Source organism: Triticum aestivum, chromosome 6B, assembly GCF_018294505.1.
Source record: "Triticum aestivum cultivar Chinese Spring chromosome 6B, IWGSC CS RefSeq v2.1, whole genome shotgun sequence".
Lineage (NCBI taxonomy): Eukaryota > Viridiplantae > Streptophyta > Magnoliopsida > Poales > Poaceae > Triticum > Triticum aestivum.
This window is the reverse complement of record NC_057810.1, coordinates 29716200-29788288: the sequence shown is the minus strand read 5'-3', so window position 1 is coordinate 29788288 and position 72089 is coordinate 29716200. Positions and strand designations below refer to the sequence as shown.

At 43.6% G+C, this 72089-nt stretch overlaps 1 protein-coding gene and 1 pseudogene across 1 annotated transcript; one reads left to right on the top strand and one right to left on the bottom strand.

The window, feature by feature from the left end:
• The first annotated feature begins 28610 nt into the window (after nt 1-28610).
• On the top strand, nt 28611-54353 carry LOC123138701 (disease resistance protein PIK6-NP-like; annotated as a pseudogene).
• On the bottom strand, nt 38819-42154 carry LOC123135536 (uncharacterized). Its single transcript, XM_044554640.1, has 2 exons — nt 39500-42154; nt 38819-38969 (listed from the first exon to the last, which is right to left on the bottom strand). Exon 1 carries the CDS (start codon nt 42068-42070, stop codon nt 40898-40900), a length of 1173 nt encoding a protein of 390 aa, XP_044410575.1. The 5' UTR covers nt 42071-42154; the 3' UTR covers nt 38819-38969; nt 39500-40897.
• Nucleotides 54354-72089: the final 17736 nt, after the last annotated feature.

The following is a 72089-nucleotide window of genomic DNA, read 5'->3' as shown; positions in this document are numbered from 1 at the left end:
CCTGTCTCGTGGGCCCCCTGAGGCTCTGCCGACCTCAACTCCAATTCCATATATTCCGTCTCGCGGAGAAAAAAATCCGAGAAAAAGTTTCATCACGTTTTACGATGCGGAGCCACCGCCAAGCCCTAATCTCTCTCAGGAGGGCTGATCTGGAGTTCGTTCGGGGCTCTAGAGAGGGGGATTCGTCGCCGTCGTCATCATCAACCATCCTCCATCACCAATTTCATGATGCTCACCGCCGTGCGTGAGTAATTCCATCGTAGGCTTGCTGGACGGTGATGGGTTGGATGAGATTTACCATGTAATCAAGTTAGTTTTGTTAGGGTTTGATCCCTACTATCCACTATGTTCTGAGATTGATGTTGCTATGACTTTGCTATGCTTAATGCTTGTCACTAGGGCCCGAGTGCCATGATTTCAGATCTGAACCTATTGTGTTTTCATGAATATATGTGTGTTCTTTATCCTATCTTGCAAGTCTATAGTCACCTATTATGTGTTATGATCCGACAACCCCGAAGTGACAATAATCGGGATACTTCTCGTTGATGACCGTAGTTTGAGGAGTTCATGTATTCACTATGTGCTAATGCTTTGTTCCGGTTCTCTATTAAAAGGAGGCCTTAATATCCCTTAGTTTCCGCTAGGACCTCGCTGCCATGGGAGGGTAGGACAAAAGATGTCATGCAAGTTCTTTTCCATAAGCACGTATGACTATTTACGAAATACATGCCTACATTACATTGATGAATTGGAGCTAGTTGTATGTCACCCTATGTTATAGCTATTACATGAGGAATCGCATCCGACATAATTATCCATCACTGATCCATTGCCTACGAGCTTTTCACATCTTGTGTTTTGCTTATTTACTTTTCCGTTGCTACTGTTACAATCACTACAAAACCCAAAAACATTACTTTTGCTACCGTTACCTTTATTATCATACTACTTTGCTACTAAATACTTTGCTGCAGATACTAAGTTATCTAGGTGTGGTTGAATTGACAACTCAACTGCTAATACTCAAGAATATTCTTTGGCTCCCCTTGTGTTGAATCAATAAATTTGGGTTGAATACTTTACCCTCGAAAGCTGTTGCGATCCCCTACACTTGTGGGTTATCAAGACTAATTTCTGGCGCCATTGCCGGGGAGCATAGCTCTATTTTGAGTCACTTGGGATTTATATCTGTTGATCACTATGAAGAACTTGAAAGACGCAAAAACCTAGATTCTGCCCTCAACTACGATGGGAGGTAAGGAACTGCCATCTAGCTCTGCACTAGATTCTCCTTCTGTTATGAGTAAGTTTGCGACACCTAAACCTGCTACTGCTATGAATTCTGATACGTCGCATGTTATTGATGGTGCCACTTCTGCTATGCATGATACTTATGATATAACTACTTCTGTGCGTGATACTACTTTGCCATTAGGTGAATTTCTTGATGAACAACTTGCTAGGGTTAGAGAGAATGAAATTATTTAAGATGCTATTATTGATGATAGTGATGATGAAAATTCTCCCAATGATTATGAATTGCCTATTTTTCCTGAGGGTTATGTTATGAATGAAGAAGCTGCTAGAGCTATCTTTGCTTGCAATGATAGATATGATCTTAAGAAATTATTAGCTAAATGGAAGCAGCAGTCTCTTAATGCTAGAATGAAACCTGACATTGCTTTTGCTACTTCACCTATCTGTGTTACTAATAAGGATTATGAATTGTTTGTTGATCCTGAGATTATTACTTTAGTTGAATCTGATCCTTTTTATGGCCTTGAATCTGAAACTGTTGTGGCACATCTTACCAAGCTGAATGATATAACTACCCTGTTTACTCATGATGATAAATCTCGCTATTATTATACCCTTAAGATATTTCCGTTCTCATTAAAGGGTGATGCTAAGACTTGGTATAATGCTCTTGCTCCTGGTTGTGTGCGTAGTCCCCAGGATATGATTTATTACTTCTCTACTAAATATTTCCCTGCTCATAAGAAACAAGCTGCCTTGCGGGAAATATATAATTTTGTGCAAATCAAAGAAGAGAGTCTCCCACAAGCTTGGGGGAGGCTTCTCCGGTTACTTAATGCTTTGCCTAATCATCCTCTCAAGAAAAATGAAATACTTGATATCTTTTATAATGGATTAACCGACGCTTCCAAGGACTACTTGGATAGTTGTGCTCATTGTGTTTTCCGGGAAAAAACAATTGACGAAGCTGAATTACTCTTGAATAATATGTTGACTAACAAAAATAATTGGACTCTTCCTGAGCCAATTCCTGAGGCAATTCCTAAACCAATTGAGCCAACTCCTGAGCCTATTCCTAAACCCACTCCGAAGAAGAGAGGTGTTTTATTTCTCAGTCCTGAAGATATGCAAGAGGCAAAGAAATCAATGAAAGAAAAAGGTAATAAAGCAGAAGATGTTAAGAATTTACCACCTATTGAAGAAATACATGGTCTTAATATACCGCCTGTTGAAGAACCACATTGTCTTGATAACCCGACATAGGTAGTAAAGGTAAATTCTCTCTATAGATATGATAAAGTTGAAATCCCCTCTACTAAATTTCATAGCCCATGCTTAGATGAATTTGATGACTTTATGGCTAGACAAGAAAGTTTTAATGCTTATGTTGGTAGAGAGTTAAAGAATAATGCTTTCGAGATAGGACGCGTGAGCGATAATATGGCTAGAGTTAAAAGTGAACTTAAACTCATTAGCAAATATGCTTCTATGGTTGCTACTCAAGTTGAGCAAGTACTTAAAGCTCAAAATGATTTGCTTGATGAATTAAATAATAAAAATGACTTTGCTGTTAGAGTGGCTACTAGAACTGGTAGAATGACTCAGGAACCTTTGTATCCTGAAGGCCACCCTAAGAGAATCGAGCAAGATTCTCAGAGAAATAATTTAGAGGCACTTAGTTCTTCTAAAAAGAAGAAGAAGAAAGACGATAGAACTTTGCATGCTTCTAGTGAACCTACTGTAGACACACTTGAGAACCCCAATGATATTTCTATTTCTGATGCTGAAAGACAATCAGGTGATGAACATGAACCTAGTGATAATGTTAATGATAATGTCCATGTTGATGCTCAACCTAGCAAAAACAATGATGTAGAGATTGAACCTGCTGCTGATCTTGATAACTCACAACCAAACAATCAACGTTATGATAAGAGAGATTTTGTTGCTAGGAGGCACGGTAGAGAAAGAGAACCATGGGTTCCGAAACCATCCAAGACAAAGGATGATGAGGATTTTGAGCGCTTTGCTGAAATGATTAGACCTATTTTCTTATGTATGCGCTTAACTGATATGCTCAAAGTAAATCCTTATGCTAAATATATGAAGGATATCATCACAAATAATAGAAAGATACCGGAAGCTGAAATTTCTACCATGCTTGCTAATTACACTTTTAAGGGTGGAATACCAAAGAAACTTGGAGATCTGGGGGTACCAACTATACCATGCTCCATTAAAAGAAATTATGTTAGAACTGCTTTATGTGATCTTGGAGCCGGAGTTAGTGTTATGCCTCTCTCCTTATATCGTAGACTTCAATTGAATAAGTTGACACCTACTGAAATATCTTTGGAAATGGATGATAAATCAACTGCTATACCTGTCGGTATTTGTGAGGATGTGCCTGTTGTGGTTGCAAATTTCACTATCTTAACGGACTTTGTTATTGTTGATATTCCCGAGGATGATAGTATGTCGATTATCCTTTGTAGACCCTTTTTGAATACTGCAGGGGATGTTATTGATTGCAACAAAGGCAATGCCACTTTTCATGTTAATGATAATGAGCATACAGTACACTTTCCGAGGAAACAATCTCAAGTTCATAGCATCAATTCTATTGGAAAAGTTCCAACTATTATTATTGGAGGTTTTGAATTTCCTCTCCCTACTGTCAAGAAAAATTATGATATTCTTATTGTTGGGGATTTTCATATCCCCGTTGAGGTAACTTAGTGTTATTCGAAATTTCTCTGGTTCCGTGTTATTCGGAATGAGTTTGTTAACAAGACTTGATCAACCTTGTTAGTGGATTCATTTTGATGATCATGAGATGGATGAAACTAGAAGGCATAACCTTCTGTACCCTCTTTTTACTTTCTGGTATTTATATTAAATAAAGAAAAAATAGTATTATCTGTCTGTTTTCTGAATTATCCGTGCATTAAAAATATCCTAAAAATAAAAGTGCTCCAAATGCCCTGCAAATTCAGTATGATTTTTGATGGCATATTTGAGGATTTTAGGCACTGAAATCACTGCAGGAGGGGCAAGCACCAAGCCACGAGAATGGAGGGCGCGCCCACCCCCCTGGGCGCGCCCCCTGTCTCATGGGCCCCTGGTGGCCCCCCTCCACTTATGCCAGCACCCACACACTTCATCTTCTACCCAAAAATCCCCATCCAGCTCAAGCACGAGTTCTAGCTCATTTTGCTGTGATTTTCGATCTCCTTGCTCAAAGCTCTATTTACAAAACTTCTTTGGGAGATTGTTGCTTGGTATGTGACTCCTCCATTGGTCCAAATAGTTTTTGTTCTAGTGCTTTATTCATTGCAAATTTTTTCTTCATAGGTGACCATGTTCTTAAGCTTGCATGTTGAATTTATGAGGTCCCAAGTAATTATAATGCATGATATAGGCTCTAGGCACTTGTAGGAGTAGTTGCTATCAATCTTGTTTAGTTTTATTCACTCTTATTTTGAAGTTACTAAAATTTCAGAAATTTTTCAGAAAAAGAATTATGTCTAGGAGAATGTACCAAGGTGGTTCCTCGGTAAATAAAGGACCCAGGATTGCTATGCGTGAGCAAGATGTTGAATTACCGAGGGACGCAAATGTACGAGCTTGTGAGTGGCCATCCGATGATTTTATGGTCGAAGCAGGCTTTAAGGGGGAATTTGACGTGTATGTGCGTAATGCTGAGCTGGAGGACTTCTTACAAGATAAGTGTCCTCAGTACTATCAATTGACTGATTCCTTTGTGCGGAGGTTTAAATATAACTATACGCGTAATTCTCCCAGTGTCTTATTTGATATTTATGATATATCCTATACCATGGACTTAGAGGATTTTACAACTGCTTGCAAACTTCCGTAGTGGGGTAATATTAATGATCCTCAGAAATCTGAATTTAGAGACTTCCTTGCTAGTATTACTGTGGGAGAATCTAGGGACATAGCACAAGCTACCATAGGGAGCATTCATTTTCCCGCTATACATTATTTTGCTCTCTTCATTGGTAGATGCATTAACGGTAAAGATGAAGCATGTCATATGTGTGTCCCTGATCTTTGTGTCCTCAAGAGTGCTGTGTTAGGTTATAAAGGTTATAACTTGGGGGCAATAGTTGCACATAGGTTGCAGAATAATGGTAGAGCTGGAGATTTATTTGGAGGAATTTATGCAACCCGTGTGGCTAATTATCTTGGTATAGCCCCACGAGAGGGGGATGTGATGATACCCCCTGCTTATTTAGATTATGACGCTATGGTCAATCATCATTTTCTCAGGAGGAATGAACAATTCCTCCATTATCGACTAATCTATAACAGACGCAACGTCGTCCATGTTACTCTTCCTACTCCCCTTCTTTTTGATTATCAGGCAAAAGGAAGATATGTTGTTACTAGGGAGGAAGCAGATGAACACGAGGGGAGAGCGGAGGCAGCTCGCCAACATGCAGCAGCGCAGGAGGCGATTGCTGCTGCATCTTAGTACGACCCGAGCTACAACTATGGATATCAGCCAGGCGGTCCTTGGTACTAGACCAACTTAGGACAAAAGCCTAAGCTTGGGGGAGTACGTATTTCTCACCAACTTTACATTCATGTTCACACACAAGTTGTTGGTGCTCATACTCTTTCATTGTATTATCCATGTTAGTTTAATTTTCTTTTTCCCTTTCTTCTTGTGTGTTTGATAAACCTTAAGAAAAACCAAAAAAAATAGTTAGTTTAATTTTCATGCTTGTAGTAGAATTAAAATGAAAACCCAAAAAGATTTCTTGTTCTTCTTTTATTTGTTGGGAGCTTTCCCGTGTAAATAGTTCTTTTTTCTTTCCTTTGGGGGTCGAGAAGACCAAATTGAAAATGCTTAGTGGCTCTCATATGCATGATTTTTTATTTAACTTAGAGCCCATATCATCTTGTCTTCTCTTTTGAGTTGAATGCCTGCAGATTCCAGCTTAGTCCAATGCACGTGCACTATTATTATTATACACATCGTTCGATTGTGCAAGTGAAAGGCAATAATGATGATATATGATTGACTGATTGGGATGAGAGAAGCTGGTATGAACTCGAACTCTCTTGTTTTTGTAAATATGATGGGTTCATCGTTCCTGATTCAGCTTATTATGAAGTAAACATATTTGCAATGACATTTAGAGATTATAGTTGCTTGTGCCATGTTTGATTAGCTATGAGTTATAATGGTTTACCTTGCGTGCCAACATGCTATTAGAATGATTATCATGTGGTATGATGGGATGGTATCCTCCTTTGAATGAATTGAGTGACTCGACTTGGCACATGTTCATGCATGTAGGTGAAACAAATCAAGATAGCCTTCACGATATTTATGTTCATGGTGGATTATATCCTACTCATGTTTGTAATCGGTGTGAATTAATTTTAATGCATGTTTATGGCTGTTGTCGCTCTCTCAGTTGGTCGCTTCCCAGTCTTTTGCTAGCCTTCACCTGAAACCCCAAAGTTGTTCCATATGAGTCCACTATACCTTCCTATATGCGGTATCTACCTGCCGTTCCAAGTAAATTTGTATGTGGCAAACTCCAAACCTTCAAATGAAATTATGTTTTGTATGCTCGAGCAGCTCATGTTTCAACTAGGGCTGCCTATATCTTCCATGCTAGGTGGGTTATTCTCAAGAGGAGTGGACTCCGCTCCTCATTCACGAGAAAGGGCCGGTAACCGGGATGCCCAGTCCCATGATCCAAAAAGATCAAAGTGAATCAATATAATTAAACAAAACTCCCCCGGGGCTATTGTTAGTTGGAGGCACTCGTTGTTTCGAGCAAGCCATGGATTGATACTTGTTGGTGGTTGGGGGAGTATAAACCTTTACCATTCTGTTTGGGAACTGCATATAATGCATGTAGTATGGAAGATACAGCCATCTCATAGTTGTTGTGTTGACAGCAAAAGTGTGCCGCTCAAAATGTTATTCAATCTCTATTTTAAAATCGAGCTCTGGCACCTCTACAAATCCCTGCTTCCCTCTGCGAAGGGCCTATCTATTTACTTTTATGTTGAGTCATCATCCCTCTTATTAAAAAGCACCCGCTGGAGAGCACACTGTCATTTGCATTCATTATTATTGGTTTATATTGGGTATGACTTGACTAGATCTCTTTTACCATGAATTACAATGTTTAGTCAGTCCTTGATCTTTAAAGGTGCTCTGCATTTATGTTTTGCAGTCTCGGAAAGGGCTAGCGAGATACCATTTTGTTATATCATATTGTGATTGCTTTGAGAAAGTGTTGTCATCCGAATTTTACTATTATGGCTCGCTAGCTGATTAAGCTATTGATATGAGTAATTGTGAGACCTAAGTGTTATTGTGAGTATGGTTAGTTCATAATATTTGTTGAAACCTGAATGCTGGCTTTGCATGTTTACAACAACAAGAGCAAACAGAGTTTGTAAAAGTTTTTCTTTATCACATTCAGTTTATCAACTGAATTGCTTGAGGACAAGCAAAGGTTTAAGCTTGGGGGAGTTGATACGTGTCCAACGTATCTACTTTTCCAAACACTTTTGCCCTTGTTTTGGACTCTAACTTGCATGATTTGAAGGAAACTAGCCAGGACTGACGCTGTTTTCAGCAGAACTGCCATGATGTTGTTTTATATGTAGAAAACAAAAGTTCCCGGAATGTCCTGAAAATCCTCAGAGGCACTTTTTGGAAAATATAAAAAATACTGGAGAAAGAATCAAGATCAGGGGGCCCACACCCTGTCCATGAGGTTGGGGGCGCGCCCTCCCCCCTGGGCGCGCTCCCCTATCTCATGGGCCCCCTGAGGCTCCGCCGACCTCAACTCCAACTCCATATATTCCGTCTCGCGGAGAAAAAAATCCGAGAAAAAGTTTCATCGCATTTTACGATACGGAGCCGCCGCCAAGCCCTAATCTCTCTCAGGAGGGCTGATCTGGAGTTCGTTCAGGGCTCCGGAGAGGGGGATTCATCGCTGTCATCATCATCAACCATCCTCCATCACCAATTTCATGATGCTCACTGCCGTGCGTGAGTAATTCCATCGTAGGCTTGCTGGACATTGATGGGTTGGATGAGATTTACCATGTAATCAAGTTAGTTTTGTTAGGGTTTGATCCCTAGTATCCACTATGTTCTGAGATTGATGTTGCTATGACTTTGCTATGCTTAATGCTTGTCACTAGGTCCCGAGTGCCATGATTTCAGATCTGAACCTATTGTGTTTTCATGAATATATGTGTGTTCTTGATCCTATCTTGCAAGTGTATAGTCACCTATTATGTGTTATGATCTGACAACCCCGAAGTGACAATAATCGGGATACTTCTCCGTGATGACCGTAGTTTGAGGAGTTCATGTATTCACTATGTGCTAATGCTTTGTTCCGGTTCTCTATTAAAAGGAGGCCTTAATATCACTTAGTTTCCGCTAGGACCCCGCTGCCACGGGAGGGTAGGACAAAAGATGTCATGCAAGTTCTTTTCCATAAGCACGTATGACTATTTACGGAATACATGCCTACATTACATTGATGAATTGGAGCTAGTTCTATGTCGCCCTATGTTATAGCTATTACATGAGCAATCGCATCCGACATAATTATCCATCACTGATCCATTGCCTACGAGATTTTCACATGTTGTGTTTCGCTTATTTACTTTTCCGTTGCTATTGTTACAATCACGACAAAACCCAAAAACACTACTTTTGCTACTGTTACCTTTATTATCATACTACTTTGCTACTAAATACTTTGCTGCAGATACTAAGTTATCCAGGTGTGGTAATTGACAACTCAACTGCTAATACTCAAGAATATTCTTTGGCTCCCCTTGTGTCGAATCAATAAATTTGGGTTGAATACTTTACCCTCGAAAGTTGTTGCGATCCCCTACACTTGTGGGTTATCAGGCCCCCTGGATGTCCACTGACCTCAACTCCAACTCTATATATTTGCTTTCACGGAGAAAAAAACAGAGAGAAAGATTCATCGCGTTTTATGATACGGAGCCGCCGCCAAGCCCTAATCTCTCTCGGGAGGGCTGATCTGGAGCCCGTTCGGGGCTCCGGAGAGGGGGATTCGTCGCCGTCGTTATCATCAACCATCCTCCATCACCAATTTCATGATGTTCACCGCCGTGCGTGAGTAATTCCATCGTAGGCTTGCTGGACGGTGATACGTTGGATGAGATTTACCATGTAATCAAGTTACTTTTGTTAGGGTTTGGTCCCTAGTATCCACTATGTTCTGAGATTGATGTTGCTATGACTTTGCTATGCTTAATGCTTGTCACTAGGGCCCGAGTGCCATGATTTCAGATCTGAACCTATTATGTTTTCATGAATATATGTGAGTTCTTGATCCTATCTTGCAAGTCTATAGTCACCTATTATGTGGTATGATCTGACAACCGTGAAGTGACAATAATCGGGATACTTCTCGGTGATGACCGTAGTTTGAGAAGTTCATGTATTCACTAAGTACTAATGCTTTGGTTCACTACTCTATTAAAAGGAGGCCTTAATATCCCTTAGTTTCCATTAGGATCCCGCTGCCACGGGAGGGTAGGACAAAAGATGTCATGCAAGTTCTTTTCCATAAGCACGTATGACTATATTCGGAATACATGCCTACATTACATTGACCAATTGGAGCTAGTTCTGTGTCACCCTATGTTATAGCTATTACATGAGGAATCGCATCCGACATAATTATCCATCATTGATCCCATGCCTAGGAGCTTTTCACATATTGTGCTTTGCTTATTTACTTTACCATTGCTACTGTTACAATTGCTACAAATCTACTACTGCTACTTTTATCACTGTTACCATTACTTCCATACTACTTTGCTACTAAATACTTTGCTGCAGATACTAAGTTATCCAGGTGTGGTTGAATTGACAACTCAACTGCTAATACTTGAGAATATTCTTTGGCTCCCCTTGTGTCGAATCAATAAATTTGGGTTGAATACTCTACCCTCGAAAACTGATTTGATTCCCTATATATACTTGTGGGTTATCAAGACTATTTTCTGGCACCATTGCCGGGGAGCATAGCTCTATTCTTTGAGTCACTTGGGATTTATATATGCTGATCACTATGAGGAACTTGAAAGACGAAAGAACTAAGATTTTTCCCTCAACTACGAGGGGAGGTAAGGAACTGCCATCTAGCTCTGCACTTGATTCTCCTTCTGTTATGAGTAAGCTTGCGACACCTAAACCTGCTACTGCTATGAATTCTGATATGTCGCATGTTATTGATGATGCCACTTCTTCTATGCATGATACTTATGATGAAACTACTTCTATGCTTGATACTACTGTGCCACTAGGTGAATTTCTTGATGAACAACTTCTAGGGCTAGAGAGAATGAAATTATTGAAATTGATATTATTGAAGATAGTGATGATGAAGGTTATCCCCCTAAATATGAATTACCTGTTGTTCCTGAGGGTTATGTTATGGATGAAGAAACTGCTAGAGATTTTCTTGCTTGCAATGATAGACCTGATCTTAAGAAGTTACTAGCTAAACTTAAACAGAAAACTCTGAATGCTAGAATGAAATATGACCCTACTTTTGCTACTTCACCTATCTTTGTTACTGATAAGGATTATGAATTCTCTGTCGATCCTGAGATAATTACTTTGGTTGAATCTGATCCTTTTTATGGCTATGAATCTGAAACTGTTGTGGCACATCTTACTAAATTGAATGATATAGCCACCTTGTTCACCAATGATGAGAAATCTCGCTACTATTATATCCTTAAGATATTTCCGTTCTCATTAAAGGGTGATGCTAAAACTTGGTTTAATTCTCTTTATCCTGGTTGTGTGCGTAGTCCCCAGGATATGATTTATTACTTCTCTGCTAAATATTTCCCTGCTCATAAGAAACAAGCTGCTTTAAGGGAAATATATAATTTTGTGCAAATTGAAGAAGAGAGTCTCCCACAAGCTTGGGGGAGGCTTCTCCGGTTACTTAATGCTTTGCCTGACCATCCTCTTAAGAAAAATGAAATACTGGATATCTTTTATAATGGACTAGCCGATGCTTCCGAGGACCACTTGGATAGTTGTGCTCGATGTGTTTTCAGGGAAAGAACAGTCGATCAAGCTGAATTGCTATTGAATAATATGTTGACTAATGAAAATAATTGGACACTTCCTGAGCCAACTCCTGAGCCAACTCTTGAGCCGATCCCTAAACCAACTCCAAAAAAAGGGTGTTCTATTTCTCAGTCCTGAAGATATGCAAGAGGCAAAGAAATCTATGAAAGAAAAAGGTATTAAAGCTGAAGATGTTAAGAATTTACCTCCCGTTGAAGAAATACATGGTCTTAATATACCACCTATTGAAGAAACATATGGTCTTGATAACCCAACACAGGTAGTAAAGGTAAATTCTCTCTATAGATATGATAAGGTTGAAATCCCGTCTACTAAGTTTCCTAGCCAATGTTTAGATGAATTTCATGACTTTATGGCTAGACAAGAAAATTACAACGCTTATGTTGGTAGAGAATTAAAGAGTAATGCTTACATGATTGGGCGCTTGAGTGATTATATGGTTAGACATAAAGGTGAACTTAAACTCATTAGTAAATATGCTTCTATGGTTACCACTCAAGCAGAACAAGTACTTAAAGCTCAAAGTGATTTGCTCGATGAATTAAATAATAAACATGATTTTGTTGTTAGTGTGGCTACTAGAACTGGTAAAATGACTCAGGAACCTTTGTATCCTAAAGGCCACCCTAAGAGAATTGAGCAAGATTCTCAGAGAAATAATGTGGATGCACCTAGTCCTTCTAAGAAGAAGAAAAAGAAAAATGATAGGACTTTGCATGCTTCTAGTGAACCTGTTGTAGACACACCTGAGAATCCCAATGATATTTCTATTTCTGATGCTGAAACACAATCTGGTGATGAACAGGAATTTAGTGATAATGATAATGATAATGTTCATGTTGATGCTCAACCTAGAAATAATAATTATGTAGAGATTGAACCTACTGTTGATCTTGATAACCCACAATCAAAGAATCAACGTTACGATAAGAGAGACTTTGTTGCTAGGAAGCACAGTAAAGAAAGAGAACCATGGGTTCAGAAACCCATGCTTTTTCCTCCTAAACCATCCAAGAAAAAGGATGATGAGGATTTTGAGTGCTTTGCTGAAATGATTAGACCTATCTTCGTACGTATGCGCTTAACTGATATGCTTAAAGTAAATCCTTATGCTAAATATATGAAAGATATCATTACAAATAAAAGAAAGATACCAGAAGCTGAAATTTCCACTATGCTTGCTAATTATACTTTTAAAGGTGGAATACCAAAGAAACTAGGAGATCGAGGAGTACCAACTATACCATGCTCCATTAAAAGAAACTATGTTAAAACTGCTTTATGTGATGTTGGACCAGTGTTAGTGTTATGCCTCTCTCTTTATATTGTAGACTTGAATTGAATAAGTTGACACCTACTGAAATATCTTTGCAAATGGCTGATAAATCAACTGCTATACATGTCGGTATTTGTGAGGATGTGCCTGTTGTGGTTGCAAATATCACTATCTTAACGGACTTTGTTATTCTTGATATTCCCGAGGACGATAGTATGTTGATTATCCTTGATAGACCCTTTTTGAATACTGCAGGGGATGTTATTGATTGCAACAAAGGCAATGTCACTTTTCATGTTAATGGTAATGAGCATACGGTACACCTTCCGAGGAAACAACCTCAAGTTCATAGCCTCAATTCTATTGGAAAAAGTCCTACTATTATTATTGGAGGTTTTGAATTTCCTCTTCCTACTGTTAAGAATAAATATGATATTCTTATTATTGGGGATGTTCATATCCCCGTTGACGTAACCTAGTGTTATTCGAAATTTCTCTGGTTCCATGGTATTCGGAATGAGTTTGCTAACAAGACTTGATCAACCTTGTTAATGGATTCCTTTTGATGACCATGAGATGGATGAAATTAGAAGGCACAACCTTTTGTACCCTCTTTTTACTTTTTCTTATTTAGAATAAATAAAGCAAAACTAGTAATTTTTGTCTGTTTTCTGAATTATCCGTGCAATAAAAAATACCCGAAAATAAAAGTTCTCCAAATGCCCTACCAATTTAGTATGATTTTTTCTGGAATATTTGAGAATATTTGGCACTGAGAACACAGCAGGGGGAGCTGGCACCTGGCCACGAGGGTCCAGGGCGCGCCCCTTGCCTCATGGGCCCATGGTGGCCCCCTTCCACATATTCCTGCACCCACACACTTCATCTTCCTCCCAAAAAAATCACCATCCAGCTCAAGCACGAGTTCTAGCTCACTTTGCTGCAATTTTCGATGTCCTTGCTCAAAGCTCCATTCACAAAACTGATTTGGGGGATTGTTCTTTGGTATATGACTCCTCCAATGGTCCAATTAGTTTTTGTTCTAGTGCTTTATTCATTGCAAATTTTTGCTGCCTAGGTGACCCTGTTCTTGAGCTTGCATGTCAAATTTATAAGGTCCCAAGTAATTCTAATGCATGATATAGGCTATAGGCACTTGTGGGAGTAGTTGCTATCAGTTTTGTTGAGTTTGATTCACTTTTATTTTGAGTTACTAAAAATTTCAGAAAATTTCAAAAAATGATTAAGAGATTTTTTAGGGACTCTTCTAGCCAAGGCTTCAAGGATAAGAAAGCTAAGGAGAATGAAAAGCCCAAGTATAATCTCCCTCGTGTGGCGGAAGTACGGCCGTGTGAATGGCCTTGTGATAATTTCTTAAGAGCAGCCGGGATTTATGATGATTTTTAATCGTTGGCTGATAATGCGGGCCTCACTGACTTCCTCCACGACCGGATCGAACAGTATCTCTTACTCACCAATACTTTCGTGCAAAACTTATACTATTATCCTAAGAAATCACCTTCTTTAGTAGTTTTTCATTTATATGATGTGGCTAGGGAGATGTCATTACGTGATTTTTGCGCGGTTTGCAAAATACCCTTCGAGGGCAGCTTAGAGGAACCACATCATAAAGATCTGGATGGTTTTATTGATACTATTATTGTAGGGGAATCGAGGAAGTTTTCCGATGCAAGAATTACTAGCATACATTTTCCCGTTTTACGCTACTTTGCAATATTTGCTAGTCGATGCTTAATTGGTCGCGGAAAGTGTGAAACCTCAGTGTTCCTGATATTATTATTTTGTTCCATGCCTTATTCTATGATAACTCTGTTAGTATGGGTGCTATTATTGCTAAATGATTAAGTCTGAACCATACAAAGGGCCCTATCTTTGGAGGTGTCTATGCTGAATGCCTTGCTAAACATTTTGACATACCTATTAGGCATTATGAGAAAGAAGAAAAGTTGTTACCTTCCGTTTTTCTAGATTATAAGAGCATGGTAGCACATGAGTTTATTGTTAGCAATGATGATAAGATGCTTCTGTATAATTTGAGATTTAATAAGAAACACGATGAGATTATTATCTTGCCTGCGCCCTCTTTGTTTGATTTAACTGCAGCCCTTATCTCGTCTTACCGGAGGCCGTCTACGCACTCCATGGTCAGACATCAGCTCCAGAGCCTGAGCCGAAACCACCACTTGATCCTTATCGTCCATCATCTTATCAATGTGATCTGGAGGAGATCGCCAGCTAGTGGCAATATGATGACACTTCTCAGTACACCGGAGAGAGTAGCTATGATCCATGGCCATAGACCAACTTAGGCCAAAAGCCTAAGCTTGGGGGAGTACGTATTTCTCACCGACATTACATTCATGTTCACACACTCATTCTAGTTGTCAGTGTTCATATTTTTTCATTGTACTATCCATGTTAGTTTAATTTCCCTTTTCTAGTTTTCTTCTTGTGCGTTTGATAAACCTTAAGAAAAACGAAAAGAAATTAGTTAGTTTAATTTCCATGCTTGTAGTAGTAATATTAAAAGAAAACCCAAAAAGATTTCTCGTTCTTCCTTTACTTGTTGGGAGTTTTCCAGTGTAAATAGTTTTATTTCCTTTCTTTCCTTTGGGGGTCGAGAGGAGAAGACCATAATGAAAATGTTAAGTGGTTCTAATATGTATGATTGTTGATTTAACCAAGAGCATGTATTACCTTGTATTCTCCCTTGAATTGAATGCTTATAGATTCCAGCTTAGTCCAATGCACATGCACTATTATTATTATCCACACCGTTCGGTCATGCAAGTGAAAGGCAATAATGACGATATATGATGGACTGATTGAGATGAGAGAAGCTGGTATGAACTCGACCTCTCTTGTTTTTGTAAATATGATTAGTTCATTGTTCCTGATTCATCCTATTATGAATAAACATGTTTGCAATAACAATTAGAGATTATAGTTTCTTATGCCATGCTTAATGAGCTATGAGTTTATAATGGTTTACCTTGTATGCAAAAATGCTATTAAAATGGTTGTGATGTGGTATGATAGGGTGGTATCCTCCTTTGAATAATTGAGTGACTTGACTTGGCACATGTTCACGCATGTAGTTGAAACAAAATCAACATAGCCTTCACGATATTTATGTTCATGGTGGATTATATCCTACTCATGCTTGCACTCAGTGTTGATTAATTTTAATGCATGTTCATGACTGTTGTCGCTCTCTCAGTTGGTCGCTTCCTAGTCTTTTTCTAGCCTTCACCTGTACTAAGCGGGAATACTGCTTGTGCATCCAAACTCCATAAACCCCAAAGTTATTCCATATGATTCCACCATACCTTCCTATATGCGGTATTTACCTGCCGTTCCAAGCTCCAAACCTTCAAATGAAATTCTGTTTTGTATGCTCGAACAACTCATGTATCAACTAGGGTTGTCTGTATCTTCCATGCTAGGTGGGTTATTCTCAAGAGGAGTGGACTCCGCTCCTCATTCACGAGAAAATGGCTGGTCACTGGGATGCCCAGTCCCATGCTCAAATCAAATCAAAATAATTAAACAAACTCCCCCAGGATTGTTGTTAGTTGGAGGCACCTGTTGTTTCGGGCAAGCCATGGATTGATGCTTGTTGGTGGCGGGGGAGTATAAACTTTACCATTCTGTTTGGGAACCGCCTATAATGTGTGTAGCATGGAAGATATCAAGATCTCTTAGTTGTTATGTTGACAGTGAAAGTATACCGCTCAAAATATTATTTATCTCTATTTCAAAATCGAGCTCTGGCACCTCTACAAATCCCTACTTCCCTCTGTGAAGGGCCTATCTATTTACTTTTATGTTTTCATCACCCTCTTATTAAAAAGCACCCGTTGGAGAGCACCGCTGTCATTTGCATACATTACTATTAGTTTATATTGGGTATGACTATGACTGGATCTCTTTTACCATGAATTACAATGTTTAGTCAGTCCTTGATCTTTAAAGGTGCTCTGCATTTATGTTTTGCGGTCTCACAAAGGGCTAGCGAGATACCATCTTGCTATATCATATTGATTGTTTTGAGAAAGTGTTGTCATCCGAGTTTTATTATTATTGCTCACTAGTTAATTATGCCATTGATGTGAGTAAACATGAGACCTAAGTGTTATTGTGAATATGGTTAGTTCATAATCTTTGCTGAAAACTTGAATGTTGGCTTTACATATTTACAAGAACAAGAGCAAACAGAGTTTGTAAAAGTTTTTCTTTATCACTTTCAGTTTATCAACTGAATTGCTTGAGGACAAGCAAAGGTTTAAGCCTTGGGGAGTTCATACGTCTTCGTCGTATCTACTTTTCCAAACACTTTTGCCCTTGTCTTGGACTCTAACTTGCATGATTTGAATGGAACTAACCCGGACTGGCGCTGTTTTCAGCAGAACTGCCATGGTGTTATTTTTGTGCAGAAATATAAGTTCTTAGAATGACCTGGAAATCCACGGAGCAACTTTTCAGAATTAATAAAAAATACTGGCAAAAGAATCAAGGCCAGGGGGCCCACACCCTGTCCACGAGGGTGGGAGGCGCGTCTGCCCCCCTGGGTGCGCCCCCTGCCTCGTGGGCCCCCTGGATGTCCACCGATCTCAACCCCAACTCTATATATTTGCTTTTGCGGAGGAAAAAATCAGTGATAAAGATTCATCGCGTTTTACGATATGGAGCCGCCGCCAAGCCCTAATCTCTCTCGGGAGGGCTGATCTGGAGTCCGTTCGGGGCTCCGGAGAGGGGGATTCGTCGCTGTCGTCATCATAAACCATCCTCCATCACCAATTTCATGATGCTCACCGCCGTGCGTGAGTAATTCCATTGTAGGCTTGCTGGACGTTGATGGGTTCGATGAGATTTACCATGTAATCAAGTTACTTTTGTTAGGGTTTGATCCCTAGTATCCACTATGTTCTGAGATTGATGTTGCTATGACTTTGCTATGCTTAATGCTTGTCACTAGGGCCCGAGTGCCATGATTTCAGATCTGAACCTATTATGTTTTCATGAATATATGTGAGTTCTTGATCCTATCTTGCAAGTCTATAGTCTCCTATTATGTGTTATGATCCGACAACCCCGAAGTGACAATAATCGGGATACTTCTCGGTGATGACCGTAGTTTGAGGAGTTCATGTATTCACTAAGTGCTAATGCTTTGGTATGGTACTCTATTAAAAGGAGGCCTTAATATCCCTTAGTTTCCATTAGGACCCCGCTGCCACGGGAGGGTAGGACAAAAGATGTCATGCAAGTTCTTTTTCATAAGCATGTATGACTATAGTCGGAATACATGCCTACATTACATTGATGAATTGGAGCTAGTTCTGTGTCACCCTATGTTATAACTATTACATGAGGAATCGCATCTGACATAATTATCAATGACTGATCCAATGCCTACGAGCTTTTCACATATTGTGCTTTGCTTATTTACTTTACCGTTGCTACTGTTACAATTGCTACAAATCTACTACTCCTACTTTTATCACTGTTACCGTTACTTCCATACTACTTTGCTACTTAATACTTTGCTACAGATACTAAGTTATCTAGGTGTGGTTGAATTGACAACTCAACTGCTAATACTTGAGAATATTCTTTGGCTCCCCTTGTGCCGAATCAATAAATTTGGGTTGAATACTATACCCTCGAAAACTGTTGCGATCCCCTATACTTGTGGGTTATCACATTCCTCCCATCCAAAGCAGCAGTTCATGATCCATGGCGACGGCAATATTGATTGAGGCTCCTCCGGCTCTGACAAAGCAGTACGGGCAGCAGGATTTCCAAGAACAAAGCTGTCAGCCAGTGCTTCGACAGCCTCAATCTCCTCTTCAGAACACCAAACATCGGACAAATTGTCAAGAATGTTATGTTCAGGATCAACCCCATCCATTAGGGATGGCCCATCATACTGAAAGAAGGATCTGAAGCTGAAACAAGAGTATGGCGGGGGGATCACTGGCCACATTGTCCACCCATTTTCATGAATCTGCTCCTGAGCGGGCGCAGGCGCATTCCAGGCAGCTTCATTCAGGGGCTCTTGCGTAGCCATTTCATCAAGTCTAGCCTTCTGCATGATTGTATAGTAAGTGAGCTCATACGGATGCGGCGAGGCATTAAGAAGTGGGGGAGCTTCCTCAGTGCCCATCAGTCCGGGGGATTGTGTTTTTGCCATTAAGCACATACACCGGAACAGACCAAGAACAACCAAGACCAGGAAGTATTCCAACTCTAGTAACCAAGAGACTATGTGGGACTTCAGCAACATCCTTGATGTGACACTTAACCAAAACACGGGCTTTGTTCTGACCCGTAGGCGGCCAAACGAGCAATTTACCAAAATTCGACACTGCCTTATGAACATAGTGTTCAGTCTGATAATCCATCAGGAACGCAAGAAACATAACCTAGACCTCATACTCAAAAGAAGGCATGCGCATATTGATACTCTCATCATGTGGAACTAGGGAGAAAGTAGAGTCATGAGTCAATGCATGAGGCCCTTCCCTAATCGCAGCATCTCTGCTTTCCATATCCAAAAACACAACGCATCCAATGCCAAGTGGATAGATGAAATCATCAAGAAGATCATACTACAGATCGGCCATGATAATGCGGCAAACTTCAGCAAGCCAGAACTCCTTCTGATGATCAGGAACAGGAGGATCAAAAGAGACGATGGCGTACCTATCATGGTTGAGCGGAGGATAATCCACCACCATGACATGGCGTTGGACTCGATGTGTAGGGCCCCGATCGAACGTCGAGCCATCCAGAGCAAAGGGAAAAGGGTGAACCGGGAAGTTCGCCATGGCACCAGCTACCGGAGCACGATGAGGCAAAGTGGGAGGAGCTGCCGGCGATGAGCAGAGAGTTTGCTTGGGTGAAGGCAATGGTGGCATGACAGGCTCGAGGAAGACATAGGTGCACCCGATTGGTGTTTTTGGCAGGCGGAATTAACTGCCTCCAGACGAGGGAGTCGTATCGTCAAGCAATGGGAAGGAGCCATGTCCGATGTGCGTGGGATTTTCGGTTTTCGGACCCATACCATGTGTGACCGCGTATCCCAAATAGCACGAGCCATACCAACAACCATAGGGTTACCAACCGTATTAGATTTATAGTTACTCTTGGGTAGGATCTCCTCGGATTGTGTTGTATTGGGTCTTTTCTGTGCCGAAGCTAGATGACGAATCGTTGGCACATATTAGGCTTACGGGCCACATCGCCCAGGTGGTGGCAGATTCGTCAACGACGGAGCCAAGAGCATTTAGCGTCCCTATGACCAGTCGTAGAGCAAGCCAAACAAGTGAAAAGATTAAGTTTTCGGCCCAACATGCATGGCTCATGATGAGGAGACGGTAAAATTTGATCAATCATCAAATTAGGCAAAGATGCCAAGCAAATACAATTCCCAACCATCCCCACAACTTTGACAGAAAGACCCAGTGCAACTGGAAACCAAATGACCAAGCCCATCACAAATGGAGCAATGTTTAAGCCGATTATATATATATATTCCTTCGTTGGTACCAAACAGATTTCCACCATAAGCTTAACACTCTCATTATCATATCCAGCCTACCAACCGTCCAAAATAGATAGAAGTTTATCCTCCAGAATAGAATCCCATAAACCCTGCGTAAACAAACATCCTTGAAAAGACGGCAGTGTATCAGGAAAACCAAATGAGATCGGTAGAGATATGGCCCCAATTCAAAAAAGATTGTGATTATCTTGAGAATCCGGAACTGAAAACTGCCAAAAGAAATCTCTGGTAATGGAAGATTGCCGGAATGTCTCTCCGTCAGCGCCGAGATCAGACCCAATTTTTCAAATACGAAGATCGAGGCAGGTTTGATAGCATCACTATACTTGGATGAAAGCCATTTAGACTTAATAGCCAGACTAGGTGAACAAGCCAATCCATTGAGCTCAATATCCGCATGCCAAGCACCAACCAGAGGGCGAGAAGTCACACCTCGATGAAGATGAAAATGGCAGATGAAGTCCGGCCAGATGCGGTCGCGTAGGCCAAAAAATAAAGTGTCCCACATGATTAGAGGCCACCAAGAACCGAAAATAATGATCACCCAAACATATCACCTTAAAACCTTCACTGATCCCTCCATACAAGATTGAAGAGCCAATCCCACATAATCCTCCAAGAGGGGAAAAGACGCCGAAGAGAAAGAAACTGATACGTCTCCAACATATCTATAATTTTTTATTGTTCCATGCTATTATATTATCTGTTTTGGATGTTTAATGGGCATTAATATGCTATTTTATATTATTTTTGGGACTAACCAATTAACCGAGGGCCCAGTGTCAGTTTCTGTTTTTTTGCCTATTTTAGAGTTTTGCAGAAAAGGAATACCAAACGGAGTCCAAACAGAATGAATCCTTCGCGATGATCTTTCTTGGATCGAAAGCAAACCAGAAGACTTGGAGATGAAGTTGGAGAGGCAACTAGGCGGCCACGAGGTAGGAGGGCGCGCCCAGCGGGGTAGGGCGCGCCCCACCCTTGTGGGCCCCTCATAGCTCCCCTGACCTAGTTCATTCATCTACATATACTCTCATACCCTTAAAACATCCAGGAGAGCCACGAAACCACTTTTCCACCGCCGCAACCTTTTGTACCCATGAGATCCCATCTAGGGACCTTTTCCGCGTCCTGCCAGAGGGGGATTCGATCACGGAGGGCTTCTACATCAACACCACACTACTAGAGAAAAGCTTACTAGTGGCGCTGGTTTTTTACATACCAGTAGCGCAGGCACCCGCGCTACTGCTAGGGCGCTACAGCTATTATTTAACAGTAGCGCGTTTCTAAACAAGCGTTGCAGCTAAGATAGTTATTAGTAGTGCCGCTTTCTCGACCAACACTACTACTATCATCACGTAGTAGTAGCGCCCTATTTTATCCCCACGCTACAACTAGGCAAATAGAAATAAAAAATAAAAAAAGCAGTTAGGTGCAATATTCATGGAAATCAAGACAAGTCCAGTGCAAATAAACAAAGTCCAGTGCAATATTCATGGAAAGCAAGACAAGTCCATCTCACAAACATTAACGACAGTACCACATTTAATATAACCACACAATCTCACAAACTCATATAGTAGTCAACAATGCATGGATATATCATAGTTGATAAGTCTACTAGGTAGTCATACTAGCATATATATGGTTCAATAGCCACACGCATGCATATGTAGTTCTAGATGATGTCGATGATGACCATCATCCTCAAGCCTGGGCGGTGGGTGTTCCTGATAGTAATTAGGATTGCCTGTCCAACATGAAGATTCTTGCCGACGAGGAAGCTCTTCCACCCAACCGAGTTGAAGTGTGTGCGACCGTCCGTGTCCATGCCGTACGCACAAGTGGTGACGGAGCCCCTTGCGGTAAGGCGTATTCCAACAGAGCCTTCTTCATCAGGCTTGATACCACAACTCTCAGATAGGCTCTTTGGCAATTTCTGAATAAGAAAAACATATCAATTAATAAGTAGCCTCACACATTCTACATGAAGCATATATATCATCGGACTCTACACTAAGTATATATATCATCGGACTCTACACTAAGTATAACAATAAAGCATATAAGATTCACTAAGCATATATATCATCGGACTCTACACTAAGTATAACAACAAAGCATATAAGATTCACTAAGCATATATATCATCGGACTCTATACTAAGTATAACAATAAAGCATATAAGATTCACTAAGCATATATATCATCGGACTCTACACTAAGTATAACAGTAAAGCATATAAGATTCACTAAGCATATATATCATCAGACCCTACACTAAGTATAACAATAAAGCATATCATCAAATTACTCTAAAAACTACAGTAAATGCAACATACCATGATATGCCGATCAACCATGGTACTTGTCAGGCAGGTCACGAATGGCACCCCGACGAAGTCAGCACGTGGCGGAATGATGTCCCATAGGTTGCACACCTCCTCCTCGCTCAACTTCATTCTTTGAGCTACGATGGCATCACCGAGTGGGTCGTCATCATCCTCATCATCCTCATAATCTTCTACTTTGTTGACGTAAATCACGGCCAGCTTGGGTCTTTCAGCTCTGAAGGAGAAGCTGATCAACTCACCACCCGTGATACGCATGTTGTCGATGAAACGGACCCATCCATCTCCTCCCACCCGCGTCATCTTTTGTCCTTTCTCGATCTCCATAGTGTAGGGGCCCCCAGGAGCCTCAAAGGTCACAAAGTCTCCAGTAAGATTGTTGAATTCTGACCTCAAATTGCATGGGACGATCTGTGTACAAAAAGAAAAATGATATATACACGATGCATTAATGCCAATAACACTAAAAACAAAATATAGTTACTAGTTTCATATAATTTATTACCGCCGCATGAAGAAAACTAGACTCGAAGTAGATGCCAAACAGCATGCCAGTTGCAAGGCTGCTGGCGCACCTTGACTTGCACCGTCGACATGGCGGCGGTGGTGGTGGCGCCATTTCCCTAAAGCAATATGACTAAAGGATTAACGATCCAAAAAGTAAACATAAAGTTTTCATAGCTAGAGTTCACATGGCAAGCAAAATAACAACTAAAAAGTAAACATAAAGTTTAGTCCAAGGGAACACTTTATCTATGAAACCACATAACAATGAGGGAACTAAAAAGTAAACATAAAGTTCAGTCCAAGGGAACACATAAAGTTCAGTCCAAGTAAACATAAAGTTTTCATAGCTAGAGTTCATATGGTAAGCAAAATAACAACTAAAAAGTAAACATAAAGTTCATCATAACAACTTGGCAATTTGAGCATCACCACATACAGATACTCTCTTCAACCTGAAAGATTATTGAATCAAGCATTGATTTTTCCATGAAACCACATAACAGTGAGGGCTTCTTGGTCATATCTTTATATGCATCAACAAAGAAGCTAGTAGCAGTATAGCCAAGAATTGAAACCCTCAACCGTTGCTGTCATATCAGAGCTAAAAAATGCTCACGATTCTACGGTAGAGCACTATGGTTGTTCTAGCGAAGGAATGACAAGTAGTTACAAGTATTACATCAATGATCCTAAATGTCGGAAACAATAGTCACGTATCGTGACAACGTGATACGGTGAGCAACTAAAAGCCTCTACTTCTCTCAACTAACCCCTCTCTCTACTCTCTCCCCAATCACGCGAGCAAACATGAAAGGCCATCACACTGCATATACGAACAACACTTCAAGTGTGCATGCCAAATCCTAAGATCTAGTAACATATAAGATGATATGTGATACTAATTAACAGTAGGATCTAGAGATGCATATGTGATACTAATCCTATTAATCCATATGTGATACTAATCCTATTAATCCATATGTGATACTAATTAACAAAGGGGGTGGAGCGCCGCGTAGTGGCAGCAAGGGGAGTGGCGAGCTGCCACGGCAAATCGATTGGAGCCATCGAAGCACGGAGCCACCGTGCAATATCTAAATCCCAAAACATGGCGAGCCGTCGCGGCAAATCGATTGGAGCCTAGCTAGTGTGGCGCACGCAGGGAGGAGGAGATCGAGGGGGACTTACGGGGCTGGATCGTCGGAGGAGGCGAGAGGCGACTGCGCGTGGTGGCGGCGCACGGCACCGTCGACGGGGGTGAGGCGGCCGGGGACGAACCCTAACCGCGGCAGCATCGTCGGGCGGAGAGGATCGATTGTGAGAGAGTGACGGGGTGCGGGGGCGCTCGGGCCGGTTTTATTTTGCTATAGTAGTAGCGCTAGTTAGAGGGCGGCACTACTGCTAAGCCCACTAGCTGTAGCGCCCGTTCAAAACAAACGCTACAGCTAAGTGGGCTACTGTTTTAGCCCTGCGGCCCATGTAACAGTAGCGCGGCCCAAGCAAACAAACGTTGATGTTATATATTAGTAGTAGCGTGTTTTCCGCCCAGCGCTACTAGTAAATACTAGTAGCGTGGGGTCATAAAAACGCGCTACTGGTAAACTTCTATCTATATTCTATGAGCATTTTCCTAGTAGTGCCATTATCTCTCCGATGAAGCGTGAGTAGTTTACCACAGACCTTCGAGTCCTTAGTTATTAGCTAGATGGCTTCTTATCTCTCTTGGATTCTCAATACCATGTTCTCCTCGATGTTCTTGGAGATCTATTCGATGTAATATTCTTTTGCGGTGTTTTTGCCGAGATCCGATGAATGGTGGATTTATGATAGAGATTATCTATGAATATTATTTGGTTCTTCTCTGAATTCTTATATGCATGATTTGATATCTTCGCAAGTCTCTTCGAATTATCGGTTTAATTTGGCCTACTAGATTGATCTTTCTTGCAATGGGAGAAGTGCTTAGCTTTGGGTTCAATCTTGCGGTGTCCTTTCCCAGTGACACTAGGGGCAACAAGGCACGTATTGTATTATTGCCATCGAGGATAACAAGATGGGGTTTTCATCATATTGCTTGAGTTAATTCCTCTACATCATGTCATCTTGCTTAATGCGTTACTCCGTTCTTTATGAACTTAATACTCTAGATACATGCTAGATAGCGGTCGATGTGTGGAGTAATAGTAGTAGATGCAGGCAGGAGTCGGTCTACTTTACACAGACGTGATGCCTATGTTCATGATCATTGCCTTAGATGTCATCATAACTTTGCACTTTTCTATTAATTGCTCGGCAGTAATTTGTTCACCCACCGTAAGATATGCTATCTTGAGAGAAGCCACTAGTGAAACCTATGGCCCCCGGGTCTCTTTTCCATATTATGGAATCTTGTTTACATCTTGCTAGTCTCCGATCTACTATTTTGCAATCTTTACTTTCCAATCTATAAACCAAAAATATTTACTTTACCATCTCTATCAGATCTCACTTTTGCGAGTGACCGTGAAGAGATTGACAACCCCTTTATCGTGTTGGTTGCAAGTTGTTGATTGTTTGTGCAGGTATTCGGTGACTTGTGCGTCGTCTCCTACTGGATTGATACCTTGGTTCTCAAAACTGAGGGAAATACTTACGCTACTTTGCTGCATCACCCTTTCCTCTTCAAGGGAAAACCAACACAAGCTCAAGAGGTAGCAGAAACCTCAAGGAAGAACTCCTTGGAGTTAGGGTTGGGGACGAAATGAACCGTAGATTCAAAGCGTGCACGCACCTGGGCCTCGACCCTAAGGCCGGGAGAGAAGTCCCAATGGAGGAGGTCGTCCATTGGGGTCGTTGGAGGGGGAACCTAGGGCAAAAACCTAGAATCACCATGGGAGTCGCCGTGGGAGGGTGGGAGGGTGGGAGCCGCCATCATCTCTTGATCTTTGCCCCTCATAGCATAGATAGTCATCATAGCATAGATAAATAAAAAAAGACACTAGTCCCATACAATAAATAGATAAAAACTATGGTGCAACTAGAAACTACTCCGAGTTGTCCTCATCCTCGCTGGTGTCGTCCGAGGTATCAAGAAATGCGTCTCCCCAACGAGGATTGTTGTCGTCAAAGAACGATGATTGTCCCAGATCGCACAGCAATATCGCCAGTGCCTTCCGCTGACGCATGTCTGCCCGGTCCGCGTGGCGCTTTCCCCTCCTCTCCGCCTAGAAGGCGTTCTCGTCGGCGGTGTCCTGCAGGTAGAGATGGCACTACTCCGCCATGGATAGCTCATCCACCTTGGCGATGAGGAGGCGGCCCTGGCATCTGCGGTGTTCCTGACGGTCCTCGTTCGTTACCAGACGCGGCGGCGGCGCGAGCTCCTGCGCCTGCTGGCACGTTTGAGCGTCGTGGAAGTTTATCTGGGAGCGTGCCCTAGAGAGGTGCCACGCCGCAGCGTCGTACGCGCGGGTGGCCTCGTGCGTGGCCTCGAACGTCCTGAGATCGAGACGCACGTTGCCGGAGCGGATCTCCACGTAGAACGCGCCAAAAGGGCGGATGCGGACGCCGCGGTAGCCCGAGTTGCTTCGGCGATGCGGCGGCATGTCGGCGGCGGGAGAAGGGCGCGGCGGCGGCGGGGGTGCCAGATGCGAAGAAGAAAGGGGCGGCGAGGGGAAGAAGAGGGCGGCGGGAGCGCTCGAGTGTGCGGTTGGGCGGCATCGGGCCCGCACATTTTATAGAGCGTGTCAGATGCCGCACGCCAAAACTAGTAGGTGCCGGCCGCTTTTTCGCGCGCGCGTGATCTCTTGCCGCACGCCGGAATTTCTCGCCCGCTGGAGCGCGTGAAACTGCTCCGCGCGCGCTAAAACTCAATTTTCCCGCGCGAGCGATATTTGCCGCCGCTGTTGGAGATGTTCTAAGGGTGTTTTTGTAAGCCCCCCTCCAGAAAAAACCATTCCAACCATATTGAAAGCCTTCAACGTTTGGCCGAGAAGATTTCAGCATCTTCCATCATGATGAAAATCATCCGAAAATATTGTATGGAGTCATGGTTCAGCCGAACACATGCTCGAAGCCGTACATCATCTGAAACCATTTATGGAGATATGTGCATGGCGCTCATCAATAAGTTTGGCGGGAGAGATCAATTACTGTTTATCATGCTACAGTGGCTAACAAAGCCTAGTACTTGCTGATGGCACAGACTATAAAATATGAGCCTAGTACTTGCTGATGGCTAACAAAGCCTAGTACAGTGGCCAACCCTGGTCTGCCCCACGTCTTGCCTTTGCACCAACAGTACTAATATTTGTTTGAAATGAAACATATCCCTGTGTCAAATGAATTATGTTTTTTCTTCTAATGTTGCCTATTTGTTATTTGAAAGGAGCCGTATTGCTGTTTTCTATTCTTCTAAATTTGCCTAATTGACATCCCTGTAGAACAAAAGTTTCATCACGAGCTGTTCTGTTGAATAACGTGAAAAACAGGTCCAACCAATTGCTATAAGTCTGGTATTGTTGTTTGCTATGTCTTCAATTTAATTGAAACAATTCTTGAAAGAATTATGTGATTATAAGAACAGTAAACTGCTCGTGGAAGAATATTCTCATGTAAAACAGTTGGTACTTTCTTTTGCGAATTAAAAAAAACAATTGATACTTCTGACATTATAAGAACCATAGCCCCGACATGATAAGAACTACATTAATAATCCAGAGGATTTTAATTTTATTCTTTTAACAATAAGCTTGTGAGTGCTGCTAGATGCAATGAAGAGTGTGAACAGAATATTTATTTTTTAATTCCCAGGCTTGGACTCGTGATCTACAGTAAACGTAGGGGCATGTGCCAACCCATCCTTCTCCTAAAAAGATGAGCCTAGGCAGGCCTACGGGCAAGTTGACAAAGAGGAGAATTAAGCTAAACCGAGAAATTTGAATGCTAACTATGCACAAATCCACATGAAGACCAGCACTCGATCGAACGGCACCCACCATGGGTTCGAGCGGACCATGGTCCTGAATCGCTTGTCTCGAAAATCATCAGGCCTAGAGTACCTTCATGAGAAAGGCACTCGCGCCAGGCACCGTCATCAGCGCATCCGTATTCTTGTTGTTGTTCTTGATTTTGTTTTGTAAAATAGCTAAGATTCCTATGCAAAAGGTCTCGCTTTGTGTCACATGCTGATATGGCATCATGCTATACAATTTGGGCACGAGAACGTACTAGGTACACTCAAAATCAAAAGAAAAAGTTATACACTTGAACCCAATAGCTTAGATATGCTTCCCAATGCATGGTTAGTATTCAAATCTTGCATGGATCTATAGAAGTACTGGTATCAATTAAACAAATTTTCAAAGTCTATAGTAGGGGTAGCTCCCAGTATAGATAGTACCACCGCACACTAAGCTTTTCTTTACCAGCCTACCTTACTTGCCTTGCAACACAGAAATAACTAGCTCACCAACCTCCTCAATCGGGATGGCAGCAAGTGTGACTACCGAAGTGATGAACCCTCTCCTCAACAAGCTCACAACGCTGCTTGGGGAGGAGTACAATAAGCTCACGGGAGTGAGGAAGCAAGTATCCTTCCTCAAGAATGAGCTCAGCGCCATGGAAGCTCTCCTTGACAGGATGGAGCTAATGGATGAGCTCGATCCCTCGGCCAAGAACTGGAGGGACCATGTCAGGGAGATGTCCTATGATATGGAGAATTGCATCAATGACTTCACTCATCACATTGAGGGTGCCCATGTAAAGAAAGGTTTTTTCACGAAGATGTCTCAACGTCTCAAGAGGTTGGGGAGGCATCATCAGATTGTCAACCGAATCGAGGAGCTCAAGGTTCTTGTGGTGGAGGCAAATGCTCGGTGCGAGCGGTACAAGATTGATAATTGCATCAATTCGAGTCATGGCAATGTGGTCGCGGATCCCCAGGTGTCAGCGATCTTCAAGTAGGTAGGTCTCGTCGGTATTGATGGCCCGAGAGAAGAGCTTGTCAGTTGGTTGACAGATAAACAAAAGAAACTAAGTGGTTTCCATCTTGGGTTCTGGAGGCTTGGGTAAGACTATGCTTGCCAAACAAGTGTATGATAAGATTAGAGAACAGTTTGACTGCGAGGCATTTATTTCAGTCTCCCAAAGACCAGATTTGCAAAACCTTCTCCGTGGCCTGAAATTAAATCTTCAGATGGCGGATTCTTCTCATGCTCACGAGCTACAAGAAATTATTGACCTCAGTGGCGGAGCTAGATAGCAATCTTAGGGGGCCAAAGCCAAAATATGAACAATTAGCAGGGTAAATAATTGACTCTCTCCTTATCTAAGCCCTGCATAGTAAAAAAAATTCAATTTTTTGCCTAAGGCTGGGGGGGCACGGCCCCCTCAGACGTCTACTAAGATCCGCCACCGATTGACCACCTTAGGGACCTTAAACATAAGAGGTACAGAAAGGCCTACTCCCATGTCACCTAGCACAGTGCTTTGCAAAAATCAGTGTCCTCGGATTCTCGATGAGCGAGTACAAATGAATGAAGTTCCATATGATTCGGTAGTTGGTTCCATTATGTATGACATGCTATGTACAAGACCAGATGTTTCCTATGCGCTAAGTGTTAGCAGCAGGTACCAAAGTGATTCGGGATTGGAACACCGGGCCGCAGTCAAAAATATTCTTAAGTACCTCAGAAGGACCAATGATTTACTCCTTATGTACGGAGGTGATGAAGAGCTCATTGTAAGTGGTTACACTGATGCAGGCTTCATGACTGACCTAGATGACTTCAAATCTCAATTAGGCTATGTTTTCATATTGAGTGGCGCAGTTGATTGGAAAAGTTCCAAACAAAAGACTTTGACGGATTCTACGATGGAGGCGGAATATGTTGTAGCTTCAGAAGCCTCCAACGAGGCGGTTTGGATCAAGCAGTTTCTTGAAGACCTTGGTGTGGTTCCAAGTGCGCTGGACCCGGTGGAGACCTATTGTGATAATAGTGGCACGTGGCTTGGGCTAGGGATCCATCTTTGCACCATAAGACAAGACATATTGAACGCAAATATAAACTCATTCGACATCATGTCGAAAACGGGTTTAGTGAAAGTACGCAAAGTTCACACGGATCTAAACATATCAGACCCGATGACAAAGCCTCTACCACGAGCAAAGCATGAGCAGCACCGGATAGTCATTGGTATTAGTGGAGCCATGTAACTGGAATATGACTCTAGTGCAAGTGGGAGTCTGTAGGAGATATGCCCTTGAGGCAGTAACAACATTTATTTTGTATCTCCAAGTTTGTAATGGATGTTTATGTTCCATGCTATAACTGCAATGATTCTCGAGTTCGCAATATCAACGAGGCTCGGAGGGAAACTCATATGCACGTGTGGTATAATAAACGGTAAAATGTATTCCTAGTCATGCCTCTAAGACTAGCTCAAGTATTGCATGATGATCATGTTTTCCTGATCATGGGCATCACTATGCCGGCAATTTTGAGGGCACAATGTTAGGAGAACATGTGTATCGAATCGACCCGAATTGATGTTATGCTATGAGATACATTGGTCACAAGTAAATGGTTAATAACACAGAGAAAATTAATGTTTGCATAATTCCTTAGACAATGAGTGTCAAATTCCTTCGTTCTTGCTTCGTGAACATTGGGGTTTGTTAAACGTCATCCATAATTGGGTGGCTATTACGACGGCTTACGGGTTCACGAAAAGGTATGACAAGGAACAAGATAGCTCAAGATTGGGATTTGCTTCTCCGATGATGGAGAGATATTCTTAGGGACCTCTCGGTGTTACGGTATCCATCATCGTCTGGTTGTACATAATGTGATTTGATCACAGGGATGCTAGAACACAGAAACAAGAAAAGAGAACAAAACCAGTAACGAGGTAATTGGCATAGTGGACAAGTTGTTGATCAATGGGGATGCCGATACATCTCACCTCGGTTGTTTGTAATATATCGTGAAGCAACAGGAATAGCACACGACAACTGGAATCTCTCTTGAATAATTATTCGTGTGTGTATAGGGGTCAATATGGGTTTTCTTGGAGAGCTTCCCATCATGGCTGATGCCAGGATCCACATGTTGGATGTCTCCCAAGAAAAAGTGATGGTCGACACGAGGTTGTTCCCAGTTTTGGAGTACTTTGAGTTCCAATTTGATGAAGATGTCACATCATGCCTGAGCTTCGAGGCAGGAGCTATGCCCAAGGTACAGACGCTCAGCATCGAATTCGGTTGCGCAGAGTGGAGAGGCGCTACACCAGTCGGCATGGAATGTGGTGCAACATCAAAGACACTTGCTACTAGCATTTCACAAGTTCGATCATGTGCATGGTTCAGGGAGTCCATGTACATACCTCACCTTTCACAGTACAAGTACCTCCTCAAAGAAACCTCTCTATGAGGGTGCCAAGCTGTCTGTGTTGGATGCCATCTCGCAACTGATGGCAGTCAAGGCTGAGTACGGCTGTAGCCGAGGTTGCTTCGAAGCATTTCTGGGAGTATGGGCTAACAGCCTGCCTGAGGGCCATGAACTGCCGAAAACCATGTACGCTACGAAGAAAATCATGAAGGCGCTCTCCATGGACTATGAGAAAATACATGTTTGTCGAAAGAATTGCCTTTTGTTTAGCCATGAGTATGCGGATGACAAGTACTGTAGGAAGTGCGGTTCCTCTCGGTATATTGAGGTGGTCGATAAGCATGGTCAGAAGCAGCAACTAAAAATCCCTGTGACGGTTCTTCAGTATCTTCATTTTATAAAAAGACTGCAGCGCCTTTTCATCACCGAGGAGTCTGCCAAAATGATGAAGTGGCACAAGGAAGGGAAAAGGTACAATCCAAAAAAAAAAGTACATCCATCAGGATGTGAAGCATGGAAGTCATTCGATATAGAGTACCCGGAGGAAGCAGCCGAGGCTGGGAATGTCCGAATTGCTATAACAGGTGATGGGTTCAATCCATATGGTATGTCGTCTAATCCATACAGCTGTTGGCCCATATTTGTTATTCTGCTCAATCTCCCTCCCGGCGCCATAATGCAACGCAAGACCATGTTCCTGTCGCTTATAATTCCGGGGCCTGAATATCTGGGGAAGAATTTGAGTGTGTTTATGTAGCCGTTGGTGGATGATTTGCACCATTCTTGGTACTTCCCGAGGTTGACATACGACCGACATCTGCAGAAAAATTTCTTGATGAAAGTTTGGCTACAATATTGCATGCATGACTTTCCCGGTTATGCCCTGTTCTCCGGATGGTGTACAAGTGGAAAGATGCCTTGCCCAGTGTGCATGCAAGCCTTGATTTTCATTTGGCTGAAGAAGGGTGGCAAGTATGTTGCATTTGACCTGCATCGACAGTTCCTCCCTCCAGACCATCCTGATAGGGAAGACAAGAAGAACTTCACAAAAGGCAAAGTTGTCCATGAAGTAAACGAGATTCCAACATTTTCTGGTGCGAATGTGCTTGCTCAGCTGAAAGCTCTTAAGCCTGCCGGTGAAGGGAAAGGCAAAGGCAAAGGCAAAGGCAAAGGCAAAGCCACAGGCGAAGACGAGGGCGAGGGCAAAGGAAATGGTAAAGGGGAAAAAATTGAAGGATATGGTGAGACGCACAACTGGACTCACATTACCCCCTTCACGCAGCTTCCCTATTTTAAGGACCTCAAACTTCCATACAACATAGACGTGATGCACACCGAAAAGAACGTCGCAGAGTCCCTTTTTTTGCATGATCCTCAACATTCCTGATAAGACAAAGGATAATGTTAATGCTAGAGTTGATCAACAGAATATTTGTGATAGACCACGTCTACACATGCAGCCTCCCACAGGCAGTCGAAAATCTTGGTTCAAGCCAGATGCTGACTTCGTACTTAAAAAGGATCATAAGATGGAGGCATTCAAGTGGCTGAAACACGTCGTGAAGTTCACTGATGGTTATGCGTCGAATATAAGTAAGGGGGTCAATCTTTCAACGGGCAGAGTGACCGGGCTTAAGAGTCATGACTATCATGTATGGATTGAGCGGATTATGCCGGTGATGGTTCGGGGCTATGTTCCCGAGCGTGTCTGGCGTGTGCTTGCGGAGTTAAGCCATTTCTTCCGCACGCTTTGTGCTAAAGAAGTATGTCCTGAGAAGATAAAAGAAATGCATAAGAAGGCGCCGGGGTTGATATGCAAGCTAGAGAAGATCTTCCCGCCAGGCTTCTTTACTCCGATGACACATCTCATTTTGCACCTCCCGAACGAGGTATTGTTGGGGGGCCCTGTGCAGAATCGTTGGCAGTACGGCCCTGAGAGACAGAACAAGCATCTGAGACAGAAATATGGAAACAAAGCTAAGATTGAAGTTTCCATAGCTGAGGCAGTTATCCTAGAGGAGGTGGCAGACCTCAGGACAACCTACTATCCGGACCATGTTCCCACGTTACGCAATAAGGTGTCTCGATACAATACAGAAGAACCCAAGTATAAACCCAAGTTGCCTCTATTCATCGGGCAAGGTGGTAGGGATGGATGCTCGAAACCTTATGTCATGCCACGAGATGAGTGGGAGGATGTCATGTTCTATATCTTGCACAACATCAAGGAAGTTGAGGATGAGTGGATGAGGTAATACCTTTGCACCATTCTTTTAGTCAATTCATTATGTTCACTTTGCCTAGTTCTTATACCGCTTTTCTTATTGTAGTCGATTCATTGAAGAAGAATGGACGGGAATGCTGCCTCCTACTGAAGCGGAGGCACTTGCTCTTCTCTGAAAGGGTGCTGATGGAAGGAAAAATTTCGTTGCATGGTTCATGGAGAAAGTAATTTTTCACACTTTCAATTAAACTCATGCACCCTATAATTTCAATTAAACTCATGCACCCTATAATTTCAATTAAACTTGTAGGGAAATGATCCGACCGAATCAATGGATGAAGAATTGAGATGGGTTTCCATGGGTTTTGACCCTGTCGTCATGACATGCGAAAAGTATGATGTGAATGGGTATCGCTTCCATAAAGAGGAGCACCAGAACAGTCGGCCTGATCCCAAAACCATAAATACCGGAGTCTTCACTGAAGGAGATAATAAAGTAGATTACTACGGAAGGGTAGGAAAAATATACGAGCTTACATTCAAACGTGGCCGCGAACACCTAAGTCTCACTGTGTTCAAATGCCGATGGTTCGACCCCAAAAAGGGTCTGAGACATACGCCTTCTGTTGGTTTAGTTGAAGTTAAACCATCAATCGTCTATGCCGGAGCTGATCTCTTTATCGCCGCTACCCAGGCCACACAAGTATATTATCTGCCTTACCCATGCCAGAAAGAGTACCTAAAGGGTTAAGAAGTTGTGTTCAAGGTGTCGCCGCATGGTAAGCTACCGGACCCGAACGATGATGATTACTACAACATAAACCCCATGACATACGAGGGAGTGTTCTATCAAGAGGAACATGATGACGTGGTCCGAAACAATGAGGATGATGACTTGGGTTATGTTGACCTGGACCCAAACAACGACGATGCACGGATTGATGGTGAGGCAGTTGTGAATCAAAGAGACATAATTATGCTTGAAAAGTTAAATGAAGACGCTGATGATGAGGAAGAGCCTCCACCTCCGTCAGACAATGAAGAAGATATGCGTGATAGTGATGACGAGACCGCTCCACAAATAGATTACAATAGTGATGATTCATATGGGTTCTAGAAAATGTAAGTTCTTTTAATGATCATTACAATAGTATGCTTAATGTGCTCTTCTGGTATTAATGTTTTTCCTGTATGCTTGTTTAATTGATATCCTTATTAATTGTTTATTCTCTTCTCAATGCAGGTTTTCTAATCATGGGCAAGTCCAGCGGCACCAGTTTCCTCAGTAAATTTAAAGGACTTACTCGGAGTGGACGAGCCCACAAGGTTCCCTCCCGACTACGCGAGGATGACACCTCACAGGGAGGTGGAGGGGTCGGGGGAGGAGACCCTAGAGGAGGAGGCGGTGGGGGGAGAGCCCCTAGAGGAGGAGGAGGTGGGGGGAGAGGCAGCCGGGGCAAAAAACTCTGGGCCGTGTCCGAAATAGGAGGGTCTTCTTCGATGCCCTCCCATACAAAGGCACCTTCTAAGTCTGAGGAGGAGGAGTATGTTCCTGATGGCGAGGAGGAGGAGGCCGAGGAGGAGGGTGAGGAGGAGGAGGCCAAGGAGGAGGGTGAGGAGGAGGAGGCCGAGGAGGAGGGTGAGGAGGAGGGCGAGGAGGGTGGAGGGGAGGTTGATCCCGAGTTGTGGGGTGACTTGCCACCGGGTGCTCCGCAGGGGTAGCTGCGTGGTAATGCCGGACTACCTATACCACCTTCTATCGAGGAGCACAAGTGGCTCATTGAACCTGTGGGGACAGAGTAAGTGCCTCTCAATCATATTTTCAACACATGACAACATTTTCTTATTGTACACATGGCAATCATTTGATTCTTTTGCAGAAACTGGATCCTTCGCGGAAAGGGCCGTAAACCGAACGGCCTTATCACTGTCCTGTTGAAGGAGTTTTGGCCTGGCCTATTCTGCCCGCGGCCAGACAGGGACCCGCAGCTGCGGGTTTTGGCCACGAGCTGGGCCCACTACGAGGCTTGCAGCAACGCGGAGTACGGGACGGCCGCTAAGGCCGTGATCACCAAATTTTGGGTAAGTTCTCTTCTGAATCACTTGTCTTCAGTTTCGTTCATAGTTTATCATTGAATCACTCAACTCATGCCTTGTTTGCTTCTGGTTTATGCAGCAACTCTATAGAGTTCTTGACGAGCACAAGGCCAGAGCCGACGTGGTCTTGCTTGCGGCTGCGAAGAAGAAAGCTCGTCAGTTGCAGTACGAGGTGCGCTGGGTTGCCGTCTCGCGGTACTACCACTACTACCTGCACCAAAAGATGACCAAAACTCAAGCACAGAAGTCACGACTTACCTTGAATAGGGAGCAGTTCATGATGGTAACTATTACTAACTTTTCATTGTTTCAAGCAGTCAACTCTATGTTTCGTGCTCACATGTCATGCTTCCAAAATTTGCATAGGTTGTTCCTCATTGGTGCTATGGAAGGCATGACGGATGGGCGAGTTTGGTGGATAGGTGGCTCGGGCCGATGCAGAGTTTGCTGCCAAGAGCATCAAGGCTCGGGCTAACCATGGAGCCGACGGGACACACGGCCAAGGAAACGGGAACCACTGGGGCTTCAAGGCCATGAAGGTATATCTATGTGCATGATGCATTTTTGTTCTTCTTTACCGTCATGTTCTTATGTATGGCTAACTTCTATTTGACGTTGTAGGAGGACAAGTTGAAGAGGCCGCTCTCAGACATGGAGTCGTGGAAGCTGGCCTGCGAGCGGAGTCATCGCAAGGAGGGCGAGAGCCAGTACTACGGCAAGACCGAGGAGCACCTGGGGTCTTACATTCATCACTATCAGGAGTTGCATCCGGATGTTCCTGTTGCTGAGGTCGCCCAGTCTCAGATCGATGACACGGCGGTGGTGGCCATCCAGGGGAAGAAGAATGGCCGGTATCCGTGTTTCGACGGCTTGATCACTCCTTCGATCTCGTACACACAGCTTCGGGCTACCAACCCGAGCCAGTTAGAGAGTACGGGGCGTTCACAGACTCCCTTAGCCCGCCAGCATGCTGTAAGTACTTCCTCTTTATCTTTTTCTATCTAGCATTCTCAGTTTATTTTCAGCATTGCTCACTTAGAAACAATCTAAATTATGTAGGCATATAAGGAGTTTGTCGAGCATAGGAATCTCGAGGTGCGGGAGTACTTGAAACGAGTGAAGGCAAACAATGATTACAACCGTCAGATGATGACGGTTAGTTTTGCCCTCTTAAAACCAAGCTAATTTTTTGCACTTTCATTCCTTCTGATCTTCTAGTTTGCTTGTTTAACTAACATTCAGGCTATGTTGGCGTCTTGGAGTAACCGCACGGATCCACCACAAATGGGACCCCCACCACCACCTGCGGGAGAACCCCCACACGTGCCCACGTTCGATGAATGGGTGGCACTAGGCAGTGATGGTCCGGTTAGTACATTTGCCTAACTACTAACAAATTAGTTCTCGTTCATTCAACACCATCATATCATATTTACCGTTAGAATCTTTTCTGAAACATGTAGGGGACCGGTGGCTCGACTCCTGCTCCGTCGACCCTAGTCACTCCGATCTGGCAGAGTGGTGGTGGTCGCGATGGCGGTTTTGGCGGAGGTGGTGGTGGTTTTGGCGGAGGTGGTGGTTTTGGCGGAGGTGGTGGTTTTGGTGGAGGTGGTCTTGCTTGATGATTCTGTGCATGTGGCCGTCGTGCCATGCCTTTCATATTCCTACTTTTATGATGTTTCATGTCTTGCACTACTTTTATGTTCATGAACTTGAGTCAGTGATGATCTTTAGATGATGTGATGAACTTGAATATGTTTAGATGATGGTGGTGAACTTGAGTATGTTTAGATGATGAACTGTCATACTTCTGCATAATTTCATATTGTTCTATTTTGAAATGCTATCAAATGAATTGGAAAAGAGAAAACAGGGGGAAAAAACTATGCCTACGGCAAAGCCGTCGGCATATATAAGCCCAGGAGTTACCAGGGCTTGCCACGTGGCATATCTATGCCTACGGCTTTGCCGTAGGCATAGATGGAAATCTATGCCGACGACTTTGCCGTAGGCATATCTCTGCTGCCAGGAGTAACAAGGAGACGACACGTGGCAGAGCTATGCCTACGGCAAAGCCGTCGGCATAGATTCATCAATGCCTACGGCTTTGCCGTAGGCATAGCCCTGCCACCAGGAGTACCACGGGTTGCCACGTGGCAGAGATATGCCGACGGCTTTGTCGTCGGCATACACCTGCCACGTGGCATTGCATGATTCGTCCGCGCTTTTGACGGCGCCGTCCGTTGCCGTCAGACGAAAAACACTGCCGACAGCTATACTATGCCGACGGCTGACGCCAGGCCGTCGGCATAGGCCCCTATGCCGACGGTCTGACAAGACTACGCTGACGACATCTACGCCGACGGGTCTATGCCGATGGCAGCCGTAGGCATAGATCTATGCCGACGGCTTAGGGGCCTATGCCGACGGCCCGTGGCCGTAGGCATAGACCGCGAGTCCGGTAGTGAGATAGCTCAAGATTGGGATTTGCTTCTCCGATGATGGCGAGATATTTTTAGGGCCCTCTCGGTGTTATGGTATCCATCATCGTCTGGCCGAACATAATGTGATTTGATCACAGGGATGCCAGAACACATAAACGAGAAAAGAGAACAAAACTGGTAACGAGGTAACTGGCATAGTGGACAAGTTGTTGATCCACGGGGATGCCGATACATCTCACCTCGGTTGTTTGTAATATATCGTGAAGCAACAGGAATAGCACACAACAACTGCAGGCTCTCTTGAATAATTATTCGTGTGTGTATAGGGGTCAATATGGGTTTTCTTGGAGAGTTTCCCATCATGGCTGATGCCAAGATCCACATGTTGGATGTCTCCCAAGAAAAGGTGATGGTCGATACGGGGTTGTTCCCAGTTTTGGAGTACTTTGAGTTCCAATTTGATGAAGATGTCACATCATGCCTGAGCTTCAAGGCAGGAGTTATGCCCAAGGTACGGATGCTTGCCATGGAATTCGGCTGCGCAGAGTGGAGAGGCGCTGCAACAGCCGGCATGGAATGTTTGCCCTGCCTCCCGGACATCCGTGTGTGTCTCATCAACAGCAGCACCGAGTCCAGCAAAAAAATTCAACTTGTCCTTGCTGATGTCGAGTCTTCCTTCAGGAGCGCAGCCCTGGTGCACCCAAGACAACGTTCCGTTAAAAATGCAGTCTGTAACTTGATTGATTTCTGTCTTAATTTATTTTTTTCATCAGTATCATTTGCCTTGTGTATTTATTATCACTACATTATTTCCCCTGTTTATTTAGTTTCTGGAGTTTTTGTTTATTATCACTACGTATCTCAGTCTTCATAAGAGTTTTTAAATGTATGTGCCACACTAATTAAGCAGAATTTGTTGAAGCACTGAATTTTTCGATGCTGGGTGTTGTTGCATTTAAGTTTGGTGCTCCCCTGAATATACTACACCTCCTAGCAAACTAACACAGACTAGATGCTTTGGCCATGTTCAGAAATAGCATTGCATTTACAAAAAAGAATATTGAACAGACATCATAATAAAGTTCAGAATAGCAATGCAGGAAGCAGACAGTGTCAAAGTAGCAACAATTTAAGAAACTTTCGGGACCAAAACCATAATAAACAGACACGTTTCATATCAGACCAAAACCATTCACAATACCCAAAACACATGGAAATTACCTGCCGGCGAGGTCTGATGGTCACTGCTGCAGTGGAAATATAAAGCAAGGTCCATAGCTCCCAACTCAACAGATCCAGTATGAAGATGGCAATTAGTACCTGCAGCTTATGAGCAGGTAACTATCTGGATCTGGATTTGAATTTGAAATTAGCCACTCAGGGATATAAACAGCAGTTGAAATCCTAAAAATTCATAACAGTGTATCGACCATTCTGCATTTATGCAATGTACGTAAAGGATCACCGAACCTCACTACCATTTGAGTAAGCCCGAGCCTAGCTTCAAATATCAACACCGCTGATTAAAATTCAGATGAAAATTAAGACCGTGGAATTCACTAGCTTGTGTGTATTAAGGCACTCTCCAGTTTCGTGCCCAAGGCTATCTATCTCCAGGTCTACTATATACAAGTAAGATCATGCAAATAGAAAACCTATGCTCTTCAAATCTGCTGTGACCATTACCTACACAGCAACTTTACTGTGGCAGCAATTAAAACAGTTTTTTTAACGGATTAAAACAGTATTTTCATTTGTACAAGTACGTACTCCCTATTTAACCTGTATGGAAACAACAGAAAACACCAGGGGCAAATTAAGCAACACCACGGAAATCTGTTGGAAGATCACAAACAGCGGCAATCTGACAACCGAAGCACAAGATTGCAATGCAAAAGAGCACTAATATAACCAGGACACTAATGTTCTCATGATATTGTTCCAGTGGTTTACAAACTACTGGATGGAATGAAGCAATGACACAAAGAGAAGTAAGTGCAGATTTCAGTAACGAAATCAACGAATGACTGGAAGAAGCATATCTAAATCACATTAAAAATAGATCGATTTCTTACTAACAAAAGGATGTCTACCAGATAAATTGAGGAGTAATTCTAAAAAAACAAAAACAAAAAAAGCAGAGTTTGAGGCCAAATGCCCTTCTTGGTGGAAGAAGTTTGATCTCACAGAGCACCATCTTGGCAGGCTGCGTTGGCTCATGTCCACGTATCTGAAGGTGGAGTGCCGGCAAATCCTACTTCCCAGATCACTCTTAAAATCTGAACACAGGATAGAATGGAACTAGCAACACATATTTCGCTCGGCCATGATTTAGGAAAATATAGTTAGACTTTAGGGTTCAGGAATAAAATTATCAGGAGAACACAAAGATCTTCTCTGAAGGAATGACAACATCAACATATCAGGGTTCAGGAACAAAATTAACAGTTTCATAGGAGTTAGCATTTAGCAATGACCAAACAAGCATGTAACAGGCATACTACAGAAAATAAGCAACATCTAGTTTGGCAAAGAACACCAAAACAGGAACTACCAGCTTACTACGCAGAGTGAAAACTTTGTTGCGCCATACACAGTGATCCTTAGCCCACTATTGGTTCAAGTAAATCTGAAACTAGCTGGCACCTCCCCTTTGCAAGCTGCTGCATAGTCATCGGCGAGGTGTGGCGCAGCTTCGTTGTGAGGGCGTATGTACTTCTCCATGAAGTACTTCTCCTGAATTGAGAGTGCACTAGAGAAGCTCAGGTCACGATCTACCAATCCATTTTCCTTGAGGAACTTTAGAACATAGCACCGGGGCTTGAGCCGATTATCAAGGCTATAATAGAGCATTACCGGCCGACGAGCAATGTATGCCGGTTCCAAACCCACCTCAGAGACAAGGAACTCGAACCTGCGCCACAGGATGTCCTTTGACCTCTTCAGCAGCATTGGAGCTTTAGACAAAGCCATGACAACCTCAGCATCCGACCAGCTGAACGTCTTCTTCAGGTAGTCCACTTTAGCAGTGATCTTCTCCTCGGTGAGGAATGAGACGGCATGTAGCGCAATTCTGTACATCCCAGAACCCCGGGGCATGCCTAATCTTTCAGCATATGCCCCCATTGCCCGGACGCGCCCCGGGTTGGTGGTCAGCATCCTCGGCACTCGGACACACAGCTTGCCAATATCGCAATCATCTAGCCCGCACTCCCGCAGGAACACGACATTGGGCTTGATAACCTTGTCCAGGTCCGACGAGAGAAGGTAGGATGAGCGCTGGAGCGCGCGGAAGAAGTTGTCGAAGGAGCCAAAGAGGGGCAGGTAGTACTGCATCTTGGAGACGATGGATCTGCAGCGGAAGTTGATGTAGGCGAGCGACACGAGGCGGGCGATCCCAGGACGCAACAGACCGAGGCCCTCGAGTCCGTTGACGACGGGGACCAGGGTTGTCTCCACGCCGGCGCAGAGGAAGAGCGGATCTTTGGCGACGACGGCGGCGGCATCGACGCCAGTGAGGCCGAGGCCGGAGAGGAAGGCGAGGACGGCGTTGGGTTTGTCCGGGGATTTGAGGTGGGAGAGCTTCGTGGAGGCCTTGAGTGCCTGGGCTCGGGTGAGGCCGCAGGTGTCGACGAGGTAATCCTCAACGGCGAATCCTCGGCTCGGGGGAATGGGGGCCGCGACGGCGGAGAGGAGGCGGCGGAGTGGGAGGGTGGCCGGGGCGGAGGTGGAGGTGGAGGTGGAGGAGAAAGAGAGGAGATGGAAAACGATGCGCTCTCGGAGGCGGAGCATCGCGGCGGCGGCCGGTGGCGGCGGCGGCAGCGGAGGTATTTTTGTGTGGTCTGTCGGGAAGGAAAGAAATGGGGGCCGGTGAGAATGGGCTGCCATTTTCGGTTCTTGTCATTCGGTTCAGCGCTGGGCTCTAATTCGGCCCAATTTTTAATCGTCGACTCCCCCTCTGTTAATGGTCCAAGACCCATTTAAAAGTGGAAACATCTTTCGAAATTCCCGAGCAAAATTTGAAAGTGGGAGCATTTTTTGTAAAATAAAGCGAACAAAAATTTGAAATTCTAAACTTTTTGTAAACATCAACATCTATTGACTTTGTGAACAAATTTTAAAACCTGGCCCATTTTTCAAAAATTGCGATTTTCTTTAAAATTATGATCATTTCTTTCAAAACATGAACATTCTACGAAAATCTTTGAACATTTTTTGAATTTGTGAAAAAAATTGAAAACATGAACAACTTTTGAATTAATGAACAAATACGCAAACAGGAACATTATTTATTAATCGCAAACATTTCTCGAAATTATGACATTTTTTCAAAACCGTGAATTTTTTTTATCAAACTCCCCGAACATTTTACGAATTTGCGAACAATGTTCAGACATAAACATCTTTTGAATTTATGCACAAGTATTGAACATCTTCCAAATCGCGGTCGCTAGCATCTTTTTGGTTTGCTCTAGCCGCTGCTTCTAGAAGCTCTTGGGTTTCAACAAGTTGCTTCAGGCCCAGAGACGGCGTAGGTGGATGTAAGATGAATTTCTCGATTTCTATAAGGTTTTTTTAAGGATTATAAACATGACCTTTATATGAGTATTACTTTTTTCTAGTATTGACGTGTGTCATCATCCTTTGTTACCTTCATTTTACTTATGATCATTTTCTATGCACCTTGTAACCACTTACTGATATAATGTACGACTAACTCGTGCCAAATTTGCAGTAGGTACTTTATTGTAGTTGATGACTTATGGGATCATCTAGCATGTAATATTATTAGTTGTGCCTTTCCAAAAAAATTCTAATGGAAGTAGAGTAATGGTAACCACACGTTTGGATAACGTAGCTGTTCGGGCGTGTCAAAGTGATTGTGCCTGCATTTGTAGAATGAAGCACCTTGAAGAGCAAGAGTCAAGAAGATTATCTTCCAATAGAGTATTTGGTTTGAAAATGACTGCCCACCCCAATTTGAGGATGTTTCAGCTAAAATTCTCAAGAAGTGTGGTGGATTGCCGCTTGCAATTATCTCCATATCTAGCATATTAGTTAGCCAAGAAGGAAGATCGTTGAATGGGGATCATAGAAAAATCTATTGGTGCCAAGTCTGCCCCAACATCCGCCTTGGAAGAGGTGAGGGCCATACTAAACCTTAGCTACATGCATCCTCTTGTTCATCTTCGGCCATTTTTTTGTACCTTGGCATATATCCAGAAGATCGCGAGATTGAGAGGGATGGCCTGGTTCGGCAATGGGTAGCCGAAGGCTTTGTTTTTAGTTTGCATGGTGTAGATTTGGATGATGTTGCAAGAAGTTATTTCAGTGATCTTATTAGTAGTAGTCTGATTCAACAAGAAAGAACATTTGGTGGGGAGGTACTTTCTTGGAGAGTACATGATATGATGTTTGATTTGATTCTAAGCAAGAGCACAGAATATAATTTTATCATTGTGGCATATAATGATGAAGACATGGCAAGATTGCACAGTTGCAAATACAAGGTCGTTGGTTATCCCTCCAACCAAGTGTTGGTGGTGCAACATCAAAGACCGTTCTACTAGACAAGTTCGATCATGTGCATTGTTCGGGGAGTCCATTGATGTCTACTACACAACCTTCTTCTTGTAGACGTTGTTGGGCCTCCAAGTGCAGAGGTTTGTAGGACAGTAGCAAATTTCCCTCAAGTGGATGACCTAAGGTTTATCAATCCGTGGGAGGCGTAGGATAAAGATGGTCTCTCTCAAACAACCCTGCAACCAAATAACAAAGAGTCTCTTGTGTCCCCAACACACCCAATACAATGGTAAATTACATAGGTGCACTAGTTCGGCGAAGAGATGGTGATACAAGTGCAATATGGATGGTAGATATAGGTTTTTGTAATCTGAAAATATAAAAACAGGAAGGTAACAAGTGGTAAAAGTGAGCGTAAACGGTATTGCAATGCTAGGAAACAAGGCCTAGGGTTCATACTTTCACTAGTGCAAGTTCTCTCAACAATAATAACATAACTGGATCATATAACTATCCCTCAACATGCAACAAAGAGTCACTCCAAAGTCACTAATAGCGGAGAACAAACGAAGAGATTATGGTAGGGTACGAAACCACCTCAAAGTTATTCTTTCCAATCAATCCGTTGGGCTATTCGTATAAGTGTCACAAACAGCCCTAGAGTTCGTACTAGAATAACACCTTAAGACACAAATCAACCAAAACCCTAATGTCACCTAGATATTCCAATGTCACCTCAAGTATCAGTGGGCATGATTATATGATATGTATCACACAATCTCAATTCATCTATTCAAACCAACACATAGAACCTCAAAGAGTGCCCCAAAGTTTCTACCGGAGAATCATGACGAAAACGTGTGCCAACCCCTATGCATAGGTTCATGGGCGGAACCCGCAAGTTGATCACCAAAACATACATCAAGTGAATCACGTGATATCCCATTGTCACCACAAATACGCACGGCAAGACAGACATCAAGTGTCAAATCTTTAAAGACTCAATCCGATAAGATAACTTCAAAGGGGAAACTCAATCCATTACAAGAGAGTAGAGGGGGAGAAGAAACATAAGATCCAACTATAATAGCAAAGCTCGCGATACATCAAGATCGTGCCAAATCAAGAACACGAGAGAGAGAGAGAGAGATCAAACACATAGCTATTGGTACATACCCTCAGCCCCAAGGGTGAACTACTCCCTCCTCGTCATGGAGAGCGCCGGGATGATGAAGATGGCCACCCGTGAGGGTTCCCCCCTCCGACAGGGTGCCGGAACAGGGTCCCGATTGGTTTTTGGTGGCTCTGGAGGTATTGCAGCGGTGGAACTCCCAATCTATCTTCTGTTCTGGAAGTTTTACGATACGTAGGTATATATGGTGCAAGGGGTACGTCGGTGGAGCTACGGGGGCCCCACGAGGCAGGGGGCGCGCCCTAGGGGGGTGGGCACGCGCCCCACCCTCGTGAGCACCTCCCGTATCTTCTGACGTGGAGTCCAAGTCCATCAGGTGGGTTTCCTTCCAAAAATAACTTCTCCAGTTGATTTCGTTCCGTTTTGACTCCGTCTGATATTCCTTTTCCTCGAAACACTGAAATAGGCATGAAACAACAAATCTGGGTTGGGCCTCCGGTTAATAGGTTAGTCCCAAAAATAATATAAAAGTGGATAATAAAACCCAATATTGGCTAAAACAGTAGATAATATAGCATGGAGCAATCAAAAATTATAGATATGTTGGAGACGTATCAAGCATCCCCAAGCTTAATTCCTGCTCGTTCTCGAGTAGGTAAATGATAAAAAAGAATTTTTGATGCGGAGTGCTACTTAGCATAATTTCAATGTAAATCTTTTTAATTATGGCATGAATATTCAGATCCGAAAGATTCAAGACAAAAGTTCATATTGACATAAAAATAATAATACTTCAAGTATACTAATCAAAGCAATCATGTCTTCTCAAAATAGCATGGCTAAAGAAAGTTATCCCTACAAAATCATATAGTTTTGCTGTTGCTCTATCTTCATCACACAAAGTATTTAATCATGCACAACCCCGGTGACAAGCCAAGCAATTGTTTCATACTTTAATAATCTCAAACTCTTTCAACTTTCACGCAATACATGAGCGTGAGCCATGGACATAGCACTATAGGTGGAATAGAATGGTGGTTGTGGAGAAGACAAAAAGGAGAAGATAGTCTCACATCAACTAGGCGTATCAACGGGCTATGGAGATGCCCATCAATAGATATCAATGTGAGTGAGTATGGATTGCCATGCAACAGATGCACTAGAGCTATAAGTATATGAAAGCTCAACAAAAGAAACTAAGTGGGTGTGCATCCAACTTGCTTGCTCACAAAGACCTAGGGCATTTTGAGGAAGCCCATCATTGGAGTATACAAGCCAAGTTCTATAATGAAAAATTCCCACTAGTATATGAAAGTGACAACATATGAGACTCTCTATCATGAAGATCACGGTGCTACTTTGAAGTACAAGTGTGGTAAAAGGATAGTAGCATTGCCCCTTCTCTCTTTTTCTCTCATTTTTTTATTTTGGGCCTTTTCTCTTTTTTTATGGCCTCTTTTTTTTATTTTTTTCGTCCGGAGTCTCATCCCGACTTATGGGGGAATCATAGTCTCCATCATCCTTTCCTCACTGGGACAATGCTCTAATAATGATGATCATCACACTTTTATTTTTCTTACAACTCAACAATTACAACTCGATACTTAGAACAAAATATGACTCTATATGAATGCCTCCGGCGGTGTACCGGGATGTGCAATGACTCATGAGCGACATGTATGAAAGAATTATGAACGGTGGCTTTGCCACAAATACAATGTCAACTACATGTTCATGCAAAAGGCAATATGACAAAAGTAATGTGTGTCATATGAACGGAATGGTGGAAAGTTGCATGGCAATATATCTCAGAATGGCTATGGAAATGCCATGATAGGTAGGTATGGTGGCTGTTTTGAGGAAGGTATATGGTGGGTGTATGATACCGGCGAAAGGTGCGTGGTATTAGAAAGGCTAGCAATGATGGAAGGATGAGAGTGCGTATAATCCATGGACTCAACATTAGTCATAAAGAACTCATATACTTATTGCAAAAATTTAGAAGTCATCAAAAACCAAAGCACTACACGCATGCTCCTAGGGGGATATATTGGTAGGAAAAGACCATCGCTCGTCCCCGATCGCCACTCATAAGGAAGACAATCAATAAATAAAATTGTGCTCCAACTTCATCACAAAGCGGTTCACCATACGTGCATGCTACGGGAATCACAAACTTCAACACAAGCATTATTTAAATTCATAATCACCCAACTAGCATCACTTTGATATTATCACCTCCATATCTCAAAACAATTATCGAGCATCAAACTTATCTTAGTATTCAACACACTCAAAAGAAAGTTTCACATATCTTGAATACCAAGTATATTATCATTAAGCAAATTACCATGCTATTAACGACTCCCAAAATAATCTAAGTGAAGCATGAGAGATCAATAGTTTCTTTAAAACAAATCCACCACCGTGCTCTAAAAGATCTAAGTGAAGTACTAGAGCCATAACAAAAACTACTCCGAAAGATATAAGTGAAGATCAATGAGTAGTCGAATAATTATGCAAATATGTGAAGACTCTCACAATTAATAATTTCAGATCTTGATACTTTATTCAAACAGCAAGCTAAGGTAAAGAAAACTACATTGCAAGGATAGCACAACTCATGTGAAGAAGCAAAAACTTAGGCTCAACCGATACTAACCGATAGTTGTTGAAGAAGAAAGGTGGGATGCCTACCGGGGCATCCCCAAGCTTAGATGCTTGAGACTTCCTGAAATATTATCTTGAGGTGCCTTGGGCATCCCCAAGCTTGAACTTTTGTGTCTCCTTAATTCCTCTCATATCATGGTTTCTCTTTTTATCAAAAGCTTCATTCACAACAAACTTAACAAGAACTCGTGAGATAGGTTAGTATAAACCAAAACAAAACCTTATCATTTTCTACTGTAAAAAATCACTAAAATTATTATTCAACATTACATACTAAATGCCTCTGCATATTTAATACTCCTATCCTTAAATAGAATCATTAAACAAGCAAACATATGCAAACAATGCAAACATAACAGCAATCTGCCAAAACAGTACAGTCTGTAAAGAATGCAAGAGTATCAATACTTCCCTGAACCCAAAAATTATGAACTAAAATTCCCACTGTAATAAATTTATCATATCTTAATATGCAAAAAGATTCAACATTATACCATTCTATGACTTTTCTAGGGAATTTTTGCAACAGCGGTAAATTTTCTGTTTTCAAACAGCAACAAGTAAACTAGCAAAATAAGCATGGCAAAGGCTATCCTTGACTTTTTTTATTGAACTAAAGATGCAAAACATTATTCTAACTAACAGCAAGAAAATACTAACAAAATAAAATGACGCTCCAAGCAAAACACATATCATGTGGCGAATAAAAATATAGCTCCAAGTAAAGTTACCGATGAACGAAGACGAAAGAGAGGATGCCTTCCGGGGCATACCCAAGCTTAGGCTCTTGGTTGTACTTGAATATTACCTTGGGGTGCCTTGGGCATCCCCAAGCTTAGGCTCTTTCCACTCCTTATTCCATAGTCCATCGAATCTTTACCCAAAACTTGAAAACTTCAACCACACAAAACTCAAAACAAAACTCGTAAGCTCCGTTGGTATAAGAAAAAAAACACCACTTAGGTACTGTAATGAACTCATTCTAAATTCATATTTGTGTAATATCTACTGTATTTCAACTTATCTATGGTTCATACCCTCCGATACTACTCATAGATTCATCAAAATAAGCAAACAACACATAGAAAACAGAATCTGTCAAAAACAGAACAGTCTGTAGTAATCTGTATCAAATGTATACTTATGGAACTCCACAAATTATGAAATAAATTGCTGGACATGAGGAATTTGTCTATTTATCATCTGCAAAAAGAATCAACCTAAAAGGACTCTCCAGTAAAAAATGGCAGCTAATCTCGTGAGCGCAAAAGTTTCTGTTTTTTACAGCAAGATCACATAAACTTCACCCAAGTCTTCCCAAAGGTTCTACTTGGCACTTTTTTTTGAAACAAAAGCTATAAAACATGATTACTACAGTATCATAATCATGTGGACACACAAAAACAGTAAGGATAAATATTGGGGTGTCTCCCAACAAATGCTTTTCTTTAATGCCTTTCTAGCTAGGCATGATGATGACAATGATGCCCACATAAAAGATAAGAATTGAAACATAACGGGAGCATCATGAAGAATATGACTAGCACATTTAAGTCTAACCCACTTCCTATGCATAGGGATTTTGTGAGCAAACAACTTATGGGAACAATAATCAACTAGCGTAGGAAGGTAAAACAAGCATAACTTCAAGATTTTCAACACATAGAGAGGAAACTTGATATTATTGCAATTCCTACAAGCATATGTTCCTCCCTCATAATAATTTTCAGTAGCATCATGAATGAATTCAACAATATAACCAGCACCTAAAGCATTCTTTTCATGATCTATAAGCATAGAAAATTTACTACTCTCCACATAAGCAAAATTCTTCTCATGAATAATAGTGGGAGCAAACTCAACAAAATAACTATCATATGATTGAAAATTAAGATCAAGATGACAAAATTCATGGTTATCATTATTGTTTAAAGCATACGTGTCATCACAATAATCATCATAGATAGGAGGCATGCTTTCATCATAGTAAATTTGCTCATCAAAGCTTGGGGGACAAAAAATATCCTCTCCATCAAACATAGCTTCCCCAAGCTTGTGGCTTTGCATATCATTAGCATCATGGATATTCAAGGAATTCATACTAACAACATTGCAATCATGCTCATCATTCACATATTTTATGCCAAGAATTCTATGTAATTCTTCTTCTAGTACTTGAGCACAATTTTCCTTTCCATCATACTCACGAAAGATATTAAAAAGATGAAGCGTATGAGACAAACTCAATTCCATTTTTTTTGTCATTTTCTTTTATAAACTAGACTAGTGCTAAAACAAGAAACAAAAAGATTCGATTGCAAGATATAAAGATATACCTTCGCTTACCTAGCCTCCCCGGCAATGGCGCCAGAAAAGAGCTTAGTTGACGGGGTGTGAGTGAGTGCCCTTTACCTAGCCTCCCCGGCAACGGCACCAGAAAAGAGCTTGACGTCTACTACACAACCTTCTTCTTGTAGACGTTGTTGGTGTTGGGGAACGTAGCAGAAATTCAAAATTTTCCTACGTGTCACCAAGATCTATCTATGGAGAAACCAACAATGAGGGGAAGGAGAGTGCATCTACATACCCTTGTAGATCGCCAAGAGGAAGCGTTCAAGAGAACGGGGTTGAAGGAGTCGTACTCGTCGTGATCCAAATCACCGGAGATCCTAGTGCCGAACGGACGGCACCTCCGCGTTCAACACACGTACAGCCCGGTGACGTCTCCCATGCCTTGATCCAGCAAGGAGAGAGGGAGAGGTTGAGGAAGACTCCATCCAGCAGCAGCACAACGGCGTGGTGGTGGTGGAGGAGCGTGGCAATCCTGCAGGGCTTCGCCAAGCACCGCGGGAGAGGAGGAGTAAGAGAGGTAGGGCTGCGCCAATAGAGGAAGAAACTCATGTGTTGGGCAGCCCCCACAACTCAACTATTTATAGGGGGAGGGGAGGGGGCTGCGCCCCCTCTAGGGTTCCCTCCCAGGGGTGGCGGCAGCCCCCAGAAGCCATCTGGTGGCGGCCAGAAGGGGGGAGAGGGGAGGCGCACCTGGGGTGGGCCTTAGGGCCCATCTGCCCTAGGGTTTGCCCCCCTCCCACCCTTCCCTGCGCCTTGGGCCCTGTGGGGGGGCGCACCAGCCCATCTGGGGCTGGTCCCCTCCCACACTTGGCCCATGCAGCCCTCCAGGGATGGTGGCCCCACTTGGTGGACCCCCGGGACCCTCCCGGTGGTCCCAGTACGTTATCGGAAAAACCTGAAACTTTTCCGGTGACCAAAACAGGACTTCCCATATATAAATCTTTACCTCCCGACCATTCCGGAACTCCTCGTGACGTCCAGGATCTCATCCGGGACTCCGAACAACATTCGGTAACCACATACAAACTTCCTTTATAACCCTAGCGTCATCGAACCTTAAGTGTGTAGACCCTACGGGTTCGGGAGACATGTAGACATGACCGAGACGTTCTTCGGTCAATAACCAAAAGAAGGATCTGGATACCCATGTTGGCTCCCACATGTTCCACGATGACCTCATCGGATGAACCACGATGTCAAGGACTTAATCAATCCCGTATACAATTCCCTTTGTCTGGCGGTATTGTACTTGCCCGAGATTCGATCGTCGGTATGCCGATACCTTGTTCAATCTCGTTACCGGCAAGTCTCTTTACTCGTCCCGTAACACATCATCCCGTGATCAACCCCTTGGTCACATTGTGCATATTATGATGATGTCCTACCGAGTGGGCCCAGAGATACCTCTCCGTTTACACGGAGTGACAAATCCCAGTCTCGATTCGTGCCAACCCAACAGACACTTTCGGAGATACCTGTAGTGCACCTTTATATTCACCCAGTTACGTTGTGACGTTTGGTACACCCAAAGCATTCCTATGGTATCCGGGAGTTGCACAATCTCATGGTCTAAGGAAATGATACTTGACATTAGAAAAGCTTTAGCATACGAACTACATGATCTTTGTGCTAGGCTTAGGATTGGGTCTTGTCCATCACATCATTCTCCTAATGATGTGATCCCGTTATCAATGACATCCAATGTCCATGGTCAGGAAACCGTAACCATCTGTTCATCAACGAGCTAGTCAACTAGAGGCTTACTAGGGACATGGTGTTGTCTATGTACCCACACATGTATCTGAGTTTCCTATCAATACAATTATATCATGGATAATAAACGATTATCATGAACAAGGAAATATAATAATAACTAATTTATTGTTGCCTCTAGGGCATATTTCCAACAGTCTCCCACTTGCACTAGAGTCAATAATCTAGTTCACATCGCCATGTGATTAACACTGATAGGTCACATCGCCATGTGACCAACATCCAAAGAGTTTACTAGTGTCACTAAACTAGTTCACATCACCATGTGATTAAGACTCAATGAGTTCTCGGGTTTGATCATGTTTTGCTTGTGAGAGAGGTTTTAGTCAACAGGTCTGCTACATTCAGATCCGTATGTACTTTGCAAATCTCTTGGTCATATTGTAAATGTTGCTTCCACGCTCCACTTGCAGCTATTCCAAATGGTTGCTCCACTATACGTATCCGGTTTGCTACTCAGAGTCATTCGGATAGGTGTTAAAGCTTGCATCGACGTAACCCTTTACGCCGAACTCTTTATCACCTCCATAATCGAGAAACATTTCCTTATTCCTCTAAGGATAATTTTGACTGCTGTCCAATGATCCGTTCCTGGATCATTCTTGTACCCCTTGACTGACTCATGGCAAGGCACACTTCCAGTGCGGTACACAGCTTAGCATACTATAGAGCCTACGTCTAAAGCATAGGGGACGACCTTTGTCCTTTCTCTCTGTTCTGCCGTGGTCGAGCTTTAAGTCTTAACTTCATACCTTACATCTCACGCAAGAACTCCTTCTTTGACTGATCCATCTTGAACACCTTCAAGATCATGTCAAGGTATATGCTCATTTGAAAGTATCATTAAGCGGTTTTGATCTATCCTCATAGATCTTGATGCTCAATGTTCAAGTAGCTTAATTCAGGTTTTTCATTGAAAAAACACTTTTCAAACAACCCTATATGCTTTACAGAAAATTCTACATCATTTCTGATCATCAATATGTCAACAACATATACTCATCAGAAATTCTATAGTGCTCCCACTCACTTATTTGGAAATACAAGTTTCTCACAAACTTTGTATAAACCCAAAATCTTTGATCATCTCATCAAAGTGTACATTCCAACTCCGAGATGCTTACTCCAGTCCTAAGAAGGATTGCTGGAGCTTTGCATACTTATTAGCGTCTTTCAGGATTGACAAAACCTTCTGGTTGTATCACATACAACCTTTCCTCAAGTATAACATCGAGGAAACAATGTTTTGACATCCTATCTGCAAGATTTCATAAATCATGCAGTAATTGCTAATATAATCCCAACAGATTCTTAGCATCGCTACGAGTGAGAAAGTCTCATCGTAGTCAACTCCTTGAACTTGTCGGAAAACATCTTAACGACAAGTCGAGCTTTCTTAATGGTGATACATACCATCATTGTCTGTCTTCTTCTAAAATCTATCTGTACCCAATAGCCTTACGACCATCAAGTAGTTCTTCCAAAGTCATGGATCCTTTCTCGGATTTTATGGCCTCGAGCCATTCGTCGGAATCCGGGCCCACCATCGCTTCTCCATAGCTCGTAGGTTCATTGTTGTCTAGCAACATGACCTCTAAGACAGGATTGCGTACCACTCTGAAGTAGTACGCATCCTTGTCACCCTACGAGGTATGGTAGTGACTTGATCCGAAACTTCATGATCACTATCATAAGCTTCTACTTCAATTGGTGTAGGCGTCACGGGAACAACTTCCTGTGCCCGGCTACACACTAGTTGAAGTGATGGTTCAATAACCTCATCAAGTCTCCACCATCCTCCCACTCAATTCTCGAGACAAACCTTTCCTCGAGAAAGGACCCGATTCAAGAAACAATCCCTATTGCTTTTGGATCTCAATTAGGAGGTATACCCAACTGTTTTGGGTGTCCTATGAAGATGCATTTTATCCGCTTTGGGTTCGAGCTTATCAACCTGAAACTTTTTCACATAAGCGTCGCAGCCCCAAACTTTTAAGAAACAACAACTTAGGTTTCTCCAAACCATAGTTCGGTGTCGTCTCAACGGAATTATGTGGTGCCCTATTAAAGTGAGTGCGCTTGTCTCTAATGCCTAACCCATGAACGATAGTGGTAATTCGATAAGAGATATCATGGTACGCACCATATCCAATAGGGTGTAACTATGATGTTCGGACACACCATCACACTATGGTGTTCCAGGCGGTATTAATTGTGAAACAATTTCCACAATGTCTTAATTGCGTGCCAAAGCTTGTAACTCAGATACTCATCTCTATGATCATATCATAGACATTTTATCCTCTTGTCACAGTGACCTTCAACTTCACTCTAAAATTACTTGAACCCTTCAATAATTCAGACTTGTGTTTCATCAAGTAAATATACTAAACATCTACTCGAATCATCTGTGAAGTAAGAACATGTAACACCCCAAAAATTTAACCAGGTTTTTGATATTAAAGTCTTGCCAGGCATTTTAAAATTTTGCATTCTGGACCTTTCTGTGTATTTCAGAAAGAAAACTCTTCTGTTATTGTTAAAGAGTTTTATCTTTCCCTAGTGGAGCTTTCCAAAATATTAGACTTCTATGCCATCTTATTAAAACAATTTCTAAATCAGTAGATATATTTATTAAATTATTTCACCCTGAGCTTTAATCATTAAAATGGCTTGTTTAACTTTTGGAGCTCTGTTTGTACTGCAGCCAGATGATAACTTTAACTAATATTCCAACCAAAATTTGGAGATGTCATGTGATGCCCCTAGATCACTTTTGTGTAATAATAAAATTATTTCATTGCTTATTTCGAGTGTTACACATGTTTTTCTTCTCTGGTCCAGTGGGCAATTTTGCACTACAACCCAATTAAATACTTCGCTAGAGCCTCCACCAAAATTATGGGATGTCAGTATTAGCATGCCATCCAACCTTATGCAAAAACCTAGTGTTGTTCTTTGGAAAAATTGAGTGAACCAACCTCTTTTTCATTCTGGACCAGACTTGTGTTTTCTACTGCAACCCTACTATTTCTTGCTCTAGTGAATTTGTGCTTTCTCATGCTTGTAGTCAACCCTGCAAAACCCCTAAGTCCAGGAGCATGCTCTCTTTGGAACACTTTTGGCCCTTGTAATGAAGCCATTTACTTCCTATCCAGAAGTGTAGTTTTGCAAAACTTGCACTAGCAAGTTTCTCCTTTCTGCAAACTAACTTCACCACCCTCTCTTACATCCATGGAGACACTGATCTGGAGAATTTGGCCACTCCAAGAACTACCTAGGTGCATTTGGCATTTTGTCAAACACCCTGGGTGCACAGCCAGATTTGGCATGACTTCAAGTTTACTTGGTGAACTTGAGCCCCTGACCAATCCACCATGTCCCGTGATCCCCTTGCTAACCCTAGACTAGACTTGTTTATTGCCAGCCTTAACCGCGACCTCTAGGCTGCCCTGGCATTTCGTCGAGCGTGTCCCGGGCGTGCTCTGGGCGCGTCCAGAGCGTGCGTTTGGCACCCACGAGCGCCTGAGCCGCCGTGTCACGCCCCGCACTCAATCCGGCATGTAACCGGTCCCAGCCAACACTCCGTGTTCCCCTGCACCGCCACACCACCCCGACCAACCTGGCACCCCACAGCGCCACCGTCAGGACGGCCGTGGCGGCTAGCTGGTGGATGCTTGCAGGACCGGCCGTGGCGGCGCCGCCCAAGCCACTGGCGGTTGCCACCGGCCTCCTGGAACAGTGAGTGCTCATCCACAGCTTCGTCCTCTAGCGCGCGTCGCCGCCACGTCGCCCTAGCTACAGAACGGCGGTCGCCGGCAAGCTTATCCACGGCCGCCGCAAACCGACCTCCATCGCCTATATAAAGAGGTCCCCGAGTTCAAACCCACACGCAGGCAGCCTCACACCGTCCCACTCGTGCCCCCTTAGCCGTCAATCGATGGGAGAGGGTCGTCTCCTTCCTCTCCGGCAACTCCAGCCGCCGTCACTAACCAGGCCATTCTGGCGCCACCAGGACCTCCCCCTCTCCACTCTCTCCACCAGGAACCCCCTCACCCTCTCGTGAGTCCGTCCCCCTACTCAGTCTTGATCGGGACTCACCGCGGGCGAAATCACACTTTTTCCGACGATCTCTGTCCGCCGCGGAGCTCGCCGCCGGCAGCTCCGTCCACCCCAAAGGACGAAACCACCACCGGAGTAACCGCCTCGACCCCCTGAGCCCGCGGGTGACCTCCGTTTGTCGAGCAGTGCCGCCGTTCGCCGGCGAGCGTCGCCGGAGTCCCGCCCCCTCTCTCGGGCGGAGGAAGAGGAGGGAAGTGGACTAGTCAAACCTGACCAGTGGGCCAGGCGGGCCCACTGTCAGTGACTCAGGCACAGTCCACGCTGGATAAGTGGAAGCGCATTTCCAAAATGCGCCTTCGACGTGCGTTTTCTTTTTCTGTTTTTATTTAAATAACAGGTTTTTGACAAAACTTTGACCGGCTGTATCTTTTTAAATACAGCTCCAAATGAATTAATTCTTTTTCCTACCTCTTTCAAATGATGTCTAGTTTATTTTAAGATTTATTTGAAAAAATTTCAAAACAACTTTTGTTGCTGTGTTTATTTTGTGTGTTAATTCATATATATTCTTTTAAATAGGATTTTTGAAGATTTCAAGATGTTTTGGAATGCACCCTGCTTTCCCATGACCTGAAGGCAAGCATTCTGAACCCTAGTGTAAATTTTTTGTGTGTGTTGTTTGACTCGGAGACAACACCACCCCGACACGTGCATGCGTCATTTTATGCGAGCGTCTGATCCTATTCATGGGTACATATTAATGAGTTTATGCTAATGAAGTTGACATGATTTGTGATGAAAGTCACTGTCATACGTCTTTCATGCATACCAGAAGGGAAGCCGGGAAGGCCTCTGTCTTGGGTAGACACGGCCTTGTCCCTAATCCTCCGTCGAGACGGTCGTGTCCGGTATGGCATGAGGGGTATGTCACGTGATGTTTCTATCTGTTGTTTGAAATATATGCATTGTTATGCTAATCATGCAGGAAATATTACAACCTCCTGAGTCGACCGTAGATCGAGTCTTGTGCCAGTAACCCCCATACTTGATTCGTACTACCACTCGTCTCTACGATAAGTAGGGTACGGTTCAGTAAGTTGTCAACCCCTTTCCTAGCACACACCGTACAGAGAGGCCGTGGTGGAAGATACTGGAGGCATCCGGTAGTCATGCCATCGGGTCCGGGAGCATGGGTGTTTTGGTTGTAGCCGAAGGGGATAGCTTCCCAGTTTGCGTGCAGTATAAATTTTGTGATCCAATGTTACGTCGAGGTTGTAGCCTCCCCACTTAGAGTTTGCTTGACAGGTGTCGTGGGTGATTCCAGACACGTGTGAGTTAAGTTGGTGTGTGCAAGTTAGGTGTGTTTCCAACAAAAAGACCGTAGACGGAATTAGTCCCGATGGACTAAAGGAATCCGTTACTCGTGGGTAAAGAGTACACCCTCTGCAGAGATTAAACCTATTCGAATAGCCGTGTCCATGGTTAAGGACTACAGTATGGGATGGGTCAAGTGTCGGTCTTCGGAGGTGAAACTGTTAAACCAGAACTGGAATTACTACCTGTGACTTGTGATAATTATGATTATTATTATTGTTGACTAACCCGTGTTATTATTGTTATTATCGAGTATCCCTGGGATGGTTCTATCTCTGGGATACTCACTATGATTGTTTCTTTTAAAGCCCTTTATGTGGTGTCGCTCAGACGCCTGACTGTAGCATTTCTTTTAAAGCCCTTTATGTGGTGTCGCTCAGACGCCCGACTATGGCATTTCTTTTAAAGCCCTTTATGTGGTGTCACTCAGACGCCCGACTGTGGCATTTCTTTTAAATCCCTTTATGTGGTGTCGCTCAGACGCCCGACTGTGGCATTTCTTTTAAATCCCTTTATGTGGTGTCGCTCAGACGCCCGACTGTGGCATTTCTTTTAAAGCCCTTTATGTGGTGTCGCTTAGACGCCCGACTGTGGCATTTCTTTTGAAACCCTTTATGTGGTGTCGCTCAGACGCCCGACTGTGGCATTTCTTTTAAAGCCCTTTAAGTGGTGTCACTCAGACGTCCGACTGTGGCATTTCTTTTAAAGCCCTTTATGTGGTGTCGCTAAGACGCCCGACGGTGGCATGTTTGTTGTTTATTTCATAACTTTTATATTGCTATGTTATTACATATTCATAATTGACATGCGCGTATGCATCAGAGTTTTATTTATCATTTGTGACAGACGTCATGAGCATAAAATATTTTCAGCACATCATTGTCATATTATGCCCGTGTTTATAATGTTTGCGAGTACATTCAAAGTACTCACTGGCTTGTCCCTGGCTATTGTCTTGGCCAGATCTTTCTTGCGCAGAGAGGAGCGACCATGCCGACAGTCCCGGAACTTAAGCAAACGGTGATAGCAGTCTCGCGAAGATAGGAGTTAACCTGGTCAGCTATTCCTGTGGAAACATGGAGTTCCATAGACACTGATGATCCACAAACCGCTTCCGCCATCAACCACTAGAAACCACTTGTTGTACTCATAGGCCAAAATGGTCTTGTACTACATATTTTGTATTTTTCTTGGAATTTCTGTATCAAGTTGGTGCCTCATCAGCTAACAGTTATCCTGGGGCTGGTGAGCACAAGGGCCATTTTCTGGAAATTAATACCCAGAGAATCAGTCCCCACGGACTTGGTACCAGAGCCAGGCTGACCATTGGCTAATCCTATCTTAGCCAGGTCGGATAACTTAGGTAAACCAACCTACCAGACCCTAACCAAAACCCCAGCCAAGCTTCCCGTGCAAGATAGCCACATAGTGATCCCGACACTTTTGGCAGTCGGTGCCCAACCTATCAGCCTAGCCTATCAATCGCACGCCAGTGACCGTTGGCAAAAATGTCTCATTCGCAAGCGTGCGAAGGAAGACTCTGTTCCCTTTTCTATAAAAAGGGTACGCTAGCCTCAACCCAGCACAACACAGCCTCTTCCCCAACCTAGCCACAATGCCTGGTCCCATAGTGCACAATGAGACCACAACAACCAATCTTGGAGGTTTCGTGACCATACTCGCAAACCTCACCCGTCGTGCCTACGCATTAGAAGAGCCCCCAGAATATGTTGTGTACCAAGGACCCATGAGCGGTGAAGGACCGCCAATTCTGGGCCACTGTGCACATCTACGGTAGGGGTCTGTCGCCAGAACGCCCCTATAGGTTCACCGGAAGAACAACTTCCTTCGAGCCACAAGCCATCCAGCTAGCCGCTCGAGAAGCTATAGTTCAACTCCGGCAGTTGTCGCCCAGAGTTAACTGTCGCTCGTTCTACTACTACCCCAGGCGTGAAGGGTATGGTAGACCACCCCAAGTTGCCAACGGAGATCACGAGACGGATCCCGCATTGTTGCACCTAGTGCGCTATGTCAGTGCACTAGAGGCATTGTTCGATCAAATCACTATTGATCTGATCGCAGCTCAAGGAGAGTTGGTTCACCGAGCCCCGACAAGTAGGGAAGCCGAGTCCGACACCGACAACCCAGTCGTGCTATTTGGACACCCGATCGAGACCCTGAGGTCAGCTCCAGCCAGCGGCCAAGGTGTCTTGATGACCCCAGAAGTGCTTCGTCACCTTTTGGGAGCACACTCCAATGGGATTGTGGCCAACAATCCCCGCGATGGTCATCATCGCTACCCCGACCCTATAGTTCCTCCACCATCTCCGACTAATCCCAACAGTGAGACACGTGGAGAAGCCTCGACATCCACCAGGCACGCCCGTTTAGACATAAACGAGGTAGACTAAGCCGTACGAGTAGTACAGAGTCTCAGTGTATCCCCGCTTTGTAATCATGTAATCTTGTGTATTAACGCAGCCTGTCGTTGTGCCTCTGTTTTAATAGTAGCCTTGCGTATTTTGTCAGCGCATAGTTGCACATTTTCCGGGCACAGCTACCAAAACCAACCCCGACGACACCCACAGTAACACGTCTCTTTATGAGATATGTGTATCTCTGACACTGACCCCGACCTTTGGAGGTGATCTGGCAGATTTATTACCTTTCACCACGATAAATAAACCAGCCAGATGCTATATAAGAAGGCCACCTTGTGACCTTCCTCAGCAACCCTCACCTCGTGCACCCCTCTCACAACCATTTCTTACCATGTCGAGCCCTAGTATTTATCGGAGAACCCCAGATGCAACCCCATGTAGCTTTGTCAAAATATTGTGGGACTTTACCTGCAGTACCATGGGTTCTACCCAGCCACCCCAGTACGAGCTGTTCAAGTCAAGAATCACCCCTTCCACCTCGGAATATTGGGCAGCAGTACACATTCCTCCCGTAGACCCCAACCAAGATCCAACGGAGGTTTCCTTCGTGGGAAAATCTATGCCGACCCCACGCTTGGCCATAGAAGCTGCTGCGAACGAAGCAATTGCTCGTCTTCGATCCGCAGTACCCTATGCCCGCGAGCGAGGATATTATTACTTTCCGAGCCGTGCAACGCTCGGGGGAGTAACATCTTTTCCCGGTGGGCGGATTGAGAGAGACCCAGTACTGGCCAACCTCATCCAGTACATCATCGCTCAAGAGCATTTGAACCAGCGAGTGATGGATTATCTCCAGAATCTCACTGATCTGAATCCTCATATTGCCATTGGCAGACCACTGAGGCCCGATCCGGAGAGACGCATACATCGACTGATCAATCCCCTTCCTCCGATAGAAGAGGAGTGTATTCCACTGCCAGAGACTTTTCCTCGAGACCCTGTCCAGTTACCATTCTCATTTTAGACGTCACTACTGTATTTGTTATTTGAGCATTTATTATTACGTTATAACTCATGCATGGTACCTCGAATTTGTGCGATGAGTCGAGTATTTAGTTTCTACCTTTGTGAGTGGTTTTCTTCGTGAGTAACCTGTGTAACCGCAAAAATCCTGGAGTGAGATTTCTTTTTCCAGAATTGCTCCATCTTTTATCCTCTCGCTGCATGGATTATTTTTTTATTCACGCAGCACCACGGCAGCAGACCCACAACCACTCGAACTCTTACACTGCTTGCAATACACGCAACCAAGTTACATCTCACTAACCACCCTTCTAAGCACTCCACGTGCCTCCAAGGGAGAGATTAGCGGATAATCATCCGGATACTATCCACCTCCAGCACACCGATAACGGTTAACACCCGAATTACGCCTAATCCTCGTGATCACTGCCACCGCGGAGAGCCAGCACCCGAGCGGCAGCATCACAACGATCATCATAGATCATCGCGCACAGGAGCACGAAGAGCCCCAGCACTGCCGCCAGCCCTCCATACACCAGGATCACGTACCAGTCCGGCACCTTCCCCGCCATTAGAGCCTCGTCTCGAGCTCCGGTGAGCCGTAATGGAGGAGAAGGAGGAGGCGAAGCGAGGCCAGGTGCGAGGGTGAAGAAGGAGCACCGCGGTCATTTTATAGCTTGAGATCGGTGTACGGTGGGCGAAGTCCACCAGCGCCGCTCGTCACCCGATCGCCGGTGTTCGGAGGTGAATCCGCGAGCAGTGCCGACAGCGCACTGGCCCGCGAGGTGAGTGCACACTGCACCGGCAGCAAGCACGCCGCGCACTACCGCAGTACGGCCTAGATGCCCTACACGCTAGATGTCGACGGTGGAGAAAGTCGGGAAAGCGCGGGAGAGAGGAAGAAGAGAGAGAGCCAGAGGAAGAAGGAGAGACTAACAGTGGGCCCCGGTCCCACCTGTCAGCCAGAGGGAGCACTGTGCTCTCGGGTACAACCAGCGTATTGTAGAATTTAGAATTTATTCTAAATTCATGGCGTCCAGCGTAGAGATCGCTCATTTTTCTAAGCGTGGAACTTCTCCGCACAGCGCAAGTACCACACTGTAGTTATTCACCACTTATTGCCCTCTCACTGTAGCCTCTTTTTACCGCTTGTGTAAAATGCTCTCTTGACCAAGTAAAAGTAATTTTGTTATACAACCCTTAGCAAATCTCGAGGACGAGATTTTTTTCTTAAGGGGGTTAGTAATTGTAACACCCCAAAAATTTAACCAGGTTTTTGATATTAAAATCTTGCCAGGCATTTTAAAATTTTGCATTCTGGACCTTTCTGTGGATTTCAGAAAGAAAACTCTTCTGTTATTGTTAGAGAGTTTTATCTTTCCCTAGTGGAGCTTTCCAAAATATTAGACTTCTATGCCATCTTATTAAAACAATTTCTAAATCAGTAGATATATTTATTAAATTATTTCACCCTGAGCTTTAATCATTAAAATGGCTTGTTTAACTTTTGGAGCTCTGTTTGTACTGCAGCCAGATGATAACTTTAACTAATATTCCAACCAGAATTTGGAGATGTCATGTGATGCCCCTAGATCACCTTTGTGTAATAATAAAATTATTTCGTTGCTTATTTCGAGTGTTACACATGTTTTTCTTCTCTGGTCCAGTGGGCAATTTTGCACTACAACCCAATTAAATACTTCCCTAGAGCCTCCACCAAAATTATGGGATGTCAGTATTAGCATGCCATCCAACCTTATGCAAAAACCTAGTGTTGTTCTTTGGAAAAATTGAGTGAACCAACCTCTTTTTCATTCTGGACCAGACTTGTGTTTTCTACTGCAACCCTACTATTTCTTGCTCTAGTGAATTTGTGCTTTCTCATGCTTGTAGTCAACCCTGCAAAACCCCTAAGTCCAGGAGCATGCTCTCTTTGGAACACTTTTGGCCCTTGTAATGAAGCCATTTACTTCCTATCCAGAAGTGTAGTTTTGCAAAACTTGCACTAGCAAGTTTCTCCTTTCTGCAAACTAACTTCACCACCCTCTCTTACATCCATGGAGACATTGATCTGGAGAATTTGGCCACTCCAAGAACTACCTAGGTGCCTTTGGCATTTTGTCAAACACCCTGGGTGCACAGCCAGATTTGGCATGACTTCAAGTTTACTTGGTGAACTTGAGCCCCTGACCAAACCACCATGTCCCGTGATCCCCTTGCTAACCCTAGACTAGACCCGTTTATTGCCAGCCTTAACAGCGACCTCTAGGCTGCCCTGGCATTTCGTCGAGCGTGTCCCGGGCGTGCTCTGGGCGCGTCCAGAGCGGGCGTTTGGCACCCACGAGCGCCCGAGCCGCCGCGTCACGCCCCGCACTCAATCCGGCCCGTGACCGGTCCCAGCCAACACTCCGTGTTCCCCTGCACCGCCACACCACCCCGACCAACCTGGCACCCCACAGCACCACCGTCAGGACGGCCGTGGCGGCTAGCTAGCGGACGCTTGCAGGCCCGGCCGTGTCGGCACCGCCCAAGCCACCGGCGCTTGCCACCTGCCTCCTGGAACAGTGAGTGCTCATCCACAGCTTCGTCCTCTAGCGCGCGTCGCCGCCATGTCGCCCTAGCTACAGAACGGCGGTCGCCGGCAAGCTTATCCATGGCCGCCGCAAACCGACCTCCATCGCCTATATAAAGAGGTCCTCGAGCTCAAACCCGCACGCAGGCAGCCTCACACCGTCCCACTCGTGCCCCCTTAGCCGTCGATCGATGGGAGAGGGTCGTCTCCTTCCTCTCCGGCAACTCCAGCCGCCGTCACTAACCAGGCCATTCCGGCGCCACCAGGACCTCCCCCTCTCCACTCTCTCCACCAGGAACCCCCTCACCCTCTCGTGAGTCCGTCCCCCTAGTCAGTCTTGATCGGGACTCACCGCGGGCGAAATCACACTTTTTCCGACGACCTCCGTCCGCCGCGGAGCTCGCCGCCGGCAGCTCCGTCCACCCCAGAGGACGAAACCACCACCGGAGTAACCGCCTCGACCCCATGAGCCCGCGGGTGACCTCCGTTTGTCGAGCGGTGCCGCCATTCGCCAGCGAGCGTCGCCGGAGTCCCGCCCCCTCTCTCGGGCGGAGGAAGAGGAGGGAAGTGGACTAGTCAAACCTGACCAATGGGCCAGGCGGGCCCACTGTCAGTGACTCAGGCACAGTCCACGCTGGATAAGTGGAAGCGCATTTCCAAAATGCGCCTTCGACGTGCGTTTTCTTTTTCTGTTTTTATTTAAATAACATGTTTTGACAAAACTTTGACCGGCTGTATCTTTTTAAATACAGCTCCAAATGAATTAATTCTTTTTCCTACCTCTTTCAAATGGTGTCTAGTTTATTTTAAGATTTATTTGAAAAAATTTCAAAACAACTTTTGTTGTTGTGTTTATTTTGTGTGTTAATTCATATATATTCTTTTAAATAGGATTTCTGAAGATTTCAAGATGTTTTGGAATGCACCCTGCTTTCCCATGACCTGAAGGCAAGCATTCTGAACCCTGGTGTAAATTTTTGTGTGTGTTGTTTGACTCGGAGACAACAACACCCCGACATGTGCATGCGTCATTTTATGTGACGGTGTGATCCTATTCATGGGTACATATTAATGAGTTTATGCTAATGAAGTTGACATGATTTGTGATGAAAGTCACCGTCATACGTATTTCATGCATACCGGAAGGGAAGCCGGGAAGGCCTCTGTCTTGGGTAGACACAGTCTTGTCCCTAATCCTCCGTCGAGACGGTCGTGTACGGTATGGCATGAGGGGTATGTCGCGTGATGTTTCTATCTGATGTTTGAAATATATGCATTGTTATGCTAATCATGCAGGAAATATTACAACCTCCTGAGTCGACCGTAGATCGAGTCTTGTGCCAGTAACCCCCATACTTGATTCGTACTACCACTCGTCTCTACGATAAGTAGGGTACGGTTCGGTAAGTTGTCAACCCCTTTCCTAGCACACACCGTACAGAGAGGCTATGGTGGAAGATACTGGAGGCATTCGGTAGTCATGCCATCGGGTCCGGGAGCATAGGTGTTTCGGTTGTAGCCGAAGGGGATAGCTTCCCCAGTTTGCGCGCGGTATAAATTTTGTGATCCCATGTTACGTCGAGGTTGTAGCCTCCCCACTTAGAGTTTGCTTGACATGTGTCGTGGGTGATTCCAGACACGTGTGAGTTAAGCTGGTGTGTGCAAGTTAGGTGTGTTTCCAACAGAAAGACCGTAGACGGAATTAGTCCCGATGGACTAAAGTAATCCGTTACTCGTGGGTAAAGAGTACACCCTCTGCAGAGATTAAACCTATTCGAATAGCCGTGTCCATAGTTAAGGACTGCATGAAGGAAATATGCCCTAGAGGCAATAATAAAGTTATTATTTATTTCCTCATATCATGATAAATGTTTATTATTCATGCTAGAATTGTATTAACCGGAAACATGATACATGTGTGAATACATAGACAAACATATAGTCACTAGTATGCCTCTACTAGACTAGCTCGTTAATCAAAGATGGTTATGTTTCCTAACCATAGACATGTATTGTCATTTGATTAATGGGATCACATCATTAGGAGAATGATGTGATTGACATGACCCATTCCGTTAGCCTAGCACTTGATTGTTTAGTATATTGCTATTGCTTTCTTCATGACTTATACATGTTCCTGTAACTATGAGAATTATGCAACTCCCGTTTACCGGAGGAACACTTTGGGTACTACCAAACGTCACAACGTAACTGGGTGATTATAAAGGAGTACTACAGGTGTCTCCGAAGGTACATGTTGAGTTGGCGTATTTCGAGATTAGGTTTTGTCACTCGGATTGTCGGAGAGGTATCTCTGGGCCCTCTCGATAATGCACATCATTATAAGCCTTGCAAGCAATGTGACCAAATGAGTTGATTACGGGATGATGCATTACGGAACGAGTAAAGAGACTTGCCGGTAACGAGATTGAACTAGATATTGGATACCGACGATCAAATCTCGGGCAAGTAACATACCGATGACAAAGGGAACAACGTATGTTGTTATGCGGTTTGACCGATAAAGATCTTCGTAGAATATGTAGGAACCAATATGAGCATCCAGGTTCCTCTATTGGTTATTGACCGAGAATAGTTCTAGGTCATGTCTACATAGTTCTCGAACCCGTAGGGTCCACACGCTTAACGTTACGATGACAGTTTTATTGTGAGTTTATAAGTTTTGATGTACTCAAGTTTGTTCGGAGTCCGGATGTAATCACGGACGTAACGAGGAGTCTCGAAATGGTCGAGACATAAAGATTGATATATTGGAAGCCTATATTTGGACATCGGAATTGTTTCGGGTGAAATCGGCATTTTACTGGAGCACCGGGAGGTTACCGGAACCCCCCGGGGGGTTATTGGGCCTACATGGGCCTCGAGGGAGAAGAGGGAAGGAGGCAGGAGGGGGCCGCGCGCCCCTCCCCTTCCTAGTTTGAATAGGACAAGGGAAGGGGGGCGGCGCCCCCCCTTTCCTTCCCCTCTTCCTCCTCTTTCCCCCCTTCTCCTATTCCAACTAGGAAAGAAGGGAGTCCTACTCCCGGTGGGAGTAGGACTCCCCCCTTGGCACACCCTCCTTGGCCGGCCGCCTCCTCCCCCCTGGCTCCTTTATATACGGGGGCAGGGGGGCACCCCATAGACACACAAGTTGATCTACGGATCGTTCCTTAGCCGTGTGCAGTGCCCCCCTCCACCATATTCCACCTAGGTCATATCGTCACGAAGCTTAGGCGAAGCCCTGTGCCGGTAGAACATCATCATCATCACCATGCCGTCGTGCTGACGGAACTCATCCCCGAAGCTTTGCTGGATCGGAGCCCGGGGATCGTCATTGAGCTGAACGTGTGCTGAACTCGGAGGTGCCGTACGTTCGGTGCTTGGATCGGTCGGATCGTGAAGACGTACGACTACATCAACCGCATTGTGCTAACGCTTCCGCTTACGGTCTACGAGGGTACGTGGACAACACTCTCCCCTCTTGTTGCTATGCCATCACCATGATCTTGCGTGTGCGTAGGAAATTTTTTGAAATTACTACGTTCCCCAATAGTGGTATCAGAGCCTAGGTTTTATGCTTTGATGTTATATGCACGAGTAGAACACAAGTGAGTTGTGGGCGATACAAGTCATACTGCTTACCAGCATGTCATACTTTGGTTCGGCGGTATTGTGAGATGAAGCGGCCCGGACCGATATTACGCGTACGCTTATGCGAGACTGGTTTCACCGTTACGAGCACTAGTGCTTAAAGGTGGCTGGCGGGTGTCTGTCTCTCTCACTTTAGCTGAATCGAGTGTGGCTACGCCCGGTCCTTGCGAAGGTTAAAACAGCACCAACTTGACGAACTATCGTTGTGGTTTTTGATGCGTAGGTAAGAACGGTTCTAGCTAAGCCCGTAGCAGCCACGTAAAATTTGCAACAACAAAGTAGAGGACGTCTAACTTGTTTTTGCAGGGCATGTTGTGATGTGATATGGCCAAGACGTGATGCTATATTTTATTGTATGAGATGATCATGTTTTGTAACCGAAGTTATCGGCAACTGGCAGGAGCCATATGGTTGTCGCTTTATTGTATGAAATGCAAACGCCCTATAATTGCTTTACTTTATCACTAAGCGGTAGTGATAGTCGTAGAAGCAATAGATGGCGTAACGACAACGATGCTACGATGGAGATCAAGGTGTCGCGCCGGTGACGATGGTGATCATGACGGTGCTTCGAAGATGGAGATCACAAGCACAAGATGATGATGGCCATATCATATCACTTATATTGATTGCATGTGATGTTTATCCTTTATGCATCTTATCTTGCTTTGATTGACGGTAGCATTTTAAGATTATCTCTCACTAATAATCAAGAAGTGTTCTCCCTGAGTATGCACCGTTGCGAAAGTTCTTCGTGCTGAGACACCACGTGATGATCGGGTGTGATAGGCTCTACGTTCAAATACAACGGGTGCAAAACAGTTGCACACGCGGAATACTCAGGTCATACTTGACGAGCCTAGCATATATAGATATGGCCTCGGAACACGCAGACCGAAAGGTCGAGCGTGAATCATATAGTAGATATGATCAACATGGTGATGTTCACCATTGAAACTACTCCATCTCACGTGATGATCGGACATGGTTTAGTTGATTTGGATCACGTGATCACTTAGATGACTAGAGAGATGTCTGTCTAAGTGGGATTTCTTAAGTAATATGATTAATTGAACTTAAATTTATCATGAAACTTAGTACCTGATAGTATTTTGCTTGTCTATGTTTGTTTGTAGATAGATGGCTCGTGCTGTTGTTCCGTTAAATTTTAATGTGTTCCTTGAGAAAGCAAAGTTGAAAGATGATGGTAGCAATTACACGGACTGGGTCCGTAACCTGAAGATTATCCTCATTGCTGCACAGAAAAGTTACGTCCTGGAAGCACCGCTGGGTGCCAGGCCTGCTGCTGATGCAACTGACGACGTTAAGAACGTCTGGCAGAGCAAAGCTAATGACTACTCGATAGTTCAGTGTGCGATGCTTTACGGCTTAGAACCGGGTCTTCAACGACGTTTTGAACGTCATGGGGCATATGAGATGTTCCAGGAGTTGAAGTTAATATTTCAAGCAAATGCCCGGATTGAGAGATATGAAGTCTCCAATAAGTTCTACAGCTGCAAGATGGAGGAGAATAGTTCTGTCAGTGAACACATACTCAAAATGTCTGGGTATAATAATCACTTGATTCAACTGGGAGTTAATCTTCCTGATGATAGTGTCATTGACAGAATTCTTCAATCACTGCCACCAAGCTACAAGAGCTTCGTGATGAACTATAATATGCAAGGGATGAACAAGACTATTCCCGAGCTCTTCGCAATGCTAAAAGCCGCGGAGGTAGAAATCAAGAAGGAGCATCAAGTGTTGATGGTTAACAAAACCACCAGTTTCAAGAAAAAGGGCAAAGGGAAGAAGAAGGGGAACTTCAAAAAGAACAGCAAGCAAGTTGCTGCTCAAGAGAAGAAACCCAAGTCTGGACCTAAGCCTGAAACTGAGTGCTTCTACTGCAAGCAGACTGGACACTAGAAGCGGAACTGCCCCAAGTATTTGGCGGATAAGAAGGATGGCAAAGTGAACAAAGGTATATGTGATATACATGTTATTGATGTGTACCTTACTAATTCTCGCAGTAGCACCTGGGTATTTGATACTGGTTCTGTTGCTAATATTTGCAACTCGAAACAGGGACTACGGATTAAGCAAAGATTGGCTAAGGACGAGGTGACGATGCGCGTGGGAAATAGTTCCAAAGTCGATGTGATCGCGGTCGGCACGCTACCTCTACATCTACCATCGGGATTAGTTTTAGACCTAAATAATTGTTATTTGGTGCCAGCGTTAAGCATGAACATTATATCTGGATCTTGTTTGATGCGAGACGGTTATTCATTTAAATCAGAGAATAATGGTTGTTCTATTTATATGAGTAATATCTTTTATGGTCATGCACCCTTGAAGATTGGTCTATTCTTATTAAATCTCGATAGTAGTGATACACATATTCATAGTGTTGAAACCAAAAGATGCAGAGTTAATAATGATAGTGCAACTTATTTGTGGCACTGCCGTTTATGTCATATCGGTGTAAAGCACATGAAGAAACTCCATACTGATGGGATTTTGGAATCACTTGATTATGAATCACTTGGTACTTGCGAACCGTGCCTCATGGGCAAGATGACTAAAACGCCGTTCTCCGGAACTATGGAGCGAGCAACTGACTTGTTGGAAATCATACATACTGATGTTTGTGGTCCAATGAATGTTGAGGCTCGCGGCGGATATCGTTATTTTCTCACCTTCACAGATGATTTGAGCAGATATGGGTATATCTACTTGATGAAACATAAGTCTGAAATAATTGAAAGGTTCAAAAAATTTCAGAGTGAAGTGGAAAAATCATAGTAACAAGAAAATAAAGTTTCTGCGATCTGATTGCGGAGACGAATATTTGAGTTACGAGTTTGGTCTTCAATTAAAACAATGTGGAATAGTTTCGCAACTCACACCACCTGGAACACCACAACGAAATGGTGTGTCCGAACGTCGTAATCGTACTTTACTAGATATGGTGCGATCTATGATGTCTCTTACTGATTTACCGCTATGGTTTTGGGGTTATGATTTAGAGACGGCCGCATTCACGTTAAATAGGGCACCATCAAAATCCGTTAAAACGGCGCCTTATGAACTATGGTTTGGCAAGAAACCAAAGTTGTCGTTTCTTAAAGTTTGGGGCTGCGATGCTTATGTAAAGAAACTTCAACCAGATAAGCTCGAACCCAAATCGGAGAAATGTGTCTTCATAGGATACCCAAAAGAGACTATTGGGTACACCTTCTATCACAGATCTGAGGGCAAGATTTTCGTTGCTAAAATCGGATCCTTTCTAGAGAAGGAGTTTCTCTCGAAAGAAGTGACTGGGAGGAAAGTAGAACTTGATGAGATAACTGTATCTACTCCCTTATTGGAAAGTAGTTCATCACAAGAACCGGTTCCTGTGACAACTACTCCAATTAGTGAGGAAGCTAATGATATTGATCATGAAACTTCAGATCAAGTTTCTACTGAACCTCATAGGTCTACCAGAATAAGATCCGCACCAGAGTGGTACGGTAATCCAATTCTGGAAGTCATGTTGCTTGACCATGATGAACCTATGAACTATGAGGAAGCGATGATGAGCCCAGATTCCGCAAAATGGCTAGAGGCCATGAAATCTGAGATGGGATCCATGTATGAAAACAAAGTATGGACTTTGGTTGACTTGCCTGATGATCGGCAAGCCAATGAGAATAAATGGATTTTTAAGAAGAAGACTGACGCTGATGGTAATATAACTGTCTATAAAGCTCGACTTGTTGCGAAAGGTTCTCGACAAGTTCAAGGGGTTGACTATGATGAGACTTTCTCACCCGTAGCAATGCTTAAGTCTGTCCGAATCATGTTAGCTATTGCTGCATTTCATAATTATGAAATTTGGCAAATGGATGTCAAAACTGCATTCTTGAATGGATTTCTGGAAGAAGAGTTGTATATGATGCAGCCAGAAGGTTTTGTAGATCCAAAAGGTGCTAACAAAGTGTGCAAGCTCCAGCGTTCCATTTATGGACTGGTGCAAGCATCTCGGAGTTGGAATAAATGCTTTGATAGTGTGATCAAAGCATATGGTTTTATACAGACTTTTGGAGAAGCCTGTATTTACAAGAAGTGAGTGGGAGCTCTGTAGCATTTCTGATATTATATGTAGATGATATATTATTAATTGGAAATGATATAGAATTTCTGGATAGCATAAAGGAATACTTGAATAAAAGTTTTTCAATGAAAGACCTCGGTTAAGCTGCTTACATATTGGGCATCAAGATCTATAGAGATAGATCAAGACGCTTAATAGGACTTTCACAAAGCACATACCTTGATAAATTTTTGAAAAAGTTCAAAATGGATCAGGCAAAGAAAGGGTTCTTGCCCGTACTACAAGGTGTGAAGTTGAGTCAAACTCAATGCCCGACCACATCAGAAGATAGAGAGAAAATGAAAGATGTTCCCTATGCTTCAGCCATAGGCTCTATAATGTATGCAATGCTGTGTACCAGACCTGACGTATGCTTAGCAATAAGCTTGGCAGGAAGGTACCAAAGTAATCCAGGAGTGGATCACTGGACAGCGGTCAAGAACCTCCTGAAATACCTGAAAAAGGACTAAGGATATGTTTCTCGTATATGGAGGTGACAAAGAGCTAGTCGAAAATGGTTACGTCGATGCAAGCTTTGACACTGATCCGGACGATTCTAAATCGCAAACCGGATACGTGTTTTTATTAAACGGTGGAGTTGTAAGTTGGTGCAGTTCTAAACAAAGCGTCGTGGCGGGATCTACATGTGAAGCGGAGTACATAGCTGCTTCGGAAGCAGCAAATGAAGGAGTCTGGATGAAGGAGTTCATTTCCAATCTAGGTGTCATACCTAGTGCATCGGGACCAATGAAAATCTTCTGTGACAATACTGGTGCAATTGCCTTGGCAAAGGAATCCAGATTTCACAAGAGGACCAAGCACATCAAGAGACGCTTCAATTCCATTCGGGACCAAGTCCAAGTGGGACACATAGAGATTTGCAAGATACATACGGATCTGAATGTTGCAGACCCGTTGACTAAGCCACTCTCACGAGCAAAACATGATCAGCACCAAGACTCCATGGGTGTTAGAACCATTACTATGTAATCTAGATTATTGACTCTAGTGCAAGTGGGAGACTGAAGGAAATATGCCCTAGAGGCAATAATAAAGTTATTATTTATTTCCTCATATCATGATAAATGTTTATTATTCATGCTAGAATTGTATTAACCAGAAACATGATACATGTGTGAATACATAGACAAACATATAGT

What these genes read in the sequence shown, in the direction of transcription:
- LOC123135536 (XM_044554640.1), bottom strand. Translation starts at nt 42,070, where the DNA reads ATGCTCCGCCTCCGAGAGCGCATCGTTTTCCATCTCCTCTCTTTCTCC.